We start from the raw sequence: 70,113 nt of genomic DNA on the forward strand, positions 1-70,113 counted from the left end.
GTTTGGCTTTGAGTAACCATGATTTGTCCCTTGAGGCTGGATATATTGCTGCCTAAACAAAATCAAGTTTCCTCTAGGAAGCAAGTTGGAGAGAGTGGCTGTTTTGGGGGACAGTTCCTGCCACACTGGGGACATGATACGAGCAAGGTTTCTGTGGCTGAAACGTGCAACGTGTATCCAAGAAAGTGGCAACCAGACCAGTGTGGTCAGAGGGGAGGAGGCACCTGAGAAGTGGTTCCCAGAGTGACTGTCATGGGTGTTCCATGATGATTAAAACAGGGTTCTTTGGCCAGGTGAGTTCAAGAAAGGCTGAGTGCACAACATTCCACAGTTTGTGTTCCTGTCACTGTTACAGGCCTTCTGGGAGCCTTGAAAAACGCTAATAGTTACCAGGAATTTCCAGGGACAGGAACAGAGGAGGCGGACTGTACATCTTTCCCAAACTGGGTTGTCCACAGAAGGTTATTTTCCTCAGAGCACCTTCTGGCACTTTCGGTCAGGGAACTGGAAGCTTTGGGAACTGCTAAGAGAGTGAGTACGGTGGTTCTCGACCAGGGTAATGGTGTCCCCCATGGGACATTGGGCAATGTCTGGAGACATTCTGGATTGTCTTTACTGCAGGAGGAATTGAGGTGGGGGAGGCCAGAGATGATGCTGAACATCCTACAATGCACAGCACAGACACCGCCAGCACCCCCCTCCCCCCGTCGACTTCCTCTGTCAAACAAAGAATTATCTGGTTCAAAATGTCAATAGTCCACACAAAATGTGTGAATGTTCACAGCAGCATTATTCATTATTCAAAAGTAGAAACTACCCAAATGTCCATCAACTGATGAATGGACAAACAAAACGTGGTCTATCTCAACAATGGAATGTGGTTCAGCCATTAAAAAGAATGAGGTATTGATCCATGCTACGAAATGAATGAACCTTGAAAACATTATGCTAAGTGAAAGAAGCCAGATACAAAAACCACATACTATATGATTCCATTGATGTGAAGGGTCCAGAACAGGCAAACTCACAGGGACAGAAAGTAGATAGTGGTTGCCAGCAGCTGAGGGAGGGGGGGATAGGAAGTGACCACTCAAGGGTGTGGGGTTTCTTTTTGGGTGATGAAAATGTTGTAAAATTGTGTTCAGAGTTATGCAACCCTGAATGTACTAAAAAGCATTGGATTGTAGGCTTAAAGGGGTGAATTGTAAGATATGAGAATTATATATCAAAAGAGCTGTTTTTTCTTTAAGTCAGCAGTGCCAAGATCGACAGACCCTAAAAATAGTAGGTAATTAGATTGACAGAAGAAAGTTGGGGATCAAATGAGGGGACCATGAAGGGCAGGTTCAGAAGTCTGAACTTTATTACCACCAATGGGTGACAAGATTAGTGGACTCATCCCTGAATATAACCCATATGTCAAGACTCTTTGAGCACCTACTCTGTGCTGGGCATTTTCATGTACATCACCCCGTGCAAACCTCATGATGAATTTGTAGTTAGATCTACCTCCCATTGTAGAGATGAGTAAGCTAGACTCAGAGAGGTTCGCTGACTTGACTGAGAGTGCACAGCTGGTAAATTGTAGAGCTGGGGTCTGAACGCATTTGGATTTGCCCTTGACCCCAAAGGCTGTGCGCTGACTTTCAGTGAGGGCTGTGACCCAGGGGGTGGCATGTGGGCCATCTGCTTTGCCTCTCTCCTGCTGCAGCCCTGGTTGGAGCCTGTGGTCTTGGGGGCATCCCAGGAGGCCCTCCCTGGAGTGCTGACGTTTCTCTCTTCTGGTCCCTCTGCCCAGGCTGCAGCTGGCATCTGGATGAGGGTTGGTTGCTTAGCAACGCAGTTGCGGATTTTGCCCTGAGCCAAGGGAGCCGTCTCCTCAGTCTGGGCTATGGGAACTTCAGGGAGAACAGCCCCAGGAGGGCCTGAGGGAGCTAGGACTGAGTGGGGGAGGGCAAGGACAGCTATGTCCCTGGGAGGGCCTAGAGATGGGGACACTCCTTAAGGGAAGACCCAGCTTTAGGGGACGGTGAAAGAGAGCCAGGAGACTTGAGTCAATCCTAACAACATTATTTTAACCACACCTACATTTCTTGAGCACTACCTGCGTGCAAGGCACTGTGGTAATTGCTTTACGTTCCACAATCCTCCCCAAACACCATGGAATAGGTTACTGTTATTACGTCCTCTTTGCAAATGAGGATCTGGGCCCACAGGGGTTAACTGACTTGTCATGCAGCCAGAAAGTGGGGAAGCTGGGATCTGAACCCAGGCCCCTCTGACACCCAGCTCAGCCCCCAATACAGCCCTGGCTGGGAAGTTGGTGGAGAAAATCCACCGTGTGGCTCCCAAGGCCCTGTGTGGACTGCTCCGTGCTCCCTGTCACTCTGCTTCTTCCAGACACATCATCTTTGCCTCATTTCCTCAAACACTCCAACCTCCTTCCAGCCACAGGGTCTTTGCACTTGCTGTTCCTTCTGCCTGGGGATGCTCTTCCTCTACTCTCTTCACTTGGTTTACTCTACTCACCCATCTGGTCTCCAGTGGAACATCACTTCATTCATCCATTGATCCAAACACAGCTATTGAGTGCCTCCTGATGCCAGGTAAACATTAGTAAACAAAACAGACATGATCCCAGCCCTCTTGGAGCTTATAAGCTCATAGAAGAGACAATAAATGGACAAGTCATAATTGCATGAGAAACATTCCCTGACTCCCCAGACCTTTGACAATAATCATTAATTATCAGTTAATTGTAGAATTATTTATTTATTGCTGGTCTCCCTTCCTAGACTGTAGGTTCTGTGAGGCCAGGGATTTTGAGGTTGCATTGTGAGGATCAGTATTATTATCACCCCCATTTTATAGATGAGGCACAGAGAGTTTAAACAATGTGCCCAAAGTCCCACAGTTGGTAACTGGTGGAGCTGGGATTTGAACCTATGGCTCTAGGGTCTATCTATGGTTTCTATCAGTAGGTTTTGAGAAAGGAAAGAAAGAGAAAGAAGAAAGAAAGAAAGAAAGAAAGAAAGAAAGAAAGAAAGAAAGAAAAGAAGGAAGGAGGGAGGGAGGAAAAGAAGAAAGAAAGAAAGAAGGAAGGGAGGGAGGAAGGAAGGAAGGAAGGAAGGAAGAAAAGAAGGGAGGAAAGAAAGAAAGAAGGGAGGGAGGGAGGAAGGAAGGAAGGAAGGAAGGAAGAAAAAAACAAAGAAAAGAAGGGAGGGAAGAAAGAAAGAAAGGAGAAAGAAAGAAAGAAAGAAAGAAAGAAAGAAAGAAAGAAAGAAAGAAAGAAGGGAGGGAGGGAGGGAGGGAGGGAGGGAGGAAGGAAGGAAGGAAGGAAGGAAGGAAGGAAGGAAGGAAGAAAAAAACAAAGAAAAGAAGGGAGGGAAGAAAGAAAGAAAGGAGAAAGAAAGAAAGAAAGAAAGAAAGAAAGAAAGAAAGAAAGAAAGAAAGAAAGAAAGAAAGGAGGGAGGGAGGGAGGGAGGAAGGAAGGAAGGAAGGAAGGAAGGAAGGAAGGAAGGAAGGAAGAAAAAAACAAAGAAAAGAAGGGAGGGAAGAAAGAAAGAAGGGAGAAAGAAAGAAAGAAAGAAAGAAAGAAAGAAAGAAAGGAAGGAAGGAAGGAAGGAAGGAAGGAAGGAAGGAAGGAAGGAAGGGAGGCAAGGAGGAAGGAGGGAAGGAAGAAAGGGAAAGTGCAGGAAGGCTGGAAGGAAGAAAGACCTCATCAGTGGTCCTGCCTTCCGTGGCCAGGCAAATTCCGCAGGAAGTTGCCTTCTTCAGAGCCAGGCCCAGCCTCCTGGGTCCCAGCTTTCCCTGCAGCTGTGTGGCAGCCCAGGGTTGCACAACAGCCTGGGAAGCTCCTTATATAACGTACCACCCACCAGCTTGCTTTGGGCCACAGGGAGGGAGCAGGAGAAGGCAGATTTGAATGTCAGAGGAGTCTTTTGGGATCTGCATTCCAACGTCTGCTTCTTAGCTGGGCAAACTGGGGTCTCAAGAGTACAATCTCACAGCTCCTGAATCCAGCCCAGGGTTCTAGAAAGTACTCAGTTACTTTCCCCCAGTATTACAGAGGGTGCATTCTCAACATCTATGAGCCAGTAACCTGGGCTTTCTGGGGCCTTCTATGTTCTCATATTAAGGAAGGATTCTGGCCAGAGAGACAGAGAACAGTTTCACACAAGGCTGGGGCCAGGGAACAGATCCAGTCTCTGTTTATACAAAAGAAGTCTGACGCGATTGAGTTTGAACCATGTGCCAAGCAGTGTGCTAAGAATTTCGCATGGATCCCCGCCTCCAATAGCATATAGTGAAGGAGAACTTATTGTTTCTGTTTCACATAATTTTGTTCCCTTTCTTACCAGCTGTGTGACCTTGGACAAGTCCCTTCATTTTCCTGAGTTTCCATTTCTGTTTGACATTGGCAAAATAAAGGGACTCATTCAAAGTCACATGCGAGTAAGAAGGAAAGCCAGATATTTCCATCCACCAAAAATTGCTGATATAGGAAAACGTACTACTATTTTGGGGCAGAGAGTAGGCAGAGCTGATTAAGACTCCACTTCTGCTCTCAATGAGATGACAGTCTCGAGAAGGAATAGCAAGTGTGGTTTTTTTCTTGGAAGATTGCCTGCATCAGTCGTGCCTGCCTGCCTGGACTGCTCCCTGTTGGATCCATTGGGAAAGAGCTCCAGGATTGATTAGTAATGTCTGCCATGGGCCCAGCAGTGAGGAAGTAGGTATTTGCTTCCTTTGGAATTGGAGATCCCACAGGTAGAGTTTGAAATGGCCTTCTCAAAGGGACTGCTACAAACAAAGTGAGGGTCTGTATGGAGCTCTGCAGGGGTGAGGGAAGGAGGGAGTTTGCACTTCAGGGCAATCTCTGGAGATGATGATAGGTGAAGGGAAAGATGTGGGCGTGGCTGTGAAGACAGTGTGGTGTAACAGCTTTCCCAACTGGAGGTCTTTGGGGAGGCAGAACAGCAGCCTAGAGAGCTCACAGGCTCTGGATGCAAAGAAACTCTGAGTTCAAATCCTGGCTCAGGATTTGTCACTTGTTTAATGTTTGACCTGCAACATATCATTTCAGCTCTCTGAACCTCAGTTTCTTGTTCTGTAAAATGGGGGCTAGGTTATTGGGACGATTGCTGCGTGCTGGTTCTCGCTCTGGTGGACCCTGACCGCAATGATCCAGGGAGGTAGTGTCAGCGCCACTCCCCACAACACTCAGGAGGGGACTCGCGCTCTGTCGTCTGTGCAAATGGTGCCCCCTGGTGCACCAACATGAACGATGCCTCCTGGAGTTGTGTGACACAGCAGCCTGGATGAGGAAACAGAGGCCCAGAGAGGTTAAGTCACTAGCACGTGGCAGAGGTGGGATCTGAGCTCAGGTCTGTCTGACTCCACAGCCCAAGCCTGAACTACGATGCCCTCCTGCCCACCAGTGATTTGTCAAATCTGGAAAACAGTTCGGTGCCCGTGACTGTTTGAACTTTGGGAGATCGTGTGAACTGTCACAGGATTTTCTCACGTGGATTTCTTCACAGAGATACATAGCAAATAAGCTCATGACTGCAAAATTCGTGAGTGTCTGGTGTGCAGTGAAAAGTAACTCAGAGAGGTGAACAAGAGGCTTGCTGCAAAATGGGACCCCGTCCTGCAGCTGAGTGTCTGAGGACAACCTAAAAGGAAGAGTGTGGCAGCAGCATTTTCAAGATGAGGGAAGCAGGTGAGTCCTTGGGCGGGAGGCAAAGAGATAAAGCAGGCTGAAAAAACAAATTTGGGGACTAGAGGGGGTGGCTGGCACACCAGCTCCTGTTAGGGTCCCACAGGGAACAGGAGCTGGGCTGGGGAAGAACACAGCCCCCATGAACCAGGCCACCTGCATCCAGACAGCATGCGGTGCCCCTCCCCCCCCCCGCCCCTCATGGATTTAGAGTGGGAAAAGGGAAATGGAGACGTCCTTACCAGAGGAAGTCAGGAAAACTCAAAGGTGGGCATTACATGGATGATTCGAGGACATTCTGGTCACTCTCAAGTTTTTTAATTTGATGACCATTGACTCAATCAGTTTTTACTTTCTGGGTCTTTAAATGATGTGGAAGATGGTGGGGTTTTCAAATGATGCCGATTCAGGGTGGTAGCTGAGGGGTTGGGGACGAGGGGTGAGGAGAAGTATGTTTACTGCCCTACATCAGGTGGCCTCTGCGTTCAAGCCATAGACGTTCCCAGAAGGTGAAAAACACAACTTCCCCAAACTCCCTGCTGTCATTAATCAGCAAACGTCTCAGGAGCAGGTGTGCCTGAGTGAATTTTGGGGTCACGGCAGATAATCCAGTCTGGCTAGGCTGAAGCAGGTGACCCAACTATCTCTCTGATCCTGAGCCACCGAATAAGGGGATTAATCTAAATCTCTCAGAGGAGAGGACAATTTTCGAGAAAGCCTGGGACCCACAAAATGAGAGCTGGACGTAGTGGCCTGAGGTTTGTTTACCGGGATCATTTAGAAAAGCTGCCATTGCGGTTGAGACACCCCAGGAGCCTGGGGGCACAGAGCTCAAAGGGGTCTGGGAGGCATGGAAGTGGGAAATTGGGGAGGGGTTGGCGTGAGCTTTGGTGGGAGTCGATGCCTTTCTCAAGGGGTCAGTAATGACCAGAGCTAGCTGATCGTCACGGAGCAGAGCCAGACAGGGTGCATGTGGATTCTGGCTCTGCTTTCTTCCTCATCGCGTGACCTTCGGCAAGTCACTTCCCCTCCCCTGTGTCCGGTTTCCTCATCTGTAAAATTGGACGATAATAGTACCCACCTCACAGAAACGTTGCAAGTGAATGAATGTTTGCAAATGCCTAGAACAGGGCCTGGCATGTAGTAGAAAACACTATATAAATGTAAATATATAAATTCAAAAGGATTTAGGAACTGTGTCAGGAACTGGGGTCAATGACTAAATGGTACAACAAAATATGCTTCTAGTGCTCTTATCAGTGAGGAAATTCCAAGAGTGTTAGGAGTTCCGTGCCAGAAACTGGGGGCTGGGGCCAATACAGTTGACCACTGGACAACATTGGGGTCAGGGGCACTGACTCCCCTGCCCCCAGTCAAAAATCCCCATGTAACTTTTGACTTCCCCAAAACTTAACTGCGAATAGCCAATTGTTGACCAGAAGCCTTACCGATAATATCAAGAGTTGATTAATACACTTTTGTATGTTATATATATTATATACTATATTCTTATAACGAAGTAGGCTAGAGAAAAGAAAATGTTAAGCAAATCATAAGGAATAGAAAATACACTTATGGCACTGAACTGTTATCAAAAAAAAAAAATCCACGTATATGTGCACCCACCCGCGCAGTTCAAACTCGTGTTGTTCAAGGGTCCGCTGTATGTATACTTTCTATTATTTCACAGAGGGGCCACGTGGAGAAGCACCAGGGTCAGGCAGGAGGTAGAGGGAGTGAGGGGAAAACGTGGGCAAGAGACTTTATTGTGATTTTTGCAGGAAGGAACAGGCAAGCGGAGAAGGTTTAAGACGGACTCGTTTGAATAGTACGGCAGGCTCCCAGGTGCAGACTGTGTCCCCTTTTGATAGTACCTGGCACTGGGGTGATTAGGGCAGGGGGAGAGTAGCTGGGAGCTGAGAGCTTGCCGAAGTAGGCAGCCAGAACTGGTTGGTTTGCATGTGAAAGGCGCACTCCCAGCTGGCTTGTTGGCTCTCCCGGAAGGAGCTGACCTTGCCAGAGGCAGTCCTGGACAGTATCAGCAAGGCCCCAGGTCTTTGGGGCATCGGAATAGATATGCTCACCGCAGCACCTTATAAGCATCAGCGCTCGGTATCTGTAACCAATCTGCGGTATCAGTTGGAGTGACTTTGGCAGCTTGTACCAGAAGAACTGATTAATAGAGGCTTAAGAAAGAAGATGCTTAATTCAATCTGACACTACAAGAGGTCTCGAGGTGGAAACTTCCAGCTTTAGCTTGTCAACTCAATAGTCTCCTCTGGGACCAGCCCGTTCCTCTCCTTTGCCTTTTTTTTTTTTTTTTTTTTTCCTGCCCAGCATGTTGGTGATGTCTCTCCCTATGGTCCCAAGCAGGAAAGAGGTTTCGGTTACTGTTGCTATGTAACCATGCCAGAATTTAGTCGTGTAAACAATGCGATTATTTCTTATACTCTGCGGGTTGACAAGAGTACAGCTGGGGGGTGTTTCTGTCCCACACGGTGTTGGCTGGGGCCATTCGCTGAACTGCATTCAGCTGGCAGCTGGGCTAAGCTGGAAGGTTCGAGAAGGCTTCGTTCATGCGACTTCGGCTTTGGTGCTCCTCTGGGTGGTCTCATCCGGTGGCCAGCTTGCGCTTCCTCACAGCCTGGTGGTCTCAGTACTCAGACGTCTCTCCCAGTGGCTGGCTTCCCTTCTGCTGTATCCCATTGGTCAAAGCAAGGCACCAGTTTTAAAAGTGGGGCACCTGCCATCCTCAATAAAAGGAAGAAAAGGAAAGGAAGGAAGGAGAGAGTGGATTTGGTAAGCAAATGGTAGCATCTGCCACGCTGAAGCTTCAACGTCCCCTGAAGAGGCCAGACAGAGCCGATCTTTCCTTAGAGCAGCTGAGTGGCACTGGTGAGGGAGTATAAGGCAAGCTGAGGGCAAAGTACAAGCTAGGGCACCCCCCCCCCCCCACTCAAGGGTGGGACATATGTGATATTCCTCAGGCTCTCCTGGCTGCCTAAGAACAAAGGAAGGGAAAGAAAACAAATGGTTAAATTGACAGGATCTCCTTCGGTGTACGGACAACTTCGTAAACTGCAAGAAAAGGCAATCTTATCCGTAGCCCGATCTCCAGAAACCTATAGACTCCGTTTCCTGGAGCCCTAATATCACCCCTCATCAGGATGGAAGGGGGTTTAAGTGCTTGCCGTCGTGACGTCAGAAACGAAGGCAAATGAAAAATTAAATGCCCTGACTGCCTACAGCCCAGTGACGAGTCCTTGAAACAGGCAGGGTGACTTTCCTCTAGGAGCCCAGCTGACTCCGTGATGACACTTGGCTTGGGGCAAAAGGAAATCTTGGCTTAACATTACCCTGACCCCCCAGGATCCTGTGAGTCTCCTTAAACACATAAAAATCCCTTTGCGAGCCTCCTTTATCTTTAACCCCCAAGGGTGTGTTGGCAATTATACCCCAAGCGTATGACCCCTGACACGCATCAGAAGGGTCTCACGTCAGGGGTTTTGCTAAACAGCGCTAAATGGCGTTTCGCTAACAACAGCTAGCCCCTCAAGGTCCTGGAAACCGTGCTTCCAAAATTCCGTAGAGACTTGGGCTGTCCCTAACCCCCTCCCAACCTGAAGGTATATAATCAGTCGCCCTTCACAACCCCGGTGCGGCTCTTCCTGCCCACGGGTCCTGTCCCCGTGCTTTAAGAAAATCACCTTTTTGCACCAAAGACGTCTTCAGGAATTCTTTCTTGGCCATCGACTCCGAACCCCACCATCACCCCCAGGCCCCATCAGCACAGCGGAGGTTCATACTTCTCGGAGCACCGGGCTAACATAGAGCAGCCACAGTCTTCTCTTTCCCTCTCTCTCTCCCTCGCTCGCTGTGCTCTGCCTGTTCACAGCCTCGCCTGCGGGGGCGGGATGCTAACACATGTGGGGAGGGGGGAGGGCCCAGTTATTTCAAAAAGATGGAAGCGTTTGGCACGGCTCCTGGTGCCAAATTGAAATTAATGCTGGCTTCGCTCCCAGGCTGGTTCCGTCCTCTCCAGAGGGCAGCACCAAATCCAAGAAGGTCACTTGCTTGTCGCAGGGGAAGGTGGGGGACGGGGGCTGTGACTGTCAGGGCCCCAGAAGAAAACTGAATCCGACTCAAGTGGGTCAAAAGACTTTAAAGAAGGGGCTTTTCTCAGAGTGTGGACTGGGTTAGGGGGTCAGAGAAGGGAGGTTGATGCACAGAGAGATGAGCAGCAGAGGGAAGCCGTTACTACCTTTAATAAAGGCTAAGAAGTAAGATGCTTAATTCAGTCTGACATAACATGGAGTCTTGAGGTGGAAACTCCTAGCTTTAGTTTGTCAACTCTGCAGTTGACAGGAAGACGGGAAGGCATCAGAGGGACTGAAGTGCATGGAGGGCTGGGGCTGGGGAGGTAGCCCTCTGGACAGAAGCTGGAGCTGGAGGTACGCGGTGGCTTACTGCCAGAGACACCATGCTCAGTCCAAGAAGGACTTTGAAGGAAATGCCCCCCTCCCCCTCCCCCTGCCTTCTGATCTCCTGCTGGTCCCTCCCATTGGCTACACGCCCAGCTGGAAACCAGTAGGCGAGGGAGCCCAGGGGTGATGTGGACACCAGGTTGGCAGAGAAGGGTAGAGAACGAACTGGTGTAGGGTGGGCAAAGTGATACAGGGGTGTTGTGTTATGCATATGCCCAAGACATGTGGTTATTTTTCTAATTGTTTTTCAATATTCTAGAATGTCCCATTAATAGATATGCCACAATTAAAAAATGAAATAAAATAAAATAAAATAAAATAAAATAAAATAAAAACCCTCTTGGGGTGCCTGGGTGGCTCAGTCGTTTAAGCGTCCGACTTCAGCTCAGGTCGTGACCTCACAGTTCAGGGGTTCAAGCCCTGCGTCGGGCTCGGTGCTGACAGCTCGGAGCCTGGAACCTGCTTCGGGTTCTGCGTCTCCCTCTCTCTCTGCCCCTCCCCTGCTCATGCTGTGTCTGTCTCTCTCTCTCAAAAATAAATAATAAACATTAAAAAAAATAAAAACCCCCTTGTTCATCTTTGTAGAAAACTTTTTGAAGTACACTATGCGTATATAACATATATACATCAGAAGTGAGCCGTCTGACGAGTTTTCACAAGTGAGCTTATCCACGTAACCAGAGCAAGACACAGAACATTCCCAGCACTCTGGAAGCCCCCTGACTCCCCACCAGCTATGTCTGCTCCAGCTCCCTTCCACCAGATACCCTGTATTCTGACCTCTCATTGCACTGGGCCTTCTCCCCAGTTTTGTACTTTACATAAAGGACACCCTTCAGTATGAGCTCCTAGGGGTCTGGCTTCTTTCACTCCACATGGCTATTTTGTTGCTCTTTGCTTACTTCCATTTGCCCCTGTAGAGTTGTTACAAGGGGCATCTTTGTGTCTATGGATTCTTTCTTTCTTTCTTTCTTTCTTTCTTTCTTTCTTTCTTTCTTTCTTTCCTTTCTTTCTTTCTTTTCTTTCTTTCTTTCTCCTTCCTTCCTTCCTTCCTTCCTTCCTTCCTTTCTTTCTTTCTTTCTTTCTGTCTTTCTTTTCTTTCTTTCTCTCTCTCTCTCTCTTTCTTTTCTTTCTTTCTTTCTTTCTTTCTTTCTTTCTTTCTTTCTTTCTTTCTTTCTTTCTTTCTTTCTTTCGCCTTTGGACTTATTTTTTTAGGAAGAATCCCAGACTTAGGTTTCCTGGGTTGAAGGGTGTAAACACTTTTAGAGATCTTGATGTGTGAGGCCACATTACTTTCTGAAGGATGTGGAACCCTCATCATTCCTTATGTTAGAAGTCTGCCATTGAGATTATAATTGCTGATTTGGGCTTTTGTGGAAGGAAAGCCAAGAGGGAATCAGTTTTGGATCCTGCCCAGGAGGAATCTGAAACTGGCAATGTGAACGAGGGACACTCAAACTATATGTATTTTTTCCAAAATTATTTGTTATTTCATTAAACAAAAAACTATTGGGGCGCCTGGGTAGGTCAGTTGGATGAGCGGCTGACTTTGGCTCAGGTCACGATCTCACAGTTGGTGAGTTCAAGCCCCTTACTGGGCTTGCTGCTGTCAGTTTAGGACCCACTTCGGATCCTCTGTCCCCCTTTCTCTCTGTTCCTTCCCTGCTTCGGGAATGCTCTTTCTCTTTCAAGAATAAATAAACATTAAAAAAAAAAAAAAAGAACTATTATGGCAAAAGTCAGAATCTCATCAGACTGTCTGACCCTTCTCTTGTGGATTGCTACTATTTTTATTTTGAATCCATACACAGAGCGAAATATTTCACAATCTTTTTTTAGGCTTTAAAGTTCTCAATTTGGCCCTAGCAGTTTCAAGAATTTAAGGCTCAGAGAGGTCAACTGACTTTTCTAAGGGCACACAGCAAGTCAGTGGCAGAGCCAGGAGTAAAACCTGAGTATCTTAACAATTTGTCCAGTGTTCTCTCCACTATAACACTGTGCCCTCCCTGCCTGTGCCCCCTTTTCTGAGAGTTACTTTCACAGTTCCTACAAAGGGGCTATTGTATCCCCTGATCATGGTCCCCTGATACCATATGATTGGGCCGACAGTGAATATCAAATTTAGACCGGGCCAATTGGATTCTCTTTCCTAAGAAATTGAGATTAGAACATTGATTTTTTTTTTTTTTAAACTGGGCTCCAAAGTGAGAAAACTCAAAAGAAGCAAGCTGGGAAGGAAGGGAAAGAAAAAAAAAAAAGTCTTTAAAAATAAGGGATCAGGGAGCTTGGCTGGCTCAGTGAGTAGAGCACGGAACTCTTGATCTCAGGGTTGTGAGTTCAAGTGTCATGTTGAGGGTAGAGTTTGCTTTAAAAAATAAAAATAAAAATAAAAACAAAAACAAAAACAAGAGGTTAGGTTGAGAGACCAGGTAGTTTGAGAGACAGAGCTGGAAAGAAGAGCTGACTTGGTCCCCGATAACTTTCCAGGTTCTTAGTTCTTATTCCTCACAGGGCTGTGCCTCCAGTTCACCCATGATAACCCTAGTAGTCATATAAGTTAGCCTGCTTTTGGCTGCAATAAGAAAATTTATTAATTCTTATAATCGGAAGTGCAGCGTGGGTTTCAGGCATGGTATGATCAAAGTTCCAGGTATATTGCTCTGCAACTCTTTCTTGGCTCTTCCCTCCATCATGTGTTGGCTTTGTTCTCTCATTGGCTTCTCTCATGGTTACAAGAGGGCTGCTATCAACAACAGGGGCCACATGCTTCCTTGTTCCCATCCATGGAGCTAGAAAAAGCATTTCCCCTCCAACCTTGGACTATAAATACTTCCTTTCTGTCTGTTTAAGCCACTGTAAGTTATGTACCTATTCTCTAAAGAGTTGCAGTCTCCAGGAGAATGCTATGCACTGATTGGCTTGCACTTATGTTCCTGATCCAATCATTGGTGCGGAGGATGGAAAGGTTGTGATTGGCTAAGGAAAATCAAAATCTACCCTGGAGATACCAGTGAAAATCAACTTCTGGTCACCTGGGCTGCATGGGAGAGGGCTGGTTACCTGAACAAATCAGAATTAGCTGGGAAGGAAGAAGGGAGAACAGATGCTGGAGAAGGAAAAAAAGAGAAAAATCATTTTGAATCATTTCAAGTGGATTTCTGATCCTTGTAGCCAAAGAATCATTTGGACAACCAGCTTCCCGGTCTGTAGCCAAATGCCTTTGCCCAGCCCCTCTGCAGCTTGATTCTAATTTCCTCCTCCATTCTGTAGACTCCGTTATCGCCAACATTTCTCACCACTGGCTCCTTGCTTTGGCAAGCTGGCATCTCAGTCTGCTCCAAGCCCTGCTGATGGAGCTGAAGATCTCTTTAGCAGAATCAATTCTGGCATGTTCTAATTTAAAAAGCCTTGCACTTCTCTGCATGGGGGCTGCTGAGATCTGTGCCCATAAAGGCAGGGAGAGTAAATTCTTCTGAGGGAGAGCCTATTTTTAACAAGTCCTGAACCTAATTGAACTTAATCATTTTTCAGTCGTTGACACTTGAAATGTGTGAGTCACTAGGCTCTGCATGGAGCAGAGGGCTACGGCGGCCCTTTAAATATCAGAGACATGCTGAATACCAGCTTCCAGAATTGCTGCTAGGGTCTGGGGCTGTGGTTTTGGTCAGGGTTATGGTAAGACATGGGGCCGTAGAAACAGACAGCCCTGGATTCGAATCCTGGCTTCCCCACCTGCTGCAACAGTCACTGTGTTTCTTCAAGCCTCAGTTTCCCCATCTGTAAAATGAGGAGGCTAACACTTGTACCGAACACTTCACGTGAATAATCAAGGCCTGACATGAGGCTGCTCAAAATCCTTATTCTAGTTGGCATGAGTATTCATACATTTCCTTGCAGACATGTTAATGTGTTCGCCCAAACCCCATACATAATATGCCACACCCTAACTTTCCTCATGGTTACAACATGGCTGCCAGTGAACAGGGACCACGTGCTCCCTCCTGCACCATACTGCCTTTCTGAAACCAAACATGTAGTTAAGTTCTAAAACACATTCTGCCCCCAGGGTTTAGGGATAAGAAAAATGGAGCTCTTAGTATGGCTGAGCTACAATAATTCCAGGGCCTAGTAGGTAAGGTGGAAATCACATGGAATCAAAATTACCCTGGCGAACCCGTGCTTGCAATCATTTGCTTTGAGCAACCTGTTAACCTGTTAACCTGGCTTGTGTTAAGGGCCATTTGTATGAAAAATGTTTAAGCTGCCCAACTCCATTCGGCCAGTGAAAAATGCTCACCCCAGATGACCTGGGTCAGACTGGGGGTTCCCTGTGTCAAGCTCATAGAGGGTGGATGTGGGTGCGCCCGAAGAAAAATGATGGGCAAATTCCCCCCCCCCTCCCCCGCACTGGTGACATTCTTTTCTTCCTCTTAAATCCTGGCTTTCTTGTTTTGCAGAGCAGGAGGGAGTGGATCCCTCTTAGTGCGTGTGGAGACTGTACCCCGCGAGGCTGCTGTAAGTGTGCGGGAGAGGGAGACGAGCAGGAACCGGAGATGCCAGCCACGAGGGCGGAGGGCCTTAGGCCGGTGTGAGCGCCGGTTACTCAGTATGGTGGGGGTGCGGCTAGTCTGGGAAGGGGTCGCTGAGAGGTGTGTCACGTCCCCAGCCCCCACCTTCCCTCCATTCCCTTTGGTCCTCTCCCGAGGGCCCTGTGCTTTCCCAGAGCCTTCCAGGGGAGAACGCCCGTCTGTGCGGGTCACAAAGGCATGGGTTCTAGGGGTCCGAGAACTCCCAGACGCGGGTCTGGGGGGTGGGTGCAGCGGGGCCGCACACACTCTCGGTGCCTTTGGACCCCGCAGCGGCTCCAGCGGCGGGACACGCAGCTGGGGCCATCGGCCCCTGGTAAGTTTCACCGCTCTGGCCACGCTTGCTGCTCCACAGCTCCCCCTGCTGGGCAAAAGCAAAGACGTGGTGACTGCCCCCGCCCTTTCCTACCACCTGCCCTAATCTGGAAAATGTCAATTAAATATAAATAAATTACAATGTGTAAAATAACGTCAAGAAAATCCAACAAACTTCCATTTCCCCCTATAAAGATCTCAATTAAAAAAATTTTTTGTGTGTGTTTCTGCACCCCTGCTTGGCAAGCATATGTTTAACTTACTACCGAGTTAGACAGCCTTTACTCAGTTTTCACAGACTGGGGGCCCAGCTTCTGTCTCAGTCCCGGCGTTTTATAACCCATGTAGTCACGGTCTGGCTTTTCCTTTAATAGCAGGTTGTTAAAATTCAGCAGCAAAGGAGGAGCCCGCCTCCCTTACCCCAGCGAATTACATATTAGTTGGTAAAGATGATCTCGGCCCCGGGGGGGGGGGGGGGGAGACTTCATTCATTCAAACACTATTTGCTAAGAGCTTCTCATGTGCCCGAGACTATAGATATTGTAGTGAATGAAATGAGGCCCAGAGAACCAGACAGCATGTGCCTGGTGATCCCTGACCTGGACCTCTGGACTTCTCAGCATTTTCCATTGCATACTACTGTCCTCAGAAGGGGGCAAGCTGCAGATTCCTCTCAGGAACTGCCAACTCGAACCCCTGCTAGCTCCAGGCAGTTTCAGGGACTGTGGGAATTGGAGGGAGGAGTTAGGCACTTGGGAGAAGTGGAGTCTGCAGTCAGGAGAGTAAGGACATTACCCACATTCACATTTTAAAACACTGATTGCTAACCAGGACCGAAGGTAGGTTGAGTCTGCCTGAGGGCTTCAAGTTTGAGACCCTTGAATAAGAGGGTGGTGGGTCAGGGGCCAGCATGCCTGGTGGTGGGGCTTCTCAAGGCCCAGCTGTGAGAATGGGGGTAAATCTCTCCGCAGGAAACGGATAGTCCCAGCCCAGTGGGCACAGAGAGTAAGAGGCCTGTGTTGGTGTCTGGAAGCTGGAAAGAGACCAGGGGAGACCGACTCTGTGTGTCAGCAAACAGGTAGGAAGCTGATGGTACCTCCAGCTCCTGGGGGAAAACACAGCACAACCAAATACCCTCAAGGGCAGGATAACCTGATACTTGACAATCCTGATTCACAAGCAAGGGACATTCATCAAATGCCTGTTATGTGCTAGGCACCACACTAAGAGCTTTATACACATTAGTTTATGCTAAGAGGTGGGTGTGGGCATCCCCATTCTACAGATGAGGAGACTGAGGCTCAGAGAGGTGGAATCACACTGTCAGTGAATGTCAGGTTTACTTGAGTCATGCTTTTAGAAAGGTACATCGCAGATCCTTGTGGATCCAAAAGAACCCTTGAACATAGAAGAGCTTCTGGATAATATGAAATTAGAGCTACATAAAACTCCAGAGTAGAAAGAGGTCCCAAAGTGAGTATCCTTTGGCTAAACGTCATCAGTCAGGTAAATCCTGCTACAGCCTTTACCCCAACTTGAGCTCTCTTACACACTGGTCTTATTCCATCCTTCTTTTAAGGAACATCCTGGCTTTTCCAGACTTCCTTGCCAGTCACTTCCCACTGGATGCTGTGCCCTGGACTGGATGACACAGCATTCTCTGAATACTCCTTTTATCCACTTGCCTCTCGGCCTCTGCTCAGGCAGTTCTCTCTACCCAGAATTCCTTCCTCACTTTTCTTCTCTGCTTGGTGAGCTCCTATTCATCTTTCAAAACCCAAATTAAACCTCACCTCCTTTGTGGAGTCTTTTGCACTGTTTTACCCTGGACAGAATTCATAGTGCCTTGAAGGCTGACTTGCCACTGAATTCCCTAAATGTGTAGCACACGGTAGGGGCTTAGTCCGTGTGCTAAGTGGATCTAAGCACTTCAGGCGTGAGAACACATTTTGATTACAAGTGATTGAAAACTCCTCCCAGATTGTTTTAGGAGAATATGTTAGTCCATGTAATTGGACCTGACCCAGAGGTATCTTCAGGCTTGCCTAATTCCTGGGGTTTGGATGACGTCTCCAAGTTTCAATCTCTCACCATTTTGTCCTCTCCATATTAGCTTTATTCTCAGGCTCCCTGCAGGGCCAAGAAGGCTGCCAGCCCCTCCTACCTCATTTACATAGGATCCAAAGCAGCAGGAAACCAAGTTGCTCTCTCCCTGAATGTTCAATCTTAAACCCCACTATTCGCTCTGCTGGGACCAGCCAAGGTCGGTCCCATCCCTGAAATGATCAGTCAGGCCAGGATGGGTGGGATTATGCAGATTGACCAGGGATCCGGCACTCTGATTGGCCCTTCCAGAGTCATATGGCCCAATCTGATGGGGTGGGGTGGGGTCAACCCCAGGGAGCAAAAACCGACCAGGAGCCAAGGAAAGGGCAGCTTCCCCAAGCAAACCAGGGTATTGTTACCAGGAGACAGAGGAATGCCACACACTCCTCAAGCCCTCGTAAACAGTTATTACACTGGATCTTCACGTATGAAACAATCCATAGCATATCATATCATACCAGCCCATTTACTGAGCACTTATTATGTGCCAGGCTCACTGCTAGGTGCCTTACCGCTTACCAACCTGTGAGATGCCTTCTAGAACTTCTCCTGTTTTCCAGATGAGGAAAATGATGCCCAGAGCACTGAAGTGACTTGCCCAAGGTTAATAAGTGGATGAGGAGGAATTTTTGTTGAGATTTGATGATGGGGACAACCTATCACTGGACTTTAAACCACTGGACTGGAGGACCCCTCAATGGGTGGCAAAGCCAGACGTTTCTGCTTTAGGAATCCAGCCCTTGAAGTCTGGGAGTTGGGGTGCAGAAGATCTCACAGTCCTCCAGGGCTTGTGGGGTTAACATTGTCGTCCCCTCCTCTGAATACATGGGCCAGATGAGGTTGAAGTTATGACTTGCTAAAAATGCCTCTTGTACTACTGGCTGCTGCTTTAAAAAATTTTTTAAAATATTTTTTTAAAAATGTTTATTTATTTATTTTGAGAGAGAGAGAGAGAGAGAGAGAGAGAGAGAGAGAGAGAGAGAACAAGTGGGGGAGGAGCAGAGAGAGAGGGAGAGAATCCCAAGCAGGCTCTGCACTGTCAGCACGGAGCCTGATGTGGGGCTAAATCTCACGAACCATGAGATTAAGACCTGAGCCAAAATCAAGTGTCAAATCAAGGCGTGACTGGGTGTCTCAGTCGTAAGCGGCTGACTTCAACTCAGGTCATGATCCCACGATTTGTGGGTTCAAGCCCCACACTGGGCTCTGTGCTGACAGCTCAGAGCCTGCAGCCTGCTTCAGATTCTGTGTCTCCCTCTCTCTCTGCCCCTCCCCCACTCGCCCTCTGTGCCTCTCTCAAAAATAAACAAACATTAAAAAAAAAAAGAGTCAAATCTAGAGTTAGATGCTTAACTAAGCCACCCAGGCACACCCCAATGGCTCCTGCTTTAAAAGGCAGGTGTGTGTGTGTGTTCTATCCTTAACTGAAGCTGAAGTTGGGCTAATTGCATTTTAACCCCATCAGAGGACACATTGCCCGGATGCCATTTGCCCCCTCTTCTTTGGGAACACAGGGAGCAGGAGGGTAACCGGCTCACCAGAACCGTCTGCCTGGCTCCTAATAATAAATGGTGAGAGGAACAGGTTTCAGGCAAACACTGCGTATTAAAAAAAAAATGAAGAAGAAGAAGAAGGCTCTTCTCACACCCGGGCAGCCATCTGCCGTGTCCTCCACACGTGCCAAGTGGTGGGAGGAGGAAGGGACTGCAGCGGGTGGGGAAGGGAGGAGGTGCCCGCCGGGTCCTTAATCGCCAGCAGGGAGGCTCACACATTCTCTTCCTCTTGCCACTGTGGACAGGGCACTGCAGAGACAGAGCAAGGCGCGCTCGCTGGCTTTGACCTCCCTGGAATCTGAGCATAGGGAGCGCACAACTCCTTCAAGATGCCGACGGTAGGTATTAGCTCCTGCGTATGGAGCGCTTGCTGTGGGTCAGGCACTGTGCTCGCCACTATACATATATTAGCTCATCTAATCCTAACCACAAATCTATATGCACCCATTTTATAGATGAGAGACTGGAGGCTCAGAGACGTTAAGTGATTCACCCAAGGTCACACAGCAAGGCTGCCTCTTCAGTACGCAATAATGAGGCCCAGCCTCCTCTCTACCCTGGCAACCCAGAGTGGGTTTTCCCTGTAACAGATAAGCAGTTGACATCACCCAAGGGCAGTCTCCCACCTCTAGCCCTGCCCCCAGACACGCTCTGCCCTCTGCCCTTGGGCTGAAATATAGGCTTCTCTGGTCACCCAACCCGTTGGTCAATGCTTCTCCCCATCTCACCCAGTCAAAGAAGCACAGGAGAAAACGCTCCGAAGTTCTCAAGGAACCTTCAGAGAAGGTCAAAGAACAGCTGGCTGAGGCTGAGCTTCGGAAGCTGAAGCAGCAATTCAGGAAGATGGTGGAAAGTCGCAAGTCCTTCAACTTCTGCTCCCAGCAGAAGATCTCGAACCAGCAGTAAGTGATGGTCAGAGCTTTGTACTGAGTGAACTTGGAGAAAGTTTTGGATTTGGTTTCATGGGATTTACTTTCTCCTGTGGCCTCTGGGCAGGAAGCTGGTTCTGAGCCCAATCTGGGTACTTAGGTGAGACAGCTTCAGTAGGAGGGAGAATTTATTCTCAGAATTAGGGTGTCACAGGGACTCCAAGGGGGGCAGGACAGCCATGCCTCAGGGAAGGACCCGAATGAAAAACAATTTCTGGTTCCTGTTTCTTTCTGCACGTGGGTTTCGTTCTTCCCTATCTGGATCTCAGCACTGGCCGGTGGGAGATGGCTGCCCCAACTCCTGAGCTACCAAGGACCACACAGACTGTAGTGAATCCCAAAGTCCCAGGAAAGAGGGAATCTGATTGGCTTAGTTTGGGTCAGGTGTCTACTTCTGGTCCAATCAGCTGTGCCCGGGGGAGGGACAGGACCATAGGGCACAAAATGGCTATTGTCACTCCCATGGTTCTGGCAATGGAGGTGGGGGAGTTCCCCGAGGAGAGGAAATCATCAGGCTGTGTCTATCCCAAAATAGATTTCCTGCTTGTGCATCCTTATGGAGTCTGCAAGATCAAATATTTGAAATTGGATTGTCCTAGAAATTATGATGTTGATAGCTTCTTTAGACAATAGAAAGGTGTTCCCTGGGGTTGAATAAGCAAATATCCTTAGATTCCCTTCAAGGGAATGTAATTCCTTAACATTTATACAGGCAGAAACTGCCCATTATTAGAAAGAAAATCTTACTGTTAGATGACGTGTGAAGTTCAGGGGGTAGCGGGAAAGGAGCCCCTTCCATTTTCTATGGATTCAACTCACGCAGAGCTACCGCTAGTCCGTTTGGGATCTTCCTGTGAATTAGGAAAAGACGCCCTTTCTCAAGACACTTTACTGCCATCTCTTGGAAACACTGTCATCACATAGGGATTTTGTTAGAACAGGATGAAGCATCTCCCAGGAAAGGGTACTAAGTCAAGAAATCAATGATTGTTTTTCAAGCAGATGGTTCTCTCTTGGGCTGTGCAGTCCACAACCTGCACATCTGTGCTTGGCAGCCCTGATTCACAGCTTACCGCTGGTGGGCATCAGGAAATGCCTCCTTCCTGGTGGGTCTCTGACAGTTTTTCTGGAATCTTACCCTTCACACTACCACCTTCGTCCCACTTTTCACTGGGACGGACCTAAAGGGGAAGGAGTGGAAAAGTGGAGATCTTAGATTCTTCAAGTGAAACGCCTATAAATAGGGGCCAGAACTGAGATGAGCTGAGTGAGGTGCCCAGGGTGCAATATTTAAGGAAGTGCTTTTTCCAGTGCTTCTCCTAAAGCCTCCTTAAATTTAGGGATGCCTCACTCCCGGTCCCAGTCCTGCTGATAAGACAGACAAACCTTCCTTTTGCTTTTGCTGAGCCCTCTGAATTCCTAACTCTGGTGGACTCTGTTCGGTTTTTCTCTCCACCTTAACAAAGACCCCCTGCCAAGAGGGGCTTAAGATGGGGAGAAAGGTCCCAGCTACCAGGTTTAGAAGACAAGCTGCTCTAGAACTAGGGGTGCATTCCCACAGGTGGCTATTTACATTTATAATTGGTGGGATACCATTTGAAGTTCAGTTCTTCCTTTGCACTGGCCACATTGCAAGTGCTCCACAGCCTACGTGGCTGATGGATTCTATGGGACAGTGCAGATAGAGAACAGTTCCATCATTACAGAAATTCTATTGGATGTGTTGCTTTAAAACAGGGGTCAGCGAGCCATGACCCCTGGGCCAAGTCTGGCGGCTGCCTGTTTTTGTAAATAAGGTTTTATTGGAGCATGGCCACGCCTATTTGTTTATGCGTCTCCCATGGTTACTTTGTTGAATCGTTGCAATAGAGACCATCTGGGCCTGCGGATCCTAAAATATTTACTTTTTGGCCCTTTAAAGAAAAATGTTTGCAGACCCCCCCCTCCCCACCCTAGAACATTTTGCTGTTCTAGAACAATGCTTCCAAAACTTCAATGTGCATGAGTCACTTGAGGATCTTGTTACAGAGCAGATTCTGATTCAATAGGTCCCGAGTTAGGGCCTGAGCTTCTGCATTTCTCCACGCTTCCAAAGGCTATGCAGGCAGCGGGTCTGCAGACCGCACTGTGCAGCAGGTGTCGGTGCCTAGACTTTGCCAGAAACAGCCTCTGTGCTGTTTCCAGTCATTGGGCTGTTGAGTAGTCGCGCGAGCCTTTTCTTTTCAAAATCCCAGTTTGCCCACACACCTACCCCTCTCTTCTCCAGAGGGGAAAGCGAGAGAGAGAGAGAGAGAGGAGAGAGAGAGAGAGAGAGAGAGAGAGAGAGAGAGAGAGAGAGGAGAGAGAGAGAGAGAGAGGAGAGAGAGAGAGAGAGAGAGAGAGAGAGAGAGAGAGAGAGAGAGAGAGAGAGAGAGAGAGAGAGACACTCACGTCAGTCATTTAATAAATCATTAGCACCCCGCGTAGAGACAGTGGGGGAGGTGGGAGGTTACGGAGCGTCTCTGTGTTGAGGCGAAATTGAAAATGCCTGACTGATGGGCTCGCCTCTCGTGACCAGAGATCATTGGCTGCAAAGTCTGGAAAGAAAGTCAGCAAGATCAGACAGATGCCCATGAGCTGCTGGCAAAAGAGGGCCTGGGCCTAGAACTCAGGTGTTGACGGGCACAGCCGCAAATTGTTCCCTAGCAAGCAAAGGCCCGCTAGAGAGGGGCGGAGCCATGGAAGGTGCGGTGAACTGGGCGGCGGGCGGTCAGAGTTCCAGCCCTGGACCCCAGACCCTGACAAGCCCCTGCCACTTGCAGGGGCGGGAAGTACGTCTCCGAGGCTCCTTCAGCGCTAAGGAGCCTGGGGCACCGGGCAAGGTAAACTCGGGGCGGGGTTCAGAGTCAATCACGTGCTGCTTTCCCAGCAGCAAGGAGATCAAGACCCTGCAGAGCGAGCAGGAGGAGATCACTCTGCTTCTGGGTCTCATCAAGTCCTCGAAGAACTTGGAACTGAATGAGAGAAACTACACGGAGCTGTGTTTCCTGCTGCAGACCAAGGAGGACTACGAGGCCCTGATTAAATCACAGAAGGTGCTGCTGGCAGAACTGGATGAGAAGGTGTGGTCTTTCTCGTAGGGGGTTAACCAGAGCGAGGAGCAAGGGCGGGGGTGGGGGGCGCGGGAGTACCCACCATGCCTTAGGCCAGATCTGACCTCCCCCCCATATTCTAAAGGTGACTGTGGTCACTCCACCACCTTGGGACCCCTACTCTCCCAGTGCTACCAGACCATTCCTCCGCGGTGCTCCCCAGCGCCTCCCCACTACCCTTAGAGTCAATTCTCAACCCCGCGCTGTGTTGGTCAGGAGAGGTTAGGTTACACCGCAATAACACCCCTCCCCCACAACTCAGTGTTTGGAGCAATAAAGGTTTCTTCTTCGTTCCTGCTATGTCTGTCATGGATTGGCTAGGGGCTCTTATATCTTCTCATCCTGGGACCAGGTTGCCAGGTGTTGTGGCAGAGAAAAAAAGTTCTGGAAAGTCTCCCACTGGCAATTGAAAGCTGCAGCCTGGAAGCAGTACATGGCTTCTGCTTATGACCCATAGGCTCAAAATAGTCAAATCCATATATACCCCAAATGCCCATCCCCAAATAGTCAACTCTACCCCTCCACAAAAGGGTCGAAGAAGTGTATGTATCCAGAAGGCAGAGAGCTAGAGACATTTGTTGGACAATGTTAATGGTCATATCTCTTCCTATGGCTTGAGAGGCCCTGTGATCTAGGCCCTGCCTACCCCTCTGTTCTCATCCCACGTCATTCCTTCCTTCACTCCTCTCACCCAGCTGCAGAAGACTTCCCCCTTCCAAATATGTGAAAACTAGTCTGACCTCAGGGCCTTTGCACACATTCCCCTGATCCCCACTCTTTGTCTTTTATGTCTCAGCTCAAATGTGACTTTTAAAGGGAGGCCTTTTCTATGTCCTCTCTCCTATTTAAAGCATATCCCCCTTGCATTAATTAGGTTCCTGGCCAAAAACAAATAGTATGCTCCGTAAGGTACTTTGAGAAGAGTTTTATGAGGCACTGTTTACAAGGGTGTGAGCACAGAGTAGGGACATTGAAGCACTGTAGGGTTAGCCACAGTGGGCAGGGGGCACACCCCAGAACCTGAACACAGGGAGCATGCCAGGGGGAACAAATACCCCAACCTCTCTCTTCTCACCCATGGACCCCCAGTGCAAGGAGGCCATTGTGGACTCCTTCCAGGTCAGCTTCCTGGGGCACAGAGCAGGGTGGGTGGCACAGAGTGGAGAGTGAACCTCAGGAGTCAAACAGAAGATCCCAGAACACCCCCTCGGCCCCTTTCACGACATCCCACAGCCCCCCCTTGATAGCACTTCTCATAGTGGTAATTATGGCTTAACACAGGTGTCATCTGTCCCTGTAATGTGTCACCTGCAGGAGGGCAAGGACCATGTCTGTTTTGTTCCCCTCGGTACATCCCACGCGTGTGCCAGTGCCTGGCACATAGTAGGCCCTCAATAAATATTTACTGACTGAAAGAATCTGGAAATCTCATTACATCTTTCCTCTGCTTGCAAATCCTTCAGTAATTTCCTGTTGTTCTTGAGATAAGGGCCAGACTCCCCCGTGTGGTCTGCTGGCTCGGCTGCCCTGTGTCCCTCCTGCCCCTTCCACCTTCCCTCCTGCTCCCCCCTCCGTGTTCCATCCGCACTGGCCACCTCCATAAACCTACAGTGCTGTCTCTCCCCTGCAGGCCTTTGCACATGCCCTTCCCTCTGCCCGGATTGCCCTTCCATCTTCTGTGCTTGGGGAGCTCCTATTCATCCTGTAGGCCTCAGCCCAAATGCTACTTCTGCCGGATACTTGTCCCTTCATTTCCCTGCCAGATGCTCCCACCGGACGTGTCCAAAATGCCTTACATCTCCCTTTTCCTAGGACTAATTATGCTTCATAGCTTGTTTCTAGTCCTAGATTATAGGTTTGTGTTGAGGCCAGGGGCCATGATACTGTCTTGATCACCAGCATCCCCCTGTTGTCTGGCACAGAGAGGGCAGCTAAGAATCATTGAGGAATGAATGAATGAATTTGTGGATGAGAAAGGAGGCACTAGCAGTGAAGAAAGAGGAAAAGTGAAGAAAAGATGGGGACATGGGTCCTCAGAAATAGTAGGAAAAGGCAGCCTGCTTTGGAATCCGCAAAAGAACATGGGGCTCACCGCCCTGTACAAAACCCCTTTTTGCCCAGCTCCATCCCAGGGAGGGCGGGTCCCAGAATCCCCTGCTGCTATGCCCAGAGCTTCCTCCTTGCAAGAGGTCACTGGAGGCAGGGACCTCACCAGGCCCTGCCTGGCCTCAAAAAGCAAATAAGCCTATGCCTTCGTGCTGGAGAGAGCATCTTGCGTAGGCAACGCAGTCCTCTGGTGGTGCAGCCTTGGATGTGTCTCTCGTTGGGCAGAGGCCTAATTACTCTCAGCGTCACAAAAGCAACGTCTGACAAAGAGATGCCAAAGGGAACAGGAGGCTGAGTTTAATGACAAGAGTCACTGGGCAGAGTGCTGACACCACAGCATCCTTTGACAAGGAGCTAGAACCTGAGGTCCCCCGGTGAACTCAGGCAGGGGCGGGCATCCCTTCGGCGCAGGCCACGCTTTGCTCCGGAGATGCTGCCCTCCCATATATTACAACGAGTCGTTTGTTTCACTTCGTAGGTGAGTTAGTGGGGCTCTGTGTTGAGGGAGCTGCCTGTGCACAGCGTAAGAGAGAAGAAAGTAGACGGGGGTCTGACTTGAACCAAAGCCTGGCTACTATGATTGAATCATAAACAGCGTTCACATGCCTTACGAGTTTGTGGGCAACCTGGCGGTTCCCTTGATGCCTGATCATCTGAGCTGCCATCTCGCTTGATGTACCAGTGGGCATGTGTTGGGCTATGGAAGTTTGTTTTTCTCACATAATACGATGTCTGTCTGGAAAAAGATTGTCCCAGAGACGGGTTAGTAGCTCTACAATGATGGGTTGGTCTTTTTCTCTCCGATCCTCTTGGTTGGCCCTCGCCTCATGGTCACAAGATGGCTGCCAAAGCTTAGCTGGTATAGCTTCTCACAGAATCACATTCAAAGATATGAAGAAAGGATAGGGGGTCTTGTTCTTATATGATATTCTCACTTATGAGGGAGAGAATATTTCACAGAAACTCTCCAGCTGATTTTCCCTCATTGGCCAGGGCATATACCTACTTCTAGGCCAATCACTGGCAAAGGGAAATGAAATTTCTATAATTGGTTGGGGGCTAGACCAGGGGCAGTAAACTGTGGTGTGAGAGCCCAATCTGGTCTGTTTATGGCCCTCCAGAAAAGAATGATTTTTACAAAGAAGACAGACTATCTCTTCCTATGACTGTTTTAGGAAATGAGGAAACTTTCTCCAGAGGCTTCCCTAGCAATCAGCCTGCCTAATTCATAGGTCCTAACTGGTTTAGTCCTGTCCAACCTTGAATGAATAAATCATAGGCAGAGGGGACAGAATTACCATGGTTGGCTTGGATCAGCCTTCTGGGGTGAGATGGGTTTTGGGGGCCAACAACCCACCACATCCATTACAGTTCTGGCTGTTCATACCTCTTCCAGCTACCTGGCTCTGGAACATTCTTCTGTCCTTTGCTTGGTATCTCTCACTGCCTGAAACCATCTTTCATCGGCATACTGTGGTTCCTTCAAGATTAAATGTGGGTGTAGACCAAATTGGTGGTCTTCAGGACAGATTAAGTCTGACAACATGAGGGCTTTGGCCCAGTCAGTGTTTAAAATTTATTTTAATTAGTTAACTTGTTAAAATTGAGAGATTTCATGTAAAAATTTGGGTATCTGACTTTTCTTCAAAAAAAGAAAAAAAGATGGAAAGATTTGGTAACATTGACCCTGAATTTCCGTGGGACAGCTGCAACTAAATAGTGTTGTGGTGACCCCACAGCTGTTTACCCACTCTCTACTTCTTCCTCTCTAACAGATTCCTAAAGAGCTATGTTTCTCATCTTCCCTTGCAGCTAAAGGTGAGCAATGAAATTTGAGGGGAAGTCTGTTAGGGGTGTCTAGAAAGTTTTGTTTCCTAGATATAGGTCCTAGCCATTTATCCATGTTGCTTCTTCTACCTTCCTGCCTGGAATATGACTGTGAAAGCTGGTGCAGTGGCAGCCATTTTTTGACCATCAGGGAAAGGCCAGGTGAATTACAGAGATCTTGTGTTTAGTTCCTTGAGTTACTGAACTTAACCTGGCACGTTTATGGAGAGGAAGATAAACCATAATTTGTTTGAGCCCCTGTTTAGTTGCATTTTCTATAATTTGTAGTTGCATGATACGAGCTGCTGCCCCTTAAGGCAGGGAGTATGTGCTCCAGTTTTCTATATTCTCCACTGTCCTGGACGGTCTTATAGTGGGCCCACTTTACTCTTTTATGCCACCTGCTTGGGCATAGTTTGCAACCTCTAGTATAGATTTTTCTCTCAATGTTCCATGGTCATAACCGAGACTGTGCTGTATAGACTTCCCGAAGATTTGGCAATAACCAAAGGAAACCACCATCTCAGGGGCACTAACATAGAACCCAGGATGCAACTGCTCCCAGAATTCATCAGCCCAAGCTCAGCACAGGGGCGCCTTGCTCCCAGCTGGAAGCCAGCCTCCATGTAGCTGACAAACTTTATATTTCATTACACCAAGCACTTAACATCTCTCATCTGGAACTTCTCAATTTCCAGACAGGAGCTGGGCTTCAGATAGTGAATTCAAGTTACTACCTCCAGACAAACAAGAACATAAAAAATTGCTTTAAATGACAGTGCCCTGACCCTTCACCCAGCAGGGTTCCAAAAAAAAAAAAAAAAAAAAAAAGTCTCAGAGCTTAGTCTCAGTCCAAACCCTAAGAAGATAAAGTACCTCTGACACATTAGGACCTGGCACTCACTTGTCTTCAGATAATAGTTCCATAAACTTCTGTAGAACCTGCTAGGATTTAGCACTAGCCAGCTGCTTCCAGATGGGGCTAACTTTTGGGAGGCAATTTGGATCTCTGCCTGGGTTGGGTTAAAGCTGTATGTCAGGTTGGTTATGCACGTTGCTAGTGGTGTGAGGAAATGACATGATCCACTGTCGCTTGTATGAAAAAATACAGAGTGAGCTCTGTGGGAAGGTGACGGCGGGGGTGGAGGTGGGGGGTATGCTTGGGTCTGGAGAACTTGGCTGGAGCTGCAAGGGTAGAGAGAAACACCAAAATTCTCTCCTGCCAGCCATGGCAAGGGTGTATGGCCCTTCTCTGAAGTCAGAATCTATGATCCCAGTGCATAAAGCGCATGGTGTGTTAGCGATGCTTTTGGCCACAGGTGACATGATACCTCACCAAGAGAAGCTTGCACCAAAAGGTGAGTGAAATTTACATGCACAGGTAAAAGCAAAAACTCTAAATCGCCTCATTTTACCCCAAACTGGCTGAGATGAAGTTGCGTTGAGCATGCATTCGAGAGAGAAATAAAAAATCCTTTTGTAGGAAAGGAAAGAACATTAGAGTTTTTATTTTAGCACACTTAAGTTAATGAACTGTTGAATCTGTACCCATATAGATATTAATTTAACACAGTTGTGGGGGGGGGTTCTCTCTCTCTCTCCTTTTTTTTTTCCAGATTGCTCAGATGGAAAAAAAAATTATAAACCAAAAACAGATCTTCGCCAAGATACAGAAAGCCAATGACCCCCGGAAACTGCAAAAACAGATCCACATTTTGGAAACCCGTTTGAATCTCGTACGTACGTGTTCTCTGCAGCTTTGCAAACCGCTCTGCCTTCCCTTTGCTCAGAGCAGAGAATGATCCCCATGGTACCTTTAGCAGAACACATCCATCTTGTTGGTTGACTCAGAAGAAGGTTAAATAATAGGGTTCATACAAGCCAGGCAGCCTTTTAGACTTACCATCCACCCTACTCTATCCACTCTGTTCCATCCACTGGTTGACCCACTGTTACCCAAGGTGCCTTTCTCTTTCTTGCTCTCTGCGTTTTATGTACCATGCTGCTGCCCGCCTCCCCCCCACCATCCCCATCTCCCACCCCTCCCGGGATACCTGTTCTTAGTCACTTGACTTAAAAACTCTTGCTTATTCTCAAGAAGCAGCTCAAATATTAGCCCTCAGCAAGCAGAATTAGTCAGACCTTCCCTCCCATCGCAACCTGTTCACACCTCTGTGAGACCTGGTACTTTTTGGTTGTTGTTGATGTTGTCTCTAGGAAATATTCAGCACAGACATGCATAACCAGATAAAGAGAAAAGTGGTGTTTCCTGATCGCTTTCAGTTTGTAGTGAGTTTTGCATTAAGCAGGATTTTCTAAATTGCAAACTGGCTTAAGCAAAAAAAAAAAAAAAAAAAAAAGAATGGATTGGTCATGGAACTAAAATTTCAGGGGCAAAAGTGGGGCCTTCAGGAATAGCTGAATCCAGATGCCCCAAGCATGTCTTTAGGATACTTTCTCTGTCCATCTCTCCTTTGCGTAGAGATGACTACATTCTTGGGCAGCCCCCCAATGTGAACAAACACCAACAGAAAAAGACAATCTCTTTCCTAAGAATTCAGTCGTAAGTCGCAGGGAGGGCTCCCATTGGGCCATCCTGGGTCAAGTGCCCATCCCTAAACCAATCATGGTGGTCAAAAGAATGAAATACATGGACTTGAGTCACGTAACTACGCTTGTACCACTCCCCCCACTCCCACAGCCCCCACCCGAAGTCAAGGGACGGCAGCCCTATCCAGCAGTGTGGACTGAGAGCTAGGGAGAAATGGTTCTCCTGGAAAAGCAAAAAGAAAGAAAGAAGCAATGCTGGGCAGGTACAAACACATTTCAGCCTGACTTGTGAAATTACAGTTCTCACAAAATGAGCCAGGAGAGAGGGAAAGTGAATTGATTTGGAAGGAAGCCTGTCAGCGCCTCATTATGCAAAGCTCTTAGCTTCCCCCAAACTCTGACCATCAAGCTTTAACCGGGCATGTTTGAAGGCAATTGGATATGACCTCTGTCTGCCCCGGTAGCCTGAAAGTGGACTGAAGACAGGGCAGTGTCTTTTTAATATCCACGCACAGTGATTTGTACCCATGTCTCAGAATGCCTAGGATTTGTGTTAACATGCAGATTCCTGGGTCCCCTCCAGATTCACTGGTTCTGAGTCAGAACTTTTAAGGCTTAGACCCAGGCATCTGCACTGTTGTTATAACTCCCAGTGAAACTCTTACTGAAAACCCCAGTGAAACCAAAGGTTAAGAATCAAGGTTAAGGTTAATGATTCCCTTGGTTAAGAATCATTAGTGCCTGGCACAGTGTGAGGCTCAGAGTGGGTACTTAGCAAACATCTGTTGATTAAACGAATGAATAAAGGTATGCATGATAGAGGTCTACTTTTTTGTTTATAGATCTATTCAGGTTTTCTATTTCTTCCTGAATCAATTCATTCATTTGTTTCTTTCTAGGAATTTGTCCATTTCATCTAAGTTATCTTCATTTGTTGGTATACAATTGTTCCCAGTATATTGCCTTAGAATTCTTTTTATTTCTGTAACGTCTGTCGTATGTCCCCTATTTTATTTCTGAGAGGTTTGCTCTTTTGCATCTCAAAATGGTCCCCTTTCCTTTCTTCCCTGACCAGTTCTGGGTGTGCCTTTTAGTAGATTAGGTAACCAACTCTAAAGGTTATTTCAGGGTCCCCAAATATTCCATGACCTTAAAGACTCCTCCATTTACTCAATGGGGCGTGAGAGTCCTCCCCATTTTTATCCCACAATCAGAGGATGGGTAGCATGCCAACAGTCCTGGAGTAGAATTCACACTACAGTGCAAATGACTGATAAGTGATATCTTCTTAAGGGTAAGTGGAAGATATTGGGAGAATAAGGATGATTCTGTTCCTGGATTCCCTTCCCTTGTGTGGTGGCTACTGACATATCCTACAGAGGAGCCCGGGGCCAGGACTAGGGTGAGGCAAGTAAAGAGCCCAGAGTGCAGAATTTAAGAAAGCACTCGTGGAAATGCAGGGTTGACACCAGAAAATGAGTACCTCCTTAAATTTTGCATCCTGGTGGCCTCACTTGCCGTACCCCATCTCAGCCCTGTGGAAGCCTAAGGTTTCTCCAAATATGCCTTGAAAACCTCTGATCGAATCTGCTTTCTTATGATTAGGACTATTTTCTGCAATTGTTTCTTTTCAGTGTCTACGGGAGCACTCCTCACAAAAACTTTTTTATTAGGATAAATTTATTAAGATGTACAGAAAAGTCGAGGGAATCAAATAATGAACACCCACATACCTATCACTTAGATTTAGTAATTGTTAACATTTTACTATTCTGTTTCACCCTTCTTTTCCCTGAAGTATTTTAAGGTAAATTACAGACATGATGATATTTCACCCCAAATACCTCCATATCTAAAATCAATCATCTTTAAAAATCAAACATTTTCTTCCATAGCCACAAAACCATTATCACACCTTACAAAATTAATACTATTTCCTTAATATCGCCCACGTTAAAAACTTCTCTGGCTGGCTCCAAAATGTCTTTTAAAGTTGGAGACTGTCAAGTTTCACCTAATAGGTCTCTTAAATTTCTTTAATCGACAACAATGGATCTCAAGCAGAAATGATTTTGCCCCCAAAGGGACATTGTCTCTAAAATGACATTGTCATTTTTCGGGGCGCCTGGGTGGCTCAGTCGGTTAAGCGGCCGACTTCGGCTCAGGTCATGATCTCACAGTCCGTGAGTTTGAGCCCCGCGTCGGGCTCTGTGCTGACGGCTCAGAGCCTGGAGCCTGTTTCGGACTCTGTGTCTCCCTCTCTCTGACCCTCCCCTGTTCATGCTCTGTCTCTCCCTGTCTCAAAAATAAATAAAAATGTTAAAAAAAAATTTTAAAAATAAAATAAAAAGAGACATTTTTGATTGTCACAACTGGGTTGGGGCTGTGCTACTGGCATTTATTTTTATTATTATTATTTTTTAATGTTTATTTTTGAGAGAGAGAGAGAGAGAGAGGAGGGGCAGAGAGAGAGGGAGACACAGAATCTGAAGCAGGCTTCAGGTTCCAAGCTGTCAGCACAGAACCCAATGTGGGACTTGAACTCACAAACCTTGAGATCATGACCTGACGTTCAACTGACTGATCCACCCAGGCACTCCTGTGTTACTGGCATTTAGTGGGTAGAGACCAGGGATGTTTCTTTAATAGCATAAAGCACAGGACAGCTCTCCACCACAGGGAATCATCCAGGCCCAAACAGTGCCAAGTTTGAGAAACCCTGCTCTACAAAAGCCCCATCCCAACTCTTTCCAGCCACCAACTTGTTGAAGAGTCTGGGTCAGCTGTCTTCTAGAAAGTTCTACCTTCTGGATTCGGCTGCTTGTTTCCTCATGGCGTTATTTACCTTTTCCTCTCTCCCCTGCCCTTGCTAAACACTGGAAATTAGGTATAAAGGTAGTTGAGAAATTTAAAATCCGGGGGGTGGGGGGACTTACCTAAGACCACTCAGCCAGCTGGTGGCCAGCCCAAGTCTCCCACCCAGCACTCCCATGCGGTGCTGTGGGCCTGGGGCGGGAGGTGGGGGAAGACCTTCCCACCCTCTGGCTGTCTTCGGAAGTGTCTCATGCCCCAGGAGTGAGCTCAGTATTGAAGCACGGCCCCGCCCACAGGTCACCGTGCACTTTGACAAGATGCTGACCACCAATGCTAAGCTCCGGAAGGAGATCGAGGACCTGCGGTATGAGAAGGTTGCGTATGACAATGTGTATCAGCAGCTGCTGCGGCGTTTATCGATGCAGAAGAAAACCATGAATGTGGCCATCGAGCAGTCTGCCCAGGCCTATGAGCAGAGGTGGGCTGGGGGGAGACCTAGGGGCAGGGATGTCTCTTAAGCCCCTGCCGAGCACCTCTGCCCCTGGGCTTATGCATTGAGGGATCTTGAATCATGATAACTCTGAGCACTGACTGTGTGCCCAGCACGATGCCAGGTTCTCTGGGTATCATTGCAACCCTCACAACTGCCCCGGGGGTTATTATCTCTATTTTCCGGACCAGGATACAGAGGTTTAGAGATGCCATTTGCCTGAGAGCCAGGTAAATGGCGGATGTGGTAGGACTGAGATTCAAACTTCTCTGCCGAACCGCCTCCTCCAGGTAGCCCTGCCTCTGGTCCTAGGGGCCTCTCGGTCCGGCTTATCTCCTTGCCTCCCACTCCAGGGCAAGAGGCATATAGCTGGGCTGTGAAGAGAACAGGTTTTAGAGCCAGATCTGGGCTTGAATCCTGGCTCCATCCATCATTACTGTATTATTGTAGGACCACTTTGGATGGTAGTGGGGAATAAACAATATATGTATATAAGGACTCGCTGGGCCACAGTAACTGACAAGTGGTGATGATGATGATGATGGTGATGGTGGTGGTGGTGGTGATGATGATAGAAAACTCACTTCCTGGGGATGGTCTGGAGCCAGCAGCTCCTGTCATTCAGGTAAGGAGGGCTGTTCTTCCACTCCCAGCAACCTCCACGATTCAAAGAAGTGATGGCCGTTGGCAGAAAGTCCCTCTGGTCTGGCAGGGGGAGGGGAGGGGAGGGGAAGGGAGGAATCTCCAGACGCTCAGACCCTGTACCTGCCTCACTCAGGCTGGAAGCCATGGCTCGAATGGCCGCCATGAAGGACCGCCAGCAGAAGGACATTTCTCAGTACAACCTGGAGATCCGAGAGCTGGAGCGTGTCTATGCCCACGAGACCAAGCTCAAGTCCTTCTTGCTCATCAAGCTGAATGATCGTCTGGAGTTCGAGGAGCAGAGCAAAAAGGAAGAAGGTACGTTCTCCAGGCACTTTCTCTCTCTCTCTCTCCCCCCTCCCTCCCCATCTTAGCTGAGGGTGCCCAAGTCCTTCTGTAGTAGGCATGCCAACTTTAGCGAATAAAATTACAAGATGCCTAGTTAAATCGACACTTTAGATAAACTGAATAAATTTTTAAATAAAATAAAAATTATTTGTAGGTTATCTACAATTGGGACACAATTTATACTTTAAAAATGTATTGTTTGTCTGAAGTTCAAATGTAACTGGGGTCCTGTATTTTATTGGCCAACCCTAACCCATAGGACGTGTCCTTACTCTGAGGTTCTCCTTCCATTGTTTTGTTGGGGGAGACTCGGGTATCAGGTCCCCAGGACCGTCCGCACGTTTGGCGATTTGCTAGGAGGACTCTAAAGATTGAGTGTGTAGGCACATGCATGGCTGGGAGGTGGAGACACAAAGCACCCTCAGCGAAGACGAAAGGGGCACCGGGCAAAGTCTGGAGGAAACCAGGTGTAAGCTTCCGGGATCCTCTCCTAGGGGAGTCACACAGGATGTGCTTAATTCCCCCAGCATCTCAATGTGACAACACGTGTGAAGAGCTGTCTGCCAGGGGAGCTCATTACGGCCTCGGTGCCCAAGATCTTACTGGGGGCTGGTGACGTAAATGTCCTCTCCCCTGCACACACCAAAATGCCAGCCTCCTGGAAGGAAAGTCCGTGTTTAGCATCAACCCCACACAACATCTGCCCAGCCTAGGCACAGTGAGTCCCTCCTAGCATTCAGGCAAAGTTTTATATCCCTGTAGGGCACTGGTTACCATTGAGGTGCCCAGGTGCCAGCCACGGGACACCCTTGCAAGAAGAGCCCTTTCTAAGGAGGACAGTCTCAGGGCTGTTGTATTCACTGTCTCCTGAACAGACGGAAAAAAATCTGAGCTCTTCTGAGAGCCCCCCCGGGGAAGCTGCATTTGTTCTTTGTTCCTTCAGCATCTCCTGGCTCTTCCTGTCTTTACATTTGGGACCATGTTGTGAAAAGTGTGTTTCTGAGAAACCCCATCTCTCACTCTTTAACATAACACGTAAAGGAGTCACGTGGCCAGAGGTGCCTAGGAAGATCTAGAAAGATCCCTGTGATTGTCGTGTGGAGGCCAAACCAAAGAGACAAGACTGGGGCGCCTGGGTGGCTCAGTTGGTTAAGTGTCTGACTCTTGATTTTGGCCCAGGTCATGATCCAGGGACGTGGGATTGAGCCCCACGGCGGGCTCCGTGCTGAGTGTGGAGCCTACTTAAGACTCTCTCTCTCTCTCTCTCTCTCTCTCTCTCTCTCTCTCTCTCTCTCTGTCTCTCTCTCTCTCTCTCTGTCTCCCTAAAAAAAAGAGACACAGAGAGAGAGAGAGAGAGAAGACTGGGTTCAGGAAAGGTGGGGCTTTTGCAGACATCAGGCTGGAGAGAATGAAGCCTGGAGAAGCTTCTTGGTTCTAATTCCTTGAATTTGCCAGGGTCTGAGCCTGCCCGGGGCCCTCTGCCAACAGGGCTCCCTTGACCCTCGTCCTGCTCAAATGTCATCTCCCTCGAGAGGACTTCCCCGGCCACCCAGCTCCCCCGTCAGAGCACCTGACGCGTCTCCTCCATCACCTGGGCTACAGTGGTGATGGTTGTATTTCTTCTGTCTGCGTGGACATCTCTTTTCCCTTCTCTGCTTGTCTGATTCCGGCTCTGGAAGCTCCGCGGGGCAGGGGAGTGTGTCTGCAGAGCCCAGCACAGCGTCTGGCACATAGTAGATGTTCAGTCACGTATCTGTGAAGCGACTACGGCTCGAAGCTCTTGCGCTCCCCCTCCTGGAAAAGCCTGGCGTCCTCCCCGAGGCACAATAAACATTACGGAGCCGGCTCCCCGCCTGGCATCGCCCCGAGTGGCTTCCTCTCAGCCTCACGCTTCCCGGCTTTTCCTTCCCAGCCCTCAAGGCAAAGAAGTACAAGAGGAAGAACAAGGGTGAGAGCTTTGAGAGCTACGAGGTGGCGCACCTGCGGCTGCTGAAGCTGACAGAGAACGGGGACCTGAATGAGCTCATCGAGGGATTTCTGGCCAAGGAGGAGAAGAACTTTGCTCGGTTCATGTACGTCACGGAGCTCAACAATGACATGGAGACGATGCACAAGAAGACGCAGAGAATCCAGGTCGGGGCTGCTCTTCTTTCTGGGACCCACACACTCTCATAACGGCCTTTCTCAAAGGGGGTTCCTTGAAACACACCTTGAGCTGCTCTAGAGAGAAGACGGCCTCAGGGTCTGATCGGTTTGGGAAACACCGTATTCCCCCAGGCTTTCCCCCCTACATTTTAACCTCTCTGAAGTTGGTATTTGCCTTCAGCTGATGCAAACACTTAGTGTGGTCCTGTCACCCCCCCCCCCCACCATAGTGACATAACCCATGGCATGTTCTATAGTCCTGGGTTCAGTAGACTATAGCCATGGCCAGATACAGCCTGTGGTCTGTTTTCGTACAGACCTGAGCTAATAAGAATGGTTTTTGCATTTTTTAAAAGGTTATAAGGAAAAAAAAAAAAAAGAGGGTATGTACGAGAGAGATCATATGTGGCCTGCAACGCCTAAAATATCTGCTGTCTGGCCCTTTGCCTTAAAAGCTCGCTGACTCCTGTTAATCAGCAGCTTCACAGAACTGAGTAGAGATGGTCAAACCATCTTGAAGACACTTGATATACATGAGCATAATGAAGGCTCTGACGAGTCCCGCAGTAAAGAAACTTCTTTACCTTGGTTAAGCCCATCATTTCCCAAACTAAATTGGCTTCTTGGGCTACTTACTCCTCAGAACACACATAAGCAGCCTTTGGAACTGTCTGAACAGGATAGAGTCTAAACTTAGTACGACACTCCAGTCCCTTCAAAATTTGGCTTCAACCTGCTGCAGCAGGCACAGCTCTCTTCACGAGCCCAGGGTGCCCTGGGCAGCTCCTAGGCTCACCCATCCTAGACCTTTCCCTCCTCTGAGGCCTCCCCGTGCCATTTCCTCCCCGCCCCCCCCCACTCCTGCTTTTCTTCTGATGAAATACTGCTCATTAGTCCTGACCCTGCACAAATGTCATCACCTCTGGCAGTTCATGACTCCTCCCTCTGGGGTCCCCGTGCTGTTTGTATGACGAGGCGGGCCACTTCCGTTTGCAATGTCACTGTTTCCTAAATACGGAGCAGGTGTACTGGCTATGTGTAAGTAGCCAGTAGCCAGAATATAAGGGAAAACATTTTATTTTATTTAAAAAAATTTTTTTAATGTTTTATTTATTTTTGAGACAGAGAGAGACAGAGCATGAACAGGGGAGAGTCAGAGACAGGGAGACACAGAATCTGAAACAGGCTCTGGGCTCTGAGCTGTCAGCACAGAGCCGGATGCGGGGCTCGAACTCACAGACCGCGAGATCATGACCTGAGCCAAAGTCGGCCGCTTAACCAACTGAGCCACCCAGGCACCCCAAGAGAAAACATTTTAATTTACTAGTGATGAGTTAATTTGTATGAGGATTAGGATAAATATAGCTTGTGAACTTTTGATTGAATGCACATTGGTACTTAGGATGATAAGAAATACTCGTAACAGTAAGGAAATAAGGGTAAACATAAAATGAACACAACTGGGCTGATTTAAAGAAAACTCTTAATATACAATAATAGATAGTGATAGACAATACCACAGGTAGCACAGGAACACGATGGAAATGAAGGTGGTGCTATCTGTGAGGGTTATCGCAGGAAACATATGGCACGCCCCAAATGGGTAAATTGAGATGGGTTTTTTTTTTTTTTTCAACGTTTATTTATTTTTGGGACAGAGAGAGACAGAGCATGAACGGGGGAGGGGCAGAGAGAGAGGGAGACACAGAACCGGAAACAGGCTCCAGGCTCTGAGCCATCAGCCCAGAGCCCGACGTGGGGCTCGAACCCACGGACCGCGAGATCGTGACCTGGCTGAAGTCGGACGCTTAACCGACTGCGCCACCCAGGCGCCCGGAGATGGGTTTTTTTTTAAGGCACTATTTACAATGGCTTAAGGAAATTATGAAGGGTAAGTGCGGGAGAAACAAAAGAGGGCTCCAGAACAGGTAAGGGGAAGGAGCCGTTTTCTGGAATCAGGGGAGAAGGCTGTCCATGTGTCTCTCCTGGAGGGATGCAACCGAGCTAGTGACCTGCCAAGTACCCCCAACGTCTTTCCAGTCCTGTTGTCCGGGCCCACCCCACGCCAGGGGACCAGGGAGCCCAGAGCCGAGCCCCTGGGGTTTAGGGCAGGAAGGGAGGTAGGTGGATTTGGGGGAAAACGGAGAATGTCCAGCTCTGTGTGTGTGGTGGGGGTAGGGGTGGGAGAGATGAGCTTGTCTCCTGTCTCCCTCTGTCTCCCTTCAGGAAGGTGATCTTCCAGGGGACAGGCACAAGAGTATACTTCCTCTTCTTTCCTAGTGCTCAGGATGGCCCTGCACACAGTGGGAGACACCAGGAAATGGTTCCCAAACAGTAATTGACCTGGACCTTCCCATTCACTTATGAGGGCCATCCTTTTCTCCTTCAGCCGGCAGCCTGTCTCTGTTAGGAAGAGTGTGTCCGATGAAAGATGACCAAACTCCTGCCCTTTCTGGGCCTCAGTCTCCACATCTGTAGAATGACATAATGGGACTAGAGCAGTACTTTCCAAACTTTTAATAAAAAAGCTACAGAACATTTTTGTTTAAACCCAGGTTGAGGAAACACCGTACAGCAAACAGGTAAGGGGCACCTGAGTGGCTCAGTTGGTTGAGTGTCTGACTTTGGCTCAGGTCAGGATCTCACAGTTTGTGAGTTCAAGCCCCACTTCAGGCTCTGTGCTGACAGCTTGGAGCCTGGAGCCTGCTTCGGATTCTGTGTCTCCCTCTCTCTCTCTCTCTTTCTCTCTGCCCCTCCCCTGCTTGCTTGCACTCTGTGTCTCTGTCTCTCTCTCTCTCAAAAAAAAAAAAAACATTTAGAAAAGAAAAAAAAAACACGTAAAATGGAGCAGTTGTGGATGAAGGGGGTGGGGGGTGGGAGGGGTGGTTGGAGGGGTTGCCTGGACCCTTGACCTTTTCACCTTCTTGTGGCACCTCTGCTCAAACTAGGGTTCAGGTAGGAAAAATATGTAAGTGAAAAACAATTAGGGTACTAACATCTGACTTCGCCCCTTCTCCGAGCACCGGGATCAGAGGTCGTAACTGATTGAATCCCACTTTCTTTCTTCTTTTGCGTCGTCTCCCCTACCTCCCCCTCCCAGTTTAAAAATTATTAGTTGCTAACATTTGAAAATCGGGATATTCCACATGGAAATCGGGATTCCGGTTTCTCTCCGGAAATCCGATCAGACGACTCCGGCCCGCACCTCCACGCGAGGTTGAGGTCCATGGGCTCAACATCCACCGAGACCCGCTGGGTCCGATTTGCGCCTGCGCCCAGCCCTGCGGGCCTTGGAGCTTTCGGCCTCCGGTGTAGGCGCTTCGCCGCTGCCCTCAGGTGGCCGTCTGCAGTATTGCATGGAAGGTCTTTGAACGCAGAGGTTTGAAGGATTGAAGGATGGATGGTCTGTTTGGGACCTGGGAGTGGGCAGGACGCTGATTCTTTTTTTCTAGGAGACAGCACCTTACTAGCCCCGGTAGGATGGCAGGGACGGACCCTAGCAGAGGGATGTGAGGACGCTAGTCGGAAACTGACCCGATGAGGAAATGGTTACTGAACAAAACCGACCTCGATCTTTCCCCTTCACCGTGATGGTACCCCCTCTCTAAGATACACAGCCTGTCTCTGGCCTGGGCGCGAGTATGTCTGATGAAGGATGAGCAAGTCCCTGATCTGCCTGGGCTTCAGTTTCCCCATTTGTAGAATGATGTGTGAACGACGACAGTAGCTTCTGAGCTTTTCTTTGGAGTTACAGAACTGTGTGCCTTTTGGGGCTTAGCAGAGCTGCAAATTCCTGTTGAATAAGTCCTGAAAACACTTTGTTTCTAAAGAAAATGCTTAATATTTAAAAAATCTTATAAGAGAAGGATATGCTTGCTCATTATAGAAAATTTGGAAACTACCTAAGGATTGAATTTTCTAAACCATCCATTATCCCATTCCTGAGAGACAATCATTGTTGCTATTTTGATCTATTTCCTTCTGATTTATTTTTGGGGGGGGTGATGCTTTTAAATTTAACATAGTGATTATTATATAGTATATATAGATTCATGTATTCTGATTGAAAAAAGTGTTCTTTTGGTTATTTTTTCATTCAGCAAGTATTTATTGAGCACTTACTATGTGCCAGGCACTATTCTAGACCCTGGTTATGGGACAGAGAACAAAACAACAAAAGGCTCTGCCCTCATGGAGCTTCTATTCTGGCTGAGAAACAGACAATGAACAACAAGCCTACTAAATACATTAATTATAGGGTAGGGGCGCCTGGGTGGATCAAAGAGTCCAACTCTTGATTTTGGCTCAGGTCATGACCCCATGGTTTCGTGTGTTCGAGCCCCATTCAGGCTCTGTGCACTGGCCTGCCATGCAGAGCCTGCTTGGCATTCTTCCTGTCTCCCTCACTCCCTGCCCCTTCCCCTCTCAGACTCTGTCTCTCTTAACTAAATAAACTTTTAAAAATTATAGGATATATTAGACAATGAGAAGTGGTGTGGATAAAAAGATGAAGTACAGCAGGTAAAGGGGGGTTCTGGAGCCAAGTGAGGGCATGGGAAGTTGAGAAGTGAAGTTTGAGCAGACTTGCAGGAATAAGCTATGTAGATCTCTGGGGGATGAATATTCCAGGCAGAGGAAACAATAAGTGCAAAGGTCCTGAGGTAGGAAAGATGCCCATTTACAATACCAGGATCATTCTAGACAGTTCACACTGTTTCGAAAACTTTTCCCCCCAAGTTCATCATAGAACCCTCCAACATCTTCTATGTTCTTTTTAATGGCTTCTGGGGACCCTGGAATCTCTGTGTAGAATCATAAGAAACTTCTTAAAAATGCGATCCCCAAGTTCTATCCTATACCTACAAACCTAGATTCTCTGAGAATGGGCCAGGAATCTTCATTTGAAACCATATTTTTAGAAAAAAATATATTAAAAACATTTTTGAGACCCATTGCCCCCATGATATGAATACTATCTTTGATTTAACTCATCCACTATCAGTAGACATTTAAGTTGTCTCTAACTGGGGGCCATTCTTTTCTTTTCCTTTTTAATGTTTATTTATTTTTGAGAGAGACAGAACATGAGTGGGGGAGGGGCAGACCGAGAGGGAGACCCAGAATCCGAAGCAGGCTCCAGGCTCTGAGCTGTCAGCACAGAGCCCGATGTAGGGCCTTGAACCTACAAACCGTGAGATCATGACCTGAGCCAAAGTCAATAGCTTGAACGACTGAGCCACCCAGGTGCCCCTAATTGGGGGCCATTCTTCAGCAATAACCTGACAGACAACCTTGAACAGCCACTTTGCCCACATGTCCTACTATTTCCATGGGACAGATTCCTAGGGATGAAATTATTCAAAGGGTAGCCTTTTATATTTACACACACTCTTCTAACATAGGGGTTCTTGAATCTGGTCCCTGGATCAACAGTAGCAGCAGCTCCTGGGAACTTTCGAGAAATGCACAGTCTTGGGCCCCACCCAGACCTACCGAACCAGAACCTCTGGGAGAGGGGCCCAGCAGTCTGTGTTTTCACGAACCTCCAGGTGATTCTGATTCATGCTGGACTTTGATAACCTCTGCTCTGGAGCTGCCTTTACGTTACATCCGTTACAGTAGCCACAAGCCACCCATGGCAATGTAAGTTTAAATTAAGTAAAATTAAGGTTTAGTTCCTCGGTGGCACTACCACACTTCAAGTGCTCAATACCCACAAGTGGCTAGTGGCTGCAGGACTGGGTGTTGCAGAGAGAACATTGCCACCATCACGGTTCTATTGACTGCTGTTCTAGACAGTTCTTCAGAACGGATGAACCACCCGCTCTCCCACTCCCTCATCCTTTTAATTAAGAAACATCAGGGGCACCTGGGTGGCTCAGTCGGTTAAGCGTCCGACTTCGGCTCAGGTCGTGATCTCGCGGTTTGTCAGTTCGAGCCCCGCGTCGGGCTCTGTGCTGACAGCTCAGAGGCTGCAGCCTGCTTCCAATTCTGTGTCTCCCTCTCTCTCTGACCCTCCTCCACTCACGCTCTGTCTCTCTCTGTCTCAAAAATAAATAAAACATTAAAAAGAAACATCAGAAAGAACCTCCATGGGCATAAGTGGGGCCCAGGGGTTTGGGGGCTCCTTGAAACAGATAATTTAGATCCTCATCATCGTCTCAAGGCACAGGCATGGTTTCAGGTGTGGTGGGGAGGGGAGCACGCACTTGTCCTTATGGTCTGGTTCTCTCGTGAGCAGAATGAGATCATCCTCTTGCAATCCCAGCAGAAATCATCCCATGATGACAACTGCTCTGTCCTGAGACAGATGGAGGTAAGACCACGGTGGGGAGGGAGGGACGTGGGAGTCTCTGTTGTCTGTCTGTCTGTCATGCAGCCTGTCAGGCGGCCCTCAGGAGGAGTATGATATCTGCCCCATGAGACTGAACTGGCCTGGCTCATGTCTGGACATGTCCTGACCCTTTGTCATGGGCAGCCTCTGCTACAGATATGCCTGTAGAATTTTTTCCCTTATAGGCCCTTTGTCTGCTTTAAAGACTCCCGGACTTCAGGGAGCATAGCCCAGGCACTTGTGCCTATAATTTCATCCCAGACTGGCAAATTCCAGACAGAGCTCTGCCTCAGTAACTTTTTTCTCTCTCCCCCTTGTCCTGGCTGTGGCCTGTTGTCAATAACAGTTATTATGAACATTTGTTGAGCATTTACTATGTACCAGGTACTGGGCTAAGTGCTTTGCGTGTATTATCTCATTTAATCCTCACAACAGCCCTGTGGGTTAGGTGCTGTGGTCTCTACATTTTACAGATGAGAAACTGAGACTCAGAGAGGTAAAGTCATTTGACTAATACCTTGGAGCTGGGATGCTGTATTTGAGCTTTGCATTGTATTTAGTTGCCAATCACCAGGAACCAAAGCAGCAGTGGCCTAAGCAAGGTAGAAGTATTTATTTTGTTAAATACATTTGGAGATAGGTACTTCAGGTCATGATGTCATCAGTAACCCAGGCTCCTCCTGTTTGCCGTCTTCAGCGTGTGGCTTATTTTCCCAGGGATGCCTCATGGTTGTATTGTGACTGCTGATGATCCAGACATCACTTATATGTTCCATTCAGGAAGAAAGTGGGGGAGGCAAAAATATCGTTCCCATTACCTTAAAAGTTATTTCTGTGAAGACTCAGCCAGTGACTTCTGCACTTGCATCTTGCTGGCCATCCCTATTGCAAAGGAGGCTTGGAAATATAATTTTCAGCTGGGCACATTGCCGCCCCAAATACAATCAGGAGTTTGTTATTAAGGCGTAAGGGGAGAATAGATAGCAAACACCTGACGAAGGTATGAACCCAGAGAGTTTGCACAGCCGTGTTGTAATCCAACAGACCCTGCCCCAGGAACTGCAGTCCTGGATCATTTTCCTTTCCTTCTTTGTGGCGTATTTTCTTTGCTGGCGTCCATCTGGTTAGACAGGGATGGCGGTGCCATTCTCCAATGGGCCACTGGGGGGCAGCAAAGCACAAGGCACCATCCTGCGGCTCTGGCTCCGAGAGGCCTGTCTCAGGAGCCCAGATATGGGGAATGACGCTTCAGGCAGGGTCCAAGTCCAAGGAGACCCTCCTTAAGCTGAGCACATGATTGGGGCCCCACGTCCCCAGTGGCTCACGGCCACCCAGTGTCGTCCAGATGCTTCCTTGGGGTTGGGACTGGTGAGGCTCTGCACCTCTGGGTTTTGAAGGCCTAAAGAGGGGCACCTTGGGGAGGCCGACCAGGCAGCCCCCAGCGTCTCCCCCACGTCTGAAGTCTTTTCATCCCGTCTTTGTTCCCTTGGCTGCAGCATGACTTCTGGGGGCCTCAGTTCAAAGCAAATACTCCAAGCAGGAGAATTTGTCTTAATAGCAATGGAATCACAAGGGCCTTTTTTTCCCTTACCCCCTGCTAAAGATCATTTCCCTCTGCTCTATTCCTGGAGACTTTCCTCACATCCTCCCTTTCATCCTCTCCTGCCCCTCTGAGAGAAGTGGGAGCACCTGCCCCTTAACGGGAGGGTTTTGCATGGGAGTTAAGCAACCAGGACCTGGGAACAAACGCTTGGGTATGACTCTCAGAAAAGTCACTTCCTAGCTGTGTGACTTTGAGAAACTGACTTAACCTCTCTGAGCCTCTGTTTTCTCACCTTTAATATGGAGATAATAATCATCTTCACTTCAGTGGACTGTGAAGTTTGAGGTAAGTCATGCATGTGCACACTAAGCACATGGCACAGCAGAGAATTTTGAGTGTAGCTATCATTGTTGTTCGTGATGTAAATCAGTAAAACCTCACAATCACCTCACCTTGGTACTAAATAATTGCTCAAGAAATGAACCTAAGGTCAGGTACGCAGACCACTCCATACAAGGAAGCTAAACACAAGTTCGCCTTTCTTCTCTGACCTCTGACCTTCTGTTTTCCTCACCTGAAATCTGTAGCAGTTGTGAGGCTGTGTTGAGATGATGTGTAAGGTGCTGGACACATGTTATCACAGCCACATCAGGCTTTGTGTTTGTTTGACCACGTGATCTCCTAACGTGCCTCTAGAATGAGAGGGCAGCTCTTGCTGTCATATGGGGAAACTCAGCCCTGGGAGCCAGGACAGAGGAAGCTGCCCGGTGTGATGGTCGAGTGACAGTTCGGATCTTGGCTTCCCTCTCCTGGTTGTGTGCTTCAGAGCCTCAGTTTCCTCACCTGGAAAATGGGGGTATGGATAGGACGGACCCCTTGGGATTGTTATTTGGGACGAGGCAGGAGCCACAGGGAATGGGCAGTCCTCACTGGGCCCAGTTCACCTTAGCAAGCTGAGAACTCAGAGGGAGAGTCAGGAAGTGACTGGAAGCTCTCAACCCAAGAGCAGGGATTCTCAGCCCAGGGTTGCAAGTCAGATTCACCTCGGATGCCCAGGCCGCACGCCAGACCAAACCATCTGAACCTCTGAGGCTGGGGTCAGGGCAGCAGATGTTTTGAAGGTCCCAAGTGAAAGTAACGTGAAGCCAAGATTGGGACCCAATGGACTCGCAGGGGTTCTCAGACTTTACCGTGCATCAGAATCACCTGGAGGTTCATTAAAACACACATTGCCAGGCCCACCCCCAGAGCCTCTGATTCAGGGTCTGGACTGGAGCCCAAGAATTTGCACTTCTAGTAAGTTCCCTGATGAAGCTGATGCTCCTGGTCGCCCAGGGACCCCACTTTGAGAACCACTGGACCAGAGCAATGTGTATTAACCAGTGAGTGGTAAAATCAGTTTGTTGGATTGAACCAGCCTTCACAAATAATGAAACAGAACAATAGAAAATATGAGAACACACAATAAGAATATTGATCTGTGAAGCATTTATGTCATTTGATTAGATAATCTATTTAAACACACACCCATACCCGTATGTATATTTACATTGTATACTATGAATTAGGCTTCATTGTAAAATGTACTCCTTTCTGTGGGCCACAGTTTTAAAAAATGAATCACCAGCTTTTAAAAAATATTGTAATCCCGTACACATGTAGACACACGTACATACATGTAGGTGAAACAAAACTTAGATTTAACAATATTTACCCTCATTACCTGCAGTGTATATTAGTATTTTCTTTTCCTTTCTTTTCTATTTACTTTCTTTAGAATGCTGATTCAGGCTTAGTACGTTGATTTTGTATCCCCTCAGAGGTCTGAAAATCTGTAGTTCAGAGGCTCTGGTTCCAGAGGGTCCCAAACCCCCATCCCACTGAAAGTCCTTATGGGTGGGCGGAGCCCAGGGTGCAGCCTGGCTGATCTTGGGTGGGAATTGGGGTCTGTCACCAGGAGAAACTGAAGAAGACCACGGAGGAGGCAGACATGTATGAGAACAGCTATAAGGAAATCAGCAAGACCTTGGAGCATCTCAAGAACTCGGTGGAGAGTCTGTTTAAAAAGATAAATTGTGATGCCACCAAGATCCTGGGGCACTTAGGGGAGACAGGGAAAATCAGTGACACCAACCTTCCACAGTACTTTGGTGAGTCAAGGGGGTGGGGGGCTCGTTGGGCCTTTAAGAACTGTTTCCGGAACTTTCTGTGAGCAGTCACGAGGACTTGTTCTTTGGGTGGCATTGAGCCTGGTGATGAACGCCAGCCTGCCTGGGCTCCAATCCTGGTTCTACTCTTACCAGCTGTGTCCTCCTCCCCCCACCCCCCCCAAAAATGAGGAGTAAACTAATATCTACCTCATAAGGTTGTTGGGAAGTTTAAATAAATTAATAGTTCTTAGAGTAAAGCTATATGATCGTATTAATAGATGCAGAAAAAGCACTTGACAAATTCAACATTCAGATAAGAACTCTTAGCAAACTAGAGCTGGAAGGAAACTCTCTTAACTTTGAACGGTATCTACAAAACACAGCTAACCTCACGCTTAAGGGTAAAAAACTGAATGTTTTTCCTCTAAGATCAGGAACAAGGCAAGAATGTCTGCTCTTGTTGTTCCTATTCAGTATCATCGTGGTGGTCCTAAACAATGCAGTAAGGCAAGAAAAAGAATTGAAAAGCATACGGATCGGAAAGGAAGAAATAAAGTGCTCAGAGCAGTGCTTGGCCTGTAGCAAATGCCTGTCAACTAGAACACACATTTCTAGCCATAGGCCCTTAGCTCAGGACAGAGAAGGAGGGAGGTACCTCCAGAGATCATCACAATTTGGAGCGAATGGCTTGCTTTTAGAATAATACCTAAGGTTCTTAATACGCTCCGTGTTTGGGGATGTCCCAATCACCCCCTCATGCCAGGTTCAGTGATTTGCTAGGAGGGCTCACAGACTCAGCCTATAGTGGCACTCTGGGCTTTATTTGTTGTAGCAAAAGAATCAAAGCAAAATCAGCAAGAGGAAAACGGGCATGGGGTGAAGTCCGGAGGAAGCCAGGAGCAAGCTTCCAAGGGTTCCTCATCCAGAGGGGTCACACAGGATGCACTTAGTTCCCCCAGCATTGAGTTGTGATGACATAAGTGAAATGTTACCAACCAGGCGAGCTCATTAGAGAGGCTGTGCCCAGGGTTTTGAAAAAAATAAAGCAGTTACTTAGCATAAACATGTTTTATACATACAGGTTAGGGGCACTGAGCTGCTATTATCATTTAGTGAGGATAGGAACCTTCCTGAAATCCAAGTTCCCTGATGCCAGCCTCAGGCCAACCTGGGAAGCTGTTCTTTCCGGGGAGAGTAATCAGGACTCCTGTGTTAACTCTTTTCTGCCCACACCCTATTACGTCTACACAGCCTGGCCCCTACTCACATTTGTCATGTCCTCGTGTCCTGCTCTCTCACAAGTCACACTATTCTATGGATTCTTCCAACCCTCCCCTCAACACATTCCCGCCTCAGGGCCTTTGCACAGGCTGAGTTCCTTCTCATTCTCAGATCTCAGTTTAAATGTCCTCTCCCTAGCCGGGCTTCCCTCCACTGCCTCATCTGAGGCTGGTGTCCCCTCCACACACGCTATTGTTCCCATTCATGGCAGTCCTTTTACGTAACATCCATCCAGTTTGTTTCCATGTACAAGTAGCTCTCACTCTGTGAATCGATGAAGTTTTCGAGATCTGATAGCAAGTGCCAGATGCAAATATTTTTGGTATCTGATTTTCAGAAAGAATGGCAACAGTACAGGTAGCACGAGGTTTATTTAAAACATTCTCCAGATCCAGGAGTTACTGAGTCCAGATAACGAGCATCTGGAAAGCAAGGGAAGCGTGTGCTTTCCTGTTTACCTGTCCAATTTGTCCTTTTGTCCGTCTTCCTCCTATACACTGAAGCTTATGAGCTTCCTCGGGCCGAGATTGCATCTTTGTTTTTACTGTTGTTGTTGTTTTGTTTCTCCTCCCTGCATCCCAGCATCCAGCTGTGTGCCTGGCATGGTAGGCATCCAATACTCATTGGTAGAGTGGGTGGTTGAACACACAACTCCAGTGAATGCACAGGGCTCCGACACACAGCAGGATAGGGGAGCTCCCCCGGACTAGACAGGTCAGAAAAACATTCCTGCAGGTGGCAGAGGCCTGACCCAAGTCTCAAAACGCCAGTAGGGGTTATTCAGGGAGGGGTGTAGGGAAAGGCATTCTAGGCAGAAGGAACAGCATGAGCGCAGGTCTGGAAGCCTGGGACAGAGCGTGCAGGGGAAACGTCAGTAGTTTAAGAGGCTGCCTGTGGCTCCCAATTGAAACCCACTGTTTCTCAACCGTCTTTTCATTATTGCCTCCTAAGGAGTCTTTTTAGACATTCTTTTCCTAATTGTCCTCCTCATGAAATTTTAACACTGTAGATATAAGCTATAGTTGTTTATGTTCTGTACGTATATGTTTTATGTTATAAAGTCAGATTTTTTTTTTTGCATCTCAAAAACCAAATATTGCCCTCTTGCGGATAGTGCCCTCTGGAGAACGCACGATGTAACCCAAGAGAAAGCCCTCATCCTTAGAGGATGTCCCCACTCTCTGTTCTTTCCCTTCCTCTCCAGCCTACGGGGTGGGGGGGGGGCACCACCCCCAATTCCTGGGAACCAGGTCTCTTGGCTGCCATCTTGGTTCTGATTGATTTTCTTCCAGCCATCATTGAGGAGAAGACCAATGACCTCCTGCTGCTGGAGTCCTACAAGCGGATCCTGGATATGGAAGGGGCAGAAACCGAGATGCCACCGCCCTTCATCAACCCTTTCTGGGGTGGCTCTTCCCTCCTCAAGCCTACAGAACCCATCAAAGTCATCCCCCCGGTGCTTGGGGCTGACCCCTTCAGCGACAGGTTGGATGAAGGTGAGTTCTCTTTCTCCCCCAATCTGCACAGGTTGCTAGGAGACCTGTGCCAGAGAGAGTCTGCAGTGCTGAGCCTCAGTTTCCCTTTATGAGTCTCGTAGGCCCATCCGTTCCATTGGGTCCCATCATGGCTGTGGTCCCTTGACTTGTTTTGCCTGGGGATGCTTCCCTCTACAGTGCAATGACCTAGCCACAGATCCTGAAGTTTAGTGATCCTGGATATTTTTTTCAATCACTACTCTGTGACCATTTAAAATGAACCTTAAAATGCTTAAGTTTACACATTGGCAAGTTGCAGACACACAAGATTCCCTAGGGCCATCTCTCACCCTGACCTTATGCCCCTGAGTCTTTCTCCACCCATGGCTGTTCTTGCCCCACCCCAACCGTGTCCTGCAACCTCATGGTTGAGGCAGCTGCAGCTTGGTTCCCTGGAAGCCAGATGCCTAACTGTGGCCCCTGTGGCCAGGTTGTCAATCTTCCCTCCTGACACTCCCCTCACCCGGGGAAGCAGCCCTTCTCTCTGGGGGCGGGGAGAAAATTGGCCCCGCCTGGGTTTTGGAGGGCAGTTTGGCCACATGTGTGGCAAGCCTGGGACACAGATACACCTGTGAAGCCCGTCGTCTCGCCTGTGCAGATTGGCCCTCCAAGAAACATTTATTCAAGGTTCAAGGATGTAAGTAGGGCCATGTTCACTGCAGCCCCGAACTGGGCACTACTGAAACGCTCACCCATTGGAGACTTGTTACGTGAATTACGGGTCACCCATCTGTGCAACAGGCTTACTGTGCAGACACAGACAAGAGTGCAGTGGGTCACTGTAAACTCTCCCTCTGTCTCTCTGTCTCTTTCTCTCTCTCTCTCTTTCACACACACACACACACACACACACACACACACACACACACACTCTCAAACTTATAATTTATACATAAATTATATATGTGTAATGATATATGGATTATAGGATATAATCCTATATCCTATAGTATCCAGGGGACTTTGAGCCATGTCTGGAGATATTTTTGGTTGTCACACCTGGGAGGCAAGGGGTACTGCTGGCATCTAGTGGCCAGGGAAGCTGCTAGAAATCCTACAAAGCATAAGACAGCCCTTGACAACCCCGATGTATAACAGGGAAAGAACTGTGTATAATGAGAGAGGAGGAGGAGAAGGAGGAGGGAGGGAGGTTGAGAGGGAAGCAAGGAGGACGGGGTCTTGATTATGCATACAAAAACAAAGGATCTATAGGCTGACTTGTGGTGGGTGTTTCTCGAGGTGGCGATTTACAGACGTTTGCCTTTCTAAGTTAAACAATTCTGTATTGTTTAAATTGCTCTTTTCCAATGGTCCTGAGAAACTTTAGTAATTAGAGAAAACTAGATTAAAAAAAAAAAAAGCTGCCACATCTCTCTAAGCAGGGCTTCAAACGTGCAGGTGTGTCAGAGATGGAGGGGGAGGAGTGAGGAAGGATCACCAACACACACACACACACACACACACACACACACACACACACACACACACCTCCAGTTTGATTGAATCGGGGCAACTGAAAGTTGGCAGGAGCGAAAGCTGGGTCTGGTGTTACTCACCTTTGCACACCTTCCCTTTGCCCTTTGATTCCTAAAAGAGGAGGGTGGCAGGGCACAGATGCTGGTAATGCTACCCTCACCCAGTCAGGAACTTGCAGATGATGCCTTCACTTCTGCTCAAGGGAATGTTGATTAACACTGGCTTCTCTTAGCTCATTAGTCTCTGTGGCTCATATGTGTGAATTAGAAGAGGCACTCTGGACAAGTTAATTAAGGTGCCCCTTCTGTATGGACATGATTTGGCAATCAAGTCGGGTGAGGGCTGGATTTCAGCCCATCCATTCACCTGTCTCCACTAGATATCTTTGTTCAGTCTGCATCCTGAACAACAGCACATGGTGGCTCTGTCTCCTTGATATTAAACTAGACTCAACTTCACATACTCCTCTGGGAGAAAAAAACAGTTATCATCTGGGCATCCCCGTGCAGTACATCTCTGCCGATGCGCCTCCTCCCTGAACCTCGAGAATATTCAACTCCACCCCCAGCACTGTGGAGGGACCCCAAATCAGGCTTGGACAACCATGCCTTGGGCATCCATGAACGGGGCAGAGAGGCACTGTCCCTGGGAGGGAAGCTCCCCACCCCCACCCCTTGCTGGGCTTGGTTTCCGGACTCCTCACGCGAGTCCTGTCTTTGATGCAGTGGACCAGCCCCTGGACCACAGCAGCCTTCGGCAGCTCGTGCTCAGCAACTACACTGCGAAAGAGTTTCGAAACAGGGACTTACACTGAGACAGCATCCTGGAAAGGGGGGATGATCTGAGGCCCAAGAAGTTATGGTCTGAGGTGGAGGGGGCTACATTTGTACCAGAGAGAATAAATGTTTTGTTCTTTAACCTCAGTGTCTCCCCACACTCATTACTAAGAGACTAGATTAGGGTGCTGGGAGCCACTGTGGGACACGGAGGCACGAGGACACAGGAGGCAAGAGTTATATGAGGTCACCACGGCTCCCGAGCGCCCCCTGAGATGGCGCTCCTTTATCTGAAATTAGAAATTAGCCTCTTACAGTTAACAGATATGAGTTTTTGCTAAGATTAGCCGTATTCTTAGTATGAACGTGAGGCCTCTTCCTCTCAATTTATCGTGGGGCCTGGCTGAGCACATCTATGGGAGAAACATTCCGATGTAATGTTTCCTAAAGGAAAGGATGTCATGGGAGCTAGGCTCTACCGATGCTTGAACTCTCTGCGAGAAAGGGCCGTGGTCCTCTAGTTGCCATTCCAATAAATTGTGGCCCTTGACAGAAGTATTCCTAAGTGGCTGTGAAGGTCTGTTTCCAATAAAGAGTCACTAGGATTCAATAATAAGGACAGCAGGGACATCACTCGCTCATACCCTGCCTTCACGGGAACTAGCAAAGGACCTTCCTCACTCAAGGCACGTCTGTCAGAGAAACACCACGGACACACACACAACCTCCTGTTTATTTGAACACAGCTTCTGGGTGGATTTCCATCTGCAGGACGTGTGGCTACGTAGCATCTTGCAACCACTGGGGCTGCAAAGACGATGGAGGTGGATGATGAAGCAGCCACACAGCTAACAGGCCAGGAGCAGGGACGGCGGCATTACTGGGCAAAGTGAGAGGAGGGCAGGGACCACCTTTCCACCAAAGACAAGCCCGGGGTTGGGTGACGAGCCCCTCTCAGTCCTTCTCTTCTCCGTGGGTGATGATGTGCACCAGGTTCTTATAGTCCAAATTGCCGGTCACATCAGGGGGGAAGGCAGCGAACATCTGGTCCATCTGCAAAGAACCAGCAACACATGCTGAGGGGGACAGGAGGGCAGGTGAGAGAGGAGGGTCCCAGAGCAGAGGCAGTAGGGGTGCGGTGGACATGGGGACACGACACTCGGGTCCCCCTCGGGGAAGGCCTTGTTGCCCAGCTGCCGTGGAGAGCTGCCAGCCCCAAGGTCACGGTCCACCTGGGGCAGCCCACGGCCGACTGATCAGTGTGAGGCCTAACGGGGGAACTCCTCCAAGGGTATTCTAGCTCCAGGGCTCCCTGCGGGGCAGGGGGTGGGGAGCCAACACACTCTCAGGGCCTGAGTTGAAGTTCAGCATCTCCCTCCATGCCTCCCTGCTTCCTTGCCCTTCCTTGCTCTTTCTTCTGCAAGGCTGACCCCAAGGGCCATCCTATAGGGATGTTCCTGGGAACCCAGCCTGCCGCAGGTAAAGCAGGGATCGCGGACTCGGGTTGCAAAGGATCTAGGCAGGCTCTGCAGGGGAGCAGGGGGGCTGGTGGGGACTGTGGGGAAACGCAGACACACAAGCTACCTCCAGAGGTGCCCTGGCTCAGAGCCGGCTGTGGGGGCAGGGGGGGCAGACTGAGGGAACTTAGTCTTTGAGGGAAACTAGAACTCTAGGCTTTTAATGTGCGATTGCCACATTTAGAAAGTATCAGCTAGTTATTTTTAAAAATACTACAAATATTTTTAGTACTAAAGACACTAATTTAGGCTAATAATAGCTAACGCTTTATATTGTGCTTTCCACATGCTTTAGCCCTTCACGTGTATCAACTTGTTTAATCCTCACAGCACGCTACGAGGAAAGTTTTATTACTGCCCACTTTACAGATGAGGAGAGTGAGGCACCGTGAGGTCAAAGAGCTTGTCCAAACTCCCCAGACTGGTGGGAGGTGAAGGCAGCCTCTTTTAACTGCATGGGTTTTGGTGGGGGAAGTGGGGGGGCGGGTAGAGAATCTAAATAAACATTTTAGCGAAATGTGAAACCTGTTGAAATCAACCCTGAGAAGGGGCTATTTTAAATAGATTCAGGTTCATTAATAATATCGACAGGGCCATTGCTTATTGATACAGGACTTTTGATGAATTAGCAGCGAAAAGTGCCCCTTCTTCAAGGCACATTACTGCCCCCTGCCAAAAAAAGTCATATATACTGTTTTCTTAAAAAAAGAATTATATCAAGACACTTTACTGCCATCTGCTGGACGACGGTTGCAATAAATATATACTTCACAATATATTTTATGAGTACGGCATCCAGGAGAATTGTGCAGTGCAGAACCTTCATGACGGTACGTGGTACCCTGCAGGTCACCCTCACTCCATCAGGAAATTGGTGCTCTAACCAGCACCAGGTCTCTAACCAGGCCTCTCTAGACCTGGAGTCAGACAGACCTGGGTTGGAATCCAGGCCCCAGCATTTACCATTAGTGTTGTCCTTTTAGGCCCGTGACTAACTTCCCTGGGCCTCAGTTTCCCCATCTGTAAAATGACAATAATGCTGGTAGTCCCTACCTCATAGTGTGATTGAGAGAACGAAATGAGATAGGGGCTCAGTAGCAGGTTCTCTCTCAGTGTGGGGCCAGGGGTGTTTTAGAAAAGAGGGTGACACGGGAGCTGGGGTGCAGGGTGTCCGAGGGGCTGTTACCTCCTCTTTGGAAAATCTCTCTGCCTGTGTGGTCAGCATCTCCCGAACGCTGCAAAAAGAGAACAGCGGGTGTTGGCACCAGGTGTGTGTGTGTGGGCGGCAGGGAACCCCCACGTCCTCCCCCACAGATCCCACTCACTAATCAGCCTTGAGCACCCCTTTGCCTTCGGGGTCAAACACTTTGAATGCGTTGAGAATGGTCTCCTCGGGGTCTGCCCCTGAAACAGAAAGCAGGGTCGAATCATGCTATGGGTGGCTGGAAAACCCACGGTACCCCAGGAGGCAGGGCCCAACTCCCCTTCAAAGATGGAGGGGCCAGAGCAAGGCTGGTTTGCTTGGAGGAAAGGCCCTGCCTTCCTCTGAGCACTGAACCTTGGTAATGAGAAAGAGTGGGCTGAGAATCCAGTCATTTCTGAGCAAACCCAAGGTCAAAAGTGGATCTAGAGTCAGAAAGACTGGGATTCGAATCCTGACTCCAGCATTTGCTAGCTGTGTGGCCACAAGCAAGTGGCTTTCCATCTCTGAGCCTTAGACAGGGGATAAAACAGAACCTACCTCCTAGATGGCAAATGAGGTCATGGATCCAAAGTGTGTAGCATGGGGTCTGGCTCAGGCTAAGCCTCAGAGCAATGTTAGCTGTTGCTTTTATCCTCCCCACCCCCAATGTTACTCTGCCTTCACCTTCTGCCAACACCTGTGTGCCCTCCTAGTGCTTTAATTCATGCCCAAAGATGAAAACACGTAAAGATACACACACACAGGTGCACAAATGCAGATGCACATACACCCAGACAGACACACACATGAGCTTACCCTTAAGTTTCTCCCCAAACATCGTTAGGAACACAGTAAAGTTAATTGGACCTGGAGCTTCCTTGAGCATTTCATCAATTTCTTCATTCTTCACATTCACACGCCCTAGGGCAGGAGATAGATACACACTCAGAGCCCCCCGCGCTAGGGCAGAAACAGCTGTCAGGACTCTGGCATTTGCCCGCCTGATGCCGCTTCATGGAATCTAGTCTAAGGGACAAGCCGAGATGGAGTGGGCGGGGCCAAAGAGTCCCATGAGAAGATGTTCTCCACAGTGTTATTTATAATAGCCAGACAGCTGGACACAGCCCAAGCATCCAACGTGGGGAGGGGTTAGCTATTTTTTATAATAGTGTCTTCAGAACCTCGAACATTTTAAACAGATATTTTAACTTTTTACTGAAATGGGAAATGTTCCTATTACAAATGATCCCTTCTCAGTGGGAGGTGGGACACAGATCAGAATCACCTTGAAGGGAACTTTTTCCTTGAAGGGCTGCAACCCACACGCCCTTGGAGATTCTCATAGATCCTGTGCTAGCCTCTGCCACGAAACCAAATAGCACCTTTGTGCACATTTTTAAAAGTCACCCCTTCTTAAGATAATTTATGTTTTAAATATAAAAATCTACAGTGGCCACAAGCATGAATAGTAATCTGTCGAACTGTGTAGTGCGCAACCTGCTCAGCTGTTCATGGTGGCCCTGAGTTCTGGGAGTAGGAGTGGAGGGGGGTGAGTGGTGGCAGGGTGGACGTGTGTATTTTGAAAAATCTCCATACACTCATGCTTACACTACTGAGATGTTAAATTTAAAAAGCTGGCTCCCAAATAGAATAATTCCAACCTCAAGACAACAACAACAACAAAAATTCCACAAAAAAAAAACAAATGTACCTAGAAAAGACTGAGAGGCGGAAATGTTACAGTGGAATGCGACCTAATGGCTAATGTTTTTTGTTTTATACTTTTCTGAGTTTCTCAAATTTTCTATTGTGAGCTGGCATTGCATTCAAAATCACAGAAAAAACAAGTCAGTTTAAAAGAGAAATGAAAGATACGTGAAGACACTCAGAGCCTAAACACTTCTTTGCTTTTCCTCTGAAGTTTGTCTTAAAGGCCAACCATGACTGAGCTCTTTCTTTGAAAAATGATAAGCTCTTGACCTTTTCAGTGGCCCCACTTTCCACTCCTCAGGAGGGTGGGGTAAGGAGACCCTCCTGCAGACCTAGAGGGGGGACATACCAAGAGCAGCAAACGTGTCCCTCAAATCATTCTTGTCGATGAAGCCATCCCTGTTCTGGTCCATGATGGTGAAGGCCTGTGGAAGGGGGCAGTTGGCTGGTCAGCCCAGGAGAAGTTGAGTGGACGAGACCAAGAGATCAGGCTGTGGACTGGGGGAAATGGGGTTCTGGGATTCAGGAGCACCGAAGGACATTAGATCAAGGGTCAAAGACTGGAAACTGGCCGTTCCTCAAAATGTTAGGCATAGCGTTACCATATGATGCAGCAGTCGTACCCCTGGGCATCTGCCCAAGAGAACCGAAAAATCTGTCCACGTGGAAACCTGTGCCTGAATGTCCACAGCAGCATTATTTACAATGGCCCAAACCTGGAAACAGCCCACATGTCCGTCAACTGGTGGATGGTTACACAGAATGTGTTCTAGCCATGTGATGGATTACTCCTCAGCAATAAAAAGGAAGGAGATCCTGACGCCAGCTACAGCCCAGATGAGCCCTGACACATGACGCCGTATGAAACAAGGGGCAAAGGGCCACATACTGTACGATGTGCTTCTACAAAATGCCCAGAACAGGCAAATTTGTAGGAGCTGAGAATAGATCAGCGGTGGCCACAGGTGGGGGGGGGGGGGCAGAAGGGAACAGGCAGTGACTACTGATTGGTGTGAGGTTTCTTTATGGGGTGATAGAAATGTTGGGAAGTTAGTGGTGATGGCTGCATAGTTCTGTGACTATAGCAAATAACCACTGAATTGTACACGTAGTTTTAAAAAGGTGAATTGAAGGTGTGTGAATTATATCTCTATGAAGTCGTTCTTTAAAAAATCAAGTTAGGGGCGCCTGGGTGGCTTAGTCGGGTAAGCATTCAACTCTTGATGTCCACTCAGGTCAAGATCTCATGGTTCTTGAGTTCAAGCCCCACGTCCAGCTCTGTGCTAACAGTGCAGAGCCTGCTTGGGATTCTGCCTCCCTAGCTCTCTGCCCCTCCCCCATGCACACACACTCTCTCTCTCAAAAATAAACAAATATTTGATTAAAAAATAAAAATAAAAAAATAAAATAAAAAATCAAGTTAATACCTGGGGTCTCATCAGCGGCCCCCCTCCCCTCACCAAAGCCCAGTTATCTATAAAATGGGGCCAGCTATCTTTCCCAGGTGGCTCCCACGGAGACACCAAGAGCTTTGTAAATGCCCAGGTATTTTACAAATGACTTATCATCTCCATGTTTTTTGAGTTCTTTGTAGCTGGCTCCTGAAAGTATTTGCACCCACTCCCCACACCCCACACCCAGCAACTGATCTCATTCTGGAGATTGGGGCAGGGTGAGGGGGAAGGGAGGGGAAGGTGACGATTTCAAATATGACAGAAATATGACAGAGTTCAGATATGACATTTCATCGTGGGGGTTCTTCTTTCCCGGGTGGCCTAGGGGACACGACACTCCTGTGATCTAAGGGCAAAAGGTGTTAAGGGTTTGTGTACCATTTGGAAGCCCCAAACGGTTTCGCCTTTGATACAGGACACACTGGCCTCTTCAACGTCTCTTTCTCTGAAGGCCCAGGTGGGAGTGTGGATGACTCAGTGTGAGCCACGGGGACTGCTGGAAAATTCATTGAGAGTCTATCCTTCCAAGCCTGCGGGCAGTGGCTTAATTCGGCCTAATTGGTACTTAGGTTTATTTAATAAGGCGCACTCCCATTGAATGTGACAGGGTTTCAACCTTGCTCGTGTTCGACAATGGATGGCTATAGAATTTAAAATCTAAGAGATGCTCTTTTTCATCTCTCAGTTTGGCAGAAATAATATTTTTAGGCTCTTAATACCCAATGTTGATGGAGATGTGGGGGAAAGGCACTTTTTCCTTTTGGGGCTGCTGGGAGTCGGTATTTGTACCACATTTCTGGAGGGCCAGTGCTTCTAGCTGTTTTCAGTTCCTTTTTTTAAAGTTCTTTGACCCAACAGTTCTGCTTTTAGGAATTTACCCCAAGGAAACCAGCAAAGATGTGTTATTTATAATGGTAGAGCATTCTAAGCACATGTAACATCCAACCATGGGAAGTGGTTTCAGTAAATTGATAGAAAATGTGGATGCAGAATTGCTCAGGGAAAAATAGCAAAATAATTTAAAAGTATATACATGTAATACGAAAAGTGACTTGAAGGGCGAATATTAAAACGCTAACTGATTATTTCTGGGTCATAGAATCGTAGATCATTTTTATGTTCTTCTTTGTGTTTTTCTGAAAATTTCCCCCAACATTTTCAACAAGAAATACGCTTTACTTTTAGATTGGCAAAAATTATTAAAAATAATTTCTTTAAACAGTTCACGCACATGTTGAGACTGAATTTGGGGTTGTTTGGATGGTAAAAACCTCTAACCACTAGGTCCCTGCAGGGAACGTGGAATGAGGGAACGTCCTCTTTGACAGGTGGGAATCTCCATCCGGGCGTATGATTCAACAGCTGCACCCACCTCCTTAAATTCCTGGATCTGGGTCTGTTCAAACATAGAGAACACGTTGGAATTGGCACCTTCTGCTCTCTTCTTGGCTTTCTTAGGTGCCTGCAGGGGGGTGGGGGGGGGGAAGCATTAATTAAAAGAGTCAGAAGCTGGGAGTCGGGTCCCATCTCTGGGTGAGCCTCAGCTGCTCATCTGTGAAATGGGGGTTTGACGCCCACTCTCATCTCAAAAATGGTGATACTGGAGGGATAAGAGGACCCAGAATCCAGCCTGATTCTGGTGGATCCTCAGAGACAGAGGGTTTGCAGCACCACCTTTGCAAACTAGGGGAGGGTACATCTCTGGGGAAGGAGGTAACACTTTCAGATCAGCCCCGGCGGGATCCAGCTGCCTCTGTTGCAATGCATTTCACAAAAAAAGTTCAGTAATGCGCAGAAGGAGAATTGATTGGAGAGGGAAAACGTCAGGCTCACTAAACCATGAGGAATGCCGAGATGAAATGACACTTTCTCAGGGTGTTAAAACCCACTGCTCCCCCTCCCCAGTTCTCCTTTGATCCAAATGGCAGTGAAATATCCTTTCTAAATGTTCTGTCCTTGCACACACAAACAGTGAAGAGAAGAGCAAGTTAACATTTGTCTCCACCCCGCTTCTCTCTGACTTTAAATAGTTAGAGCAAACGCTCGAACACTATACATATACATACATGATTTCATGTAGTCCTCTTGTCAAGTAGGGGCTATGATTACTGTAGCTATTTGACTGGGGAGTCAACTGGGGCTCAGAGAGGTTGGGTCACTTGCCCAAGGTCACACAGGCACAAAAAGGCAGGACCAGAGTTGCACTTGGGCAGTCTTGACTCCAGAGTCTGCGCCCCTAACCATTCTCCTCCACTGGCCCTGATTTGGGGGCTTCCTGCTTTGGGAGGGGGACGCCTAACCCAGCAACACAGGGAGAAAGGTTTTAAATTTGCAAGTTCAAAAGGTGAAAACAAAAAGATTCTTTTCCCCAGCTGCCTGAACAAGAGAAAAGAATTACAATTTGATCCTTAAAAGCGTTCAATCCCATTTTGCAAGCCCTGGGAGTTATTGATTCCTCGAGAGGTCAGTAGACAAGCCATAAAAAAGCCAACTCTCTTATTTTGTTTTTGCGAGTCCCTGGGAGCTGCTGTTATTTGTGGCTTATCGGGGCATTGATTGGGGTTCCTCTGTGCGCACACAGCAAGCGCTGCTTTTTCCACCAGGGGCTGGGGCCCTCATAAGCCAGCTTTCTGCCCCTCCCCTCTGCCCTCTGCTTGTAGGTGGTGTTTCCTCCCCCCTTCCACAGCATCACACCTCAAGGAGCCCTCGCTACTCACCATGGTAGAAAGGACACAGCACTGCTCCCCCAGAAGAATCCTACAGGCTGCCCAGCTCTCCTCGGCCCGGGAACAATAAATACTTCCTCCCCACGTTTAAAAATAACCCCATGACCACTTTTGGCAGTAATAGGTGAGGCGGACACCACCTAAGGCCCCCCCATCCCATGCCGTTCTTCTGAAGTAAGGGGAGCTCACTCGCCACCCAGTGACACATGAGACCCAAAAAGGCATTCAAGGTTAAAGAGGCAGGCGGCTGGGTCACAGGGAGAGATGCTGCACACTTTCGGCAGCACTTGGGCGGGAGACACTTGTGCTTGTCAATTTTGAGAAAGAAAACAGCAGAGAGAGAGGAGACCCTTATGATTCTCTAACAGGATCAGGGTCCCACCCCAGGGCCTTTGCACCTGCAGAGAGGTTGGGTCCCTCTGCCTGGAGAGTTTTTCCATCAGACATCTGCGAGGCACTCTCCCTCCCCTCCCTCAGATCTTTGCTCAAATATCACCTTCTCTGTGAGACCTCACCACCATCCTTTTTCAAATAGCCACTCACCCTCTGGCCTCCAGAACCCCTTCTCTGCTTTGTTTTTCTGCATAGCACTGATCACTTCCTGACATACTGTGTAATTCACATATTTTTTTTTTGGGGTTCAGTGTCAGTGAACAGTCAGCTCAGAAAAGCAGGGTCCTTTTTGGTTTTCCTCACTGGCTCCTAGCTGGTGACTGGCACACAGCAGCTGCTCAATGAATACTTGTTGATTGAAGAAGTAACAACCTTCACTTACCGAGCGCTTGCTATGTGCCAAGTCCCATGTTCACGTGTCTCATTCTCATATTAACTTTCCAGACACGCTGTGGGGCAGGGACCACCTTATCCCCTGTGTCTCCAGCATTCATCCCCCTTTATGGGGATGCTAGGCACTGTGCTAGTGTAAGGGGAGACCGATGCCAAGTGACAAACTCCCTGCCTTCATGACACATGACACGTGACACTATGTAAGGAGTAGATGGGCAAAAGTAAAGAAATGCATAACCCGGATAATTTCAGGGAGTAACAAATCTTACATAGGTTTGAAAGTGATGGGGGGAGAGCTGCCTGTGAGCTCGGGGGTCCACTCTGAGCAGAGACTGGGGGAGAGTGCCCTTAGTAACAGGGACAGGAAAAGCCTCACGGGAGGGGCGGAAGGACCTGTGTGGCTGAAGCTGAGCGAGTGAGGGGGTCAGGGTCACAAAGTGAAGCCAGCAAGGCGGGCGGAACAGATCACAACCTGGGGATTTCATTCCAGAAGCAAGGGGAGCAGTGGGGAGTTCAGGGCGGAGACCCTTTGTCTAACCAGTCCCGGAAGCTGCCAGTGCCCAGGGACATCCTGATTTGGGAGCAAGGCCAGCAAGCACCACCCAGGAAGGAGATCCTATCAGGAAGATCAGTCCACAATAACGTTCTCAGTTGCTCTGATGTGCAACATCCTTGGCCCCCGGGGCATGCACAAACTAATAAAGGAGTAAGGCCGACTTTGCCCTCCTGGCCCGAGTGGGGATTGTTAGAATGTCTCCATTTGACCTGATAAGGTTTGAGGCCAGAGAGTGGAGTGATTTAGCCCTCAGGCTGGGAAGTCCGATAAAATTGCATTTGAACCTGAGCTCTGTGTGACCTTGGGCAAGTGACTTCACCTCTCTCAGCACATAAAGCGGGAATGATAAAAAGACCGTATGAGGCTTTCTGCGGGGTGAAAGGAGATGAGGCCCAGGCAGGCATCACTCACCACCCCTCTCAGGGAAAAAAAAATTCAATTTTGAGGGTACAAACCCAGAACCATTTATTGCCACGACAAAAAAAAAAAAAAAAAAAAAGAAAAGAAAAGAAAAGATGTAAATTTGTTTCCTCTTTCCAGTCACATATGGGTTAGAATTACCCAGGAGCATCTTCCAACAGAATCTTTAAAAACAAAAGGTGTGTTTTTTCTGTGTGTGCGCAGGCGTGTGGACCCACGCACCAGAGTGGACACACGCACATGCACACATGCACAGACAAAACATATCCATGCATTCATGCACACGCCGGGTCACACACCCGCGCACTCACACACACATGCACATGCACACAGATCAGTCAAGAAGAGCTTTTCTGTCCAAGATTCTCTGACAACACCGGAATAAATGTTTCCCTACCTAATAGACACACCATGGATTTTCGTTAAAACACTTGTGTGAGCAGTCAGTAGCTATAAATGGCCAAGCAAAATGGTTGTTGCAGCCACAGTGGATATGCAGAATGCATGGTGAGGGGCGGGGAGCCCCAGGTTCAGGGGTTAGGATGGGCTCAGGTGCTCCAGGGGCAGGTGGGTGCATGAGTGTGGCCCTGAAGACATATTTTATTCAACCGGACCTTTCAGAGGGAGTACTGGGAGAGGGTTATGGCTCAGTGGATAGAGGTGTTGGGTCTCAAACAGGGCACTAAGTCCCTGGGGCCTCAGTTTCCTCATCTGGAAAATGGAGACCATAATAGTGCATACCCCCATAAAACTATTCAGAGGAGTGAGATTAAGTGTGTCAGGGGGATTCTGGGAACATGGCGGCCTGAATAGCATGGCCCCCCATGGCTGCCAGGACTTAGGGCCCACAGGATGTGTGTCCGGCCTTGGGTTCTGCCGAGAGAACTGGAGGCCCAGAGGCACTCCACTTGCCAATGGGCTGGGTCACCACTGAGGAGCCCCCAGAGCCCTGGGACAAGGTCCTGAGAGTGGACAATCTGGAAAGACTTGGGGTTTGGGTCTCTGTAGACTTTCAGAGGTATGCTTCAGCATCAACCTCAAGAGTGCAATGGAGAGAAGAAGCTGAGTGGGTGGGCTGGGGCCTCTCTGTCCTCAAGGCTGGGGTGACTGAGACCATGAGCCAGAGGCTCACAGGGCCCGAGCCCCCCACCTTGCTACTACCTGTGGGATTCCTACGGCTGAGAAGCGTCCAGCAACCAGACAAGTCTCATGGAGCCAAAGAGAAGAACGCTGGGCAGAACAACCACACCAGCAACTTCTAAAACGATCAGGAAACAAACCTAGTGTGTTCGTTTCCGATCGCTGCTATAAAAATATTACCATAAATTTGGTAATTTTTGGCTTAAATTTTGGTAAATTTGGCTTAAATTTTTGGTAAATTTTGGCTTAAAATTTGGCTTAAAACAGCACCAGTTTACTGTCTCACAGTTCTTGAGGTCAGAAATGGAAGCTGGGCTGGCATGGCTGCATCCCTTCTGGAAGCTCCAGTGGAGAAGCCTTTCCTTGCCTTTTCCAGAACCTGCCCTCATTCCTCGGCTCATTTGGTGGCCACATCCCTCCAGTCTCTGACCCCAAACTCTCTGTCCCTCTCACCTCTCTTCCATCTTCGAAGGATCCCCTGTCCTTATCTTGGGTCTACCTGGATAATCCGGGATAAATCCCCCATTGCCACATCCATAATCACACCTACAGAGTTCGTTTTGCCACGTAAGCTAAAGTAGTCATAGGTTCTAAGGATCAGGACGAGGGCATCTTTAATTCTGCCTACCTACCACACCTAGAGAAACAGAACAGCTGGAGAAAACAGATCAACAGCTGAGCGATATTAATTACAACAATAAAACAAGTCAAGATTCATGAAATTATAGACTAGAAAAAGGTCAATTTTATCGAATGGTAATTTAAAAAAAAAAAATTACCCATGGATGATTTTAAAAGAAGAGGTGAGGAGAGGGAAAAAATGTAAGTAGTGCTTATAGATGTTCATTGTTTTTAAGCAAGAATGATTTTGATCCCCAATTCGAAGGATACTGATTACTTAAATATTTACTGGAGTCTTACTATGTGCCAGGCCCTGTTCTCAGGGCCTGAGGTCCATCGGCAAAGCTTCATTCAGATAAGGGGAGACACACATATAATAAGTTTAAATTTGAGAAAAGGGAGTATTTATGTTCCACTGTAATATGGCACAATAATCTTCTATTTAGAAAATATAGCAGTGTATTCATTTGATTATTTTTTTTTTTAAACCAAGTATTTGGTTTACTCCATAAAGTTAATGCAAAAGAAACCACCTAGGGCAATTCAAGTGAAACTCTAAAATGACTTCTTCGGGGCGCCTGGGTGGCTCAGTGGGTTAAATGTCCGACTTCAGCTCAGGTCATGATCTCGAGGTTCATGAGTTCAAGCCCCGTGTCAGGTCTGTGCTGACGGCTCAGAGCCTGGAGCCTGCTTGGGATTCTGTGTCTCCCTCCCTCTCTGCCCTTCCCCGACTCGTGCTCTGTGTGTTTCTCTCTCTCAAAAATAAACGTTAAAGAATTAAAAAAAAAACTTCCTTTCTATCATTGCAGCCAAATCCTCTCTCAAGGGAATGTGTTTGTGTGTTTGGTGTAAAGTCTTTCAGGCTGTATTTTTTTTGTTTTTGTTTTTTTAAATAATTTTTCAAAATTTTAATTCCAGTGTAGGTAACATACAGTGTTATATTAGTTTCAGGTGTACAATACAGCGATTCGGCAATGCTGTGTATTACTCGGTGCGTATCAATATAATTGTACTCTTAATCCCCTTCACCTGCTTCACCCATGCCCCCACCACCCTCTAACCTGTTTGTTCTCTATAGTTAAGAGTCTGTCTCCTTTGTTCTCCCCTTCGTTCATTTGTTTTGTTTCTTAAATTCCACATATGAGGGAGATCGTATGGTGTTTGTCTTTCTCTGACTGGCTTATTTTGCTTAGCATTATACTCTTTAGACCCATCTGTTGTTGCAAATGGCAAGATTTCATTCTTTTTTATGGCTGCATAATATTCCTGTGTGTGTGTGTGTGTAAACACACACGCACACACACATATCACATCTTCTTTATCCGTTCTTCTATCTATGGACACTTAGGCTGCCTCCATAATTTGGCTATTGTAAATAATGCTGCTATCAACCCTTCAGATTAGTGTTTTGTATTCTTTAGGTAAATACTCAGTAGTGCGATTGATTACTGGATCATAGGGTAGTTCTATTTTTAATTTTTTGAGGAAACTTCATACTGTTTTCCACAGTGGCTGCACCAGTTTGCATTCCCACCAAGAGTGAGTGCGGGTTCCTTTTTCTCCACATCCTCGCCAACACTTGTTATGTCCTCCAGACTATATTTTTAATTGTTTACTCTTTAAACTTGAGATGCACGTCTCTTAAGTACCCAGGGCAATGAGTTTTTGTGTATGTTCATGCTGTGTCACCACCCAAGGCAAGACAGAACATTCCAACTCCCAAAGCGTTGCCTAGTGCCTGTCAACATCCCCCCAAAGTAACTTTTTTTTCTTTTAACCTCTAGCACGGTAGATTAGTTTTTCCATTCTAGAACTTCATGAAATTCCTTCTGGACTTGTTTGAAATAAATTTTTAATTTTAGATTTCACAGAAAAGTAGAATTCCACATACACCTCACCCAGTTTCCCCTAACATTAACATTTTACATTACCAGGGGACACTGGTACATTACTATTAACCAAACTGGAGTTGGTTTTCTTTCTTTGAAAATTTTATTTTTGAGAGAGAAAAAGGGAGAGAGAGACAGAGAGAGAGAGAGAGAGAGAGAGCGAGCAAATGGGGGAGGGCTAGAGAAGCAGAGAGAGGGAGACAGAGGGTCCAAATCCAAAGCAGACCCAATGTGGGGCTCGAAGTCACAAACCGTGAGATCATGACCTGAGCCGAAGTCAGACACTCAACCGACTGAGCCACCCAGGCGCCCCCAAGCTCCAGAGTTTATCCAGATTTCTCTGATTTTTCCACTGTTGTCCTTGTTTCTGTTCCAGGATCTAATCCAGGATACCACATTGCATTTCCTGACTCTCTCTCTCTCTCTCTCATTTGCACATATAAATATACATTTATATATGCATATATATAATCATTATATGCAATATACATTGATATCATACCACACACACGCATGCACATACAAATACACTTTTTCACACAAATGGTGACACGCACGCACACATGCACGCACGCCACGTAGGCCTTTGCGCTCCATATAGCGTTGGAGACCTTTAGAGGACTCCCGGCCCGCCCCTCACTGATGAGGATGGGATGCGTGTCCTCCCATCTGTGGCCGATGGGGAGGCTGGTGCAGAGCCGGGTCACATGGCGGGCACACTTAATACACGCTTAGGGCACCAGCTGAGGAGGGGTGCCAAGAACAAAACAAAGAAAATCTCAACAAACTTTTTTTGGGAAAGGATTAGATGTATTTTTAAAAAGGATGGAAATAGTCGTCTTGGGGAAAATCAGAACATTGTGGGATGGTCTTACGCTAGTTTGACCATTACAAACTGTTTTTATCTTTCATTTTATATGAGGCAGTGAGAGTGAGCGTCTTTTCCATTTTTAGGTATTTTGGAAGTTTTAATTCAGCCCCAGCTGGGGGCATTTTTAAATTAATTTCCTTTGCAGATGCTTTTCCTCTTCAGCTCTTGGATTTCAGATCGAAGCCTTCATATCCCACCCTGTAAGGTAAAAGGGAAACCCTTCTCCAGATGGTTGTTTTATAAAGTTCCTCAGCAAAGCGAATGAGTTCACATATTAATGTCAGTAACTTAAAGAGTTAATCTAGTAGCACGTTAATATTTGGGACAGAGCCTGGCACGGAAAAGTGCCAGATTAGCGCTCGCCATGATACTCCTGGAAGTAACTGGCTTAGCGGGTCAGCTCGCCTCGGGGCGTAATGCCCCTTTAAGGCAGGTGGTGAAGTCAGCCATCTCCAGATAGAACAAAGGCATACCAGGCCCTGCCAGCCCAAAGCTTGCTGGCGGATAGACTCTGTCATCAAGTGATAGTGCCTATCTCCCTGTGTCAGGGCCCCCAGGCGCCGGGGAGAGCCACCAAGTGGGGAAGGCGGCTTCTGCAGCAAGTCAGACAAGGGCGGACCAGGCCTCGTGCCCGGTGGAGATGGGTCAGCCACATTAATGAGACACTCACTGTGTACTGAGTGCGATTTGGGCAAGGAGCATCAGCGCTCCCTGCCTCGGTTTCCTCATCTGTGAAATGGGGATAACAGCGGTCCGCACCTCAAAGCCTTATCAGGAGGTTTGAATGAGTTAGCTAACACTCGGAAAGCGCTAGGACATTGCTGGGCACACAGCGAGTGTTCTGTAACCGTCAGCATCTTTTCTTGGCTGTGACCCGGTGGGAGTAAAAGAAATAACATGATCAAACACGAGTTCATTTTTTCTCCTCTTCCTCTCCCAAACCCTTTTTCCGTTAATGACTTTACCTCGCTTTTATCCTCAGCCATCTTGATTCTGCTCTATTGGTAACAAAGTCTGCCTACTCTGCCTCTAGAATGTCTTGCAAATCCACTCCTTTCCAGTCCTGTCCCAGGTCTGTCCTGTGGTAGCAGATCTCAATTGGTTTGGGCCCTGTCCTCTCTTGCCTTTCTACCCCTGCCTTTCACACACCCCCACTCTAAATACTTCCCTCCATGCCTAGCTCAGATGATGACCCACACATGTTCCAGAACTCTCAGTGAATCCCCACTACCTCAGAAGGAAATCTCCCCTCCTTGGCCCAACAGTTAAGATCTTTTGCCACTCGACCCATACCTACCAGGATGACGCAATGATTGAAAGCTGGGGTCCAGGTCAGCTCTTCTACTTCCTTAACAAGTGGAAGCCTTGAACAAGTGACCTAACCACTCTAAACCCCAGATTCCTTACTTGATAAACAGAGGAAACGATGGTGTTGACCTCACAAGATTGTTTTTAAAGTAAAACTAGAAAATTGTGATACTAACGATGGCAGCTAACATTTATTAGGCGCTTACTCTGTACCGTGCACCGTTCCAAGCGCTGTCCTCATGGTAACTCATGCAGCGTGTGTGAGTGGCTTTGCCTAGTGCTGGGCACTGAGTACACGCACCACGAATGTGTGCACGTGTGTGTGTGTGTGTGGTCGTTATGGTTTACCTTTGCAGGCTCATTTCCTACTCCAGCCCCCACCTCACCTGTTAGACCCCTCATGCAGAGCTCTTTTGGGAGACTGCTCAGTGGTACAGGGTGGATATGCTTCGTTTTTTTTGAGCTGTTCCTGCCTTTAATGACAGTTACATGGCGGAGAAAGATATGCATGAGCTGGCTGAGTACAGCAGACGTGAGTTGGCTATGTGGAGAGGGTAGTGAGTCTGATGGTGGGTCCTTGGGCGTAGGCAGTAAGGACTGGGGAGAGCAGGCTGCCACCAGCCACTGCCCCGTGAGCTTGCCAAACTGAGGTCTCCAAAGAAACCGGACCGTCATCGTCCCACTTATCTCGGGCTCCCTGTGTGACAGGCATTGTGCCAAGTGCTTTACCCATCATCTTATTTCATAGTCAGACAACACTGTGAGGCAGGTACTGATTTAGACCCATTTTCCAGATGTGGAAGCTGAGACTCAGAGGAGAGCAGTTACTCTGCAGGGTCCCACTGCTAGTGCCTGCCAGATTTTTAACTCAGAATGTCAGACTCTGCCCCTGGAATTTTCCCCATCCTGATATCCAGGTTTTAGGGGGTAGGGATCTGGGCCCCAGCTCTCACTACTTGCAGGGAGCTCAGAGGTCAGATCCAGCCCCAGGCAGCCAGACAACCCTTCGGTGGTTTTTCTCTCCTGGTATTTTTAGCTCTTGGTCATCTGCCTTGCCTGTGTGGGGGACAGAAGCGCCCAGACAATTCCATTTTTACTGGTGCCCTTCAGATGCCCGCCTGCCCACACTCACCCGCCCCGCAGGCTCAGCTGTCTTAGTGGCGTGCCTGGCGTTCCAGGGGCATTGTTCCTCTTGGCGAGGCCCAGATTCCAGCAGCAGCTGCTGCCCCAACCTCCCCCCAACCAGCTTTTCCTCACCCTCCTCTTCCCGCCTGTCAGAGCCCCTTTGCTGAGGCCCTGATGCTATAACAGCCAGACCTGTCACTGTTGCCTGCTCTGGAGCTATATAAAGGTCGCGCTCCCGGCTCATTAGTCATCCGACCTGAGGTTCTCAGGTGAAGGACCTTTCAGCATGCCTTCAGTAGCACACAGCTTTGCAGGGCCGGGGCCCCTGGCCCTTCCCAGCACAGATGTGGGTGTTCACAGGGCTTTGATTCTGGAGGATTCTCAGCCTCAGCTCTACTGACATCTTGGGCCGGATCATTCTTTTTTATGGGCAAGGAGGCTGTCCTGGGCACTGTAGGACATTGAGAAGCATCCCTGACCTCTACCCAGTAGATGCCGCTATCAACCTCCTTCCCAGTTGCGACAACCAAAAATGTCTCCAAACATTGCCAACCGTCCCCACAGAGGGGAAATTCTCTGGGCTGAGAACCACTGGCCTAGAGAATTAGCACTAGGGTGAGGGTGAGGGTGAGGGGTTCTCTGTCAGTAAAGAGTTTGAGGATGGCATAGGGGTCCTGAGTCCACTGGCCACCCTTTGCCTTTCCTCCTGGTGTCTCCTGGCCTAGCCTTAGGGAAGAAGGGAAATGTGGAGTCAGGTCTGGGATAGAATGCTCTCCCTTTGCCACTTGTTAGCTGGATGAGGGAGGGCAAGTGGCTTTTCCTTACAGAACCTCCCTTTTCTCATCTGTAAAATGGGTCGGGTAGGAATACTGACCTCATGGGGGTGCTGTGAGGCTGCATTGAGATAATGTTGAACAAAATGCAACTTTGTTTTTGCTTTCCACTGTCTTCATAAATCCTATTTCCCGAGGTTATCTAGTCCGCCCTTAGATGAAAAGTCAAAGACGTTTCTGCTCAAGGCTTTTCTACTCACTCTTAGGTAAAGGATGGCCCTATGGTCATTTAGTCCCCAGCACAGTCTTACTTTAGTATTTAGAATGTCCCGCCCCAAATGGGAGCCCAACTCAAAACTTCTCCCTTGATTTCATGTCCTGTCTCCTATCCTCCCTCAGCTCAGGCCTACAGAGAGTGCATAGCTAGCCCGATCAGAACCCTGTAACCACCCACCTGGATGACTCCAAAAACCTCTCCAAGTGTCTCTCTGTTGCTGGCCTTTGACCCTCTGCAGACTATTGCCACATGCCAGCCTGAGGGACTTTTTCAAAACTAGCTGTCACCAGTCATAATTTCAAATGGCTGCCCACTCTCCCAGGATAAAGACTCTTCCATCCATCTGGACCTTTCTTTCTTCCCCTCTTTTCCCCTCTTTATCTAGACTAGGGTTTTTCACTGTCACCTTGCATGGCCCTAGAACTTTCTTTCTGTCTCAGGTCTCTGAGGACACCTATAACAGAGCAATAGCAAATGTACCACAACTGTCTCCTTTAGTGACCATGACAGACATTGCTAATCAATCACAGCACTCTCTCTTATTGAGCCAGGATGGCCATCCTAAAATTGGAGTTGGCAGGGGAGATGGGCTGACGTCTTTGACTTCTCCAACATGGTTGGAGGTGGGGGATAAAGAACATGTCATCAGCACTATTGACATTTTGGGCCAGATAATTCTTTGTTGTGGGGGCTGACCTGTACGTTGGAGGACGTTGAGTAGCATCCCTGGCCTTTTCCGACTAGATGCCATCTAGCTGTGACAGTCAAAGGTATCTCCAGACATTGCCACATGTCCTCTTGGGGACAAAATTGCCCCCATTCGAGAACCACCGGTCTGCTCGTGGCTTCTGTGCTTGCTTTCAGGTAAAAGAGTGCTCAGGTCTTTCCCATGCATTTTCTAGACTCTGGGACCC

At 48.1% G+C, this 70,113-nt stretch overlaps 2 protein-coding genes and 2 long non-coding RNA genes across 7 annotated transcripts in view; 2 read left to right on the plus strand and 2 right to left on the minus strand.

The window, feature by feature from the left end:
* LOC123381247 overlaps nt 1-720 on the plus strand; it is a 3,054-nt gene extending 2,334 nt beyond the window's left edge. For both annotated transcript variants that reach the window (XR_006588071.1, XR_006588072.1), the window contains one exon: nt 356-720. This is a non-coding gene — a long non-coding RNA (uncharacterized LOC123381247). The remainder of the gene's footprint in view (nt 1-355) is intronic.
* Nucleotides 721-7,459: 6,739 nt separating this feature from the next.
* On the minus strand, nt 7,460-9,731 carry LOC123381187. Its single transcript, XR_006587906.1, has 2 exons — nt 9,430-9,731; nt 7,460-8,465 (listed from the first exon to the last, which is right to left on the minus strand). It is a non-coding gene; the product is annotated as an uncharacterized LOC123381187 (long non-coding RNA).
* Nucleotides 9,732-14,814: 5,083 nt separating this feature from the next.
* CCDC63 (coiled-coil domain containing 63) lies at nt 14,815-50,985 on the plus strand. 3 transcript variants are annotated; one of them, XM_019814539.3, is made up of 13 exons: nt 14,833-15,108; nt 16,079-16,185; nt 19,012-19,104; nt 19,499-19,668; nt 22,604-22,796; nt 28,376-28,495; nt 32,420-32,601; nt 33,392-33,573; nt 35,516-35,736; nt 41,990-42,064; nt 45,583-45,775; nt 48,349-48,552; nt 50,793-50,985. In XM_019814539.3, the coding sequence occupies exons 3-13, from the start codon at nt 19,096-19,098 to the stop codon at nt 50,879-50,881; spliced, it is 1,638 nt and encodes a 545-aa protein (XP_019670098.1). In that variant the 5' UTR covers nt 14,833-15,108; nt 16,079-16,185; nt 19,012-19,095; the 3' UTR covers nt 50,882-50,985. The 3 variants fall into 3 exon arrangements, with proteins under 3 accessions (XP_023097182.1, XP_019670098.1, XP_006938533.2); XM_006938471.5 differs by having other exon boundaries at nt 14,836-15,108; nt 22,607-22,796; XM_023241414.2 differs by lacking the exon at nt 45,583-45,775 and having other exon boundaries at nt 14,815-15,108.
* Nucleotides 50,986-51,558: 573 nt separating this feature from the next.
* Nucleotides 51,559-59,574, minus strand: MYL2 (myosin light chain 2). Its single transcript, XM_003994663.6, has 7 exons — nt 59,425-59,574; nt 58,080-58,169; nt 55,603-55,678; nt 54,360-54,464; nt 53,686-53,764; nt 53,547-53,595; nt 51,559-51,896 (listed from the first exon to the last, which is right to left on the minus strand). The coding sequence occupies exons 1-7, from the start codon at nt 59,425-59,427 to the stop codon at nt 51,798-51,800; spliced, it is 501 nt and encodes a 166-aa protein (XP_003994712.1). The 5' UTR covers nt 59,428-59,574; the 3' UTR covers nt 51,559-51,797.
* Nucleotides 59,575-70,113: the final 10,539 nt, after the last annotated feature.

Source organism: Felis catus, chromosome D3 (genome assembly GCF_018350175.1).
Source record: "Felis catus isolate Fca126 chromosome D3, F.catus_Fca126_mat1.0, whole genome shotgun sequence".
NCBI lineage: Eukaryota > Metazoa > Chordata > Mammalia > Carnivora > Felidae > Felis > Felis catus.

What these genes read in the sequence shown, in the direction of transcription:
- CCDC63 (XM_019814539.3), top strand. An exon ending in CAGAAGATCTCGAACCAGCA is followed by an intron (nt 19,669 to 22,603) that starts GTAAGTGATGGT and finishes CTGCTTTCCCAG; the next exon opens with CAGCAAGGAGATCAAGACCC. An exon ending in TGGAAACCCGTTTGAATCTC is followed by an intron (nt 28,496 to 32,419) that starts GTACGTACGTGT and finishes CCCCGCCCACAG; the next exon opens with GTCACCGTGCACTTTGACAA.
- MYL2 (XM_003994663.6), bottom strand. An exon ending in GGACACGTTTGCTGCTCTTG is followed by an intron (nt 54,465 to 55,602) that starts GTATGTCCCCCC and finishes CTCCTGCCCTAG; the next exon opens with GGCGTGTGAATGTGAAGAAT. An exon ending in GGGGTGCTCAAGGCTGATTA is followed by an intron (nt 53,596 to 53,685) that starts GTGAGTGGGATC and finishes CTCTTTTTGCAG; the next exon opens with CGTTCGGGAGATGCTGACCA.